The following is a 72,089-nucleotide window of genomic DNA, read 5'->3' as shown; positions in this document are numbered from 1 at the left end:
ATTCTAGAAATTTTATACGATAATTTATGTGTTATGAAAATTATAAGAGAACTGATTAAATTAAATCTATTTATTACATAAAATGGTCAAGTACATATATAATAATAGTATATGTGTCGCAATCTCTTTTATAGACATTTGACTTTAGTCCCCTGGCTCTACCAGCATTCCTACATATAGTATCAATATTAATGAAAGAAGGATCACGCGATTGAATAGGTTGAAGACCATCATGAATAGCTTCAATATCATTGACATCGTTGCAACCATCTGCATCAGTATCTACATCTCCGACATCATTCAGATTTGTATATGTATCTTTTGGCATTGTATTTAATTGAGAAAAATTATAAAAAGCTGTCGAAAAGGAAGACTGAAATGGTGAATGAAAAATGATGGCAACATCATATATAATGGTGTCTGCGTCAGTTGCGAGTCAATATATTATGATTGTGCCGTCAAAAATATTGTAGGAGAAGACCGAAAAGGCGTGGATTCCTTTTCTAGAATATATTTACAGAAGTTCACATGACATTCATGCCTATATTATTGTCCTTACGGATTCCTTTTTTATAATAATTTAAATAAGTTCACATTACATTCATGACTGTATTATTATCCTTATGGATTTCTTTTTAGTAGTATAAAATCATATTACAACAAAATCCTAAATATCATATTAAATTTGAGTATGATTGGTGCTTCTAGTTATAGAAAAACCAAAGAGTTTGGGTTCTACCGCAATTTGATGATCAATATCCTTTTGAAAAATATATAGATCCGAAAGAGTATTATGCTAGTTTGCATCGTGAATAGAACTTTAGAGTCGATGAAGTAGAGAATTTGATTTCAGTTTTGCGTTCATTGGAAGTTCTAGTTGTAAAATGTTATTCATTAGCACTTCATCGAAGAAATATGGCAAATTATGAGACCGCAGTGAAACGGATCCGAGAAGAGAATAATCGAATGTTCCTTCAACGATCAAGATGATGAACATTTGATATTAATCGCTACCAGAGAAATCAATGTCAGAAAGATAATCATGTGAATTTGTAAAACTCTAAATATTCTAGCTTGCTGGTGATCCCCGTCTTCAATGGCCTCAATTACTCGCTGATGGAAATATTCTCTATTAAGACGAATTTTGATTCGATTATTCTCTTCCCTAATGCAATATAAAGCAGTGTGGAGTTTAAAGATAGTAGATTAACTCATATTAATAGCAATCGCACTCGGTACTCTTATTTAAAATTCTAATACTTTTTCACGTAGAATTTGCAATTGACCTAATTTAAATTTCTACTCGTTCATTAGTTGAATGTGTCCCTCCTCACTATTATGCTTTTTCGGATCTATTGGATATAAAAAAATCATCATCTAGTGCCTAATGACATCCAATTGCTCTGAATATGTCACCAAGAATGTGCATATTGATTATGGTACCAACTAATAAAATCATTAACAAGTTAGAATATTAAATAAAATATCCTTTAACAACATTTGAGTAAACATGAAGGAAGATATTTGACAAAGTTATTGTCATCACTATCACTATAATTTACCATCTTATCTAAAGGTATTAGAATAATATTTGGAAGTTATCCTGAATGGATCATGCTTCTTGTGGTATTATTCTAATCGATGATTCATTACGTTAATCTCCTTCCTTAATTGTTCCATCATAACTCCAACTTCTTCTAAAGTATGTCTAGGTAACGTTGCTGAAATAGCTCATGATATTGATAGATCATGATATCTGCAATATGTCTCTAGCTCACACCTTATTTTCCAAAGTCTGTTCCATTTTAATTCTTTACTAACAATCACATTTCTAAACTCTTTCAAGTTAGTTGTGTGACGATCCAAAAAAAATGTGATTTGCATAACTCTGATTTAATGTTGCATGAGTTGATTGATTTACAAATGATCTCTTCTTTTCATACCAAATATTGCCATTGGGATCTGTATATTTATCAAGCACAACCACGGTATGAAACTCTTATTTATTGGTGCTACTTCCTTCGCCCTTTTTTCACATTATAGAAATATAACCTGGTAATTGATTGCGACAATAATGTGGCTTAAATATTCAATGATACAAATAAATTAAGATGTACGACATGTCCGAGCATTATGCCCAATTTGACCATATTTGCTATAAAAATTGGTTCTTGCATCTTTTGCATTTTTCAACCTATTTCATTATGAATCCTTTTTATTTTTTATCTCCCTTTCTTTTGCTTCCATTAAAGGTTAGGCACTAAAGGAAATTCAGTAGATTTTTTCCAATAATCTTGATGTCCAAGGGGTACCAACATTGGAGCGCCTCTTGTAGATTGTACTATTTTCCAATGAATATCCTATAATCAATTCTAAGTTTCATGCATGCGGTAATTGCATGTGAGCATGGTATTCAACTTTTTAAAATTTTCTGCATGTACAGGTTTGTTATGCTAAGTTAACTGTTTGATTATGCTCGCCTTTCCTTTGAGCAATGTTATAAGCAATAGTAGTCGAGCACACACCAGTCTCCCTATTAAATATTCTAATATAATGAAAGTTGCCTTCTGCACACGATGCTCCAATACCTTGATGCAATAATTAGTATATATATACAACCTTTAGCAATGCATTAGTATACTTCATTCGGTGCTTATTAAACATGTCGACTAACTTTAAAAACAGCTCATGCATCATAATTGTTATAGACATCCTCCTTATAGGTTTTAAAGCAAAAGTTAAAGACTCAGCATAATTAGTTGTCATAATATCGGCATCCATTTTTTTCTTTAGTATACTATCAAGCTATATAGTTGTTCTTGGATGCCTAACTTTGATTTTCTTCATCCACATATTAAACTTTTCCTTTTGATGTTCGCGACCTATTTCAGAGGTCAAAGTATGATTACAGAAATACTATTATGATAAAAAAGATAGAACATATTAATCCAATTACAGACAATTACAAAACTAAAATTTGCACCTGCTTTCTCAACATTTTTTTTATTCCCAGACTCTTGAATTTTGTGTTGTAGTTGCTAGCAATGTGACTTATGCAATATCGATATCGATTTTCACGCCACAACTAATGTGACATTTCATGTTTTATACCAATATGGCGATCTAAAATGACACAAATATCATCTCGATCATCACATGCATGATATCGAACTATCTTCATAAAATACTCCCAGTTATCCTTAATTTTCTTTTCAACAATAGCAAAGGCAACTAGTAATATTTATTACCATCTATTACTCCGGCAGTAAGTAATACACTTTTGTATTTTTCAAACAAGAACGTACCGTCAATATACAACACAGGCTTACAGTGCTTGAATCCTTCAATGCTTGTATGACCAAAAGATCCTTTTAAACTGTCTGACGCCACGAATCAGTCGATTATTCATACAATACTCTTTACTTTCAATGTCTCATGCAGATCCCCTATTCAAGGTCACTACAGCGTGCATAAAGTCACAGAGTTTCTTGTATGACTCATCCTAGTCTCTGAAAGCATTAACAACAACCTTTTGCTTTACTTTCCACACCTTCTTATATGTTGTTGTTATCCTAAATCTTTCTGCTAAACGTGCTAGTATAGCTTTCACCTTAATATATGGTTGTTCGATTAGCATATTTTGAATATACCATGATATCAAATATGACTCAAGATTTCTATGATCTTGTGATTCAGCAGGGCATTACATGTGTATAGGCCATTATATCTAGTAATCTCCCAAAATTCACTTGATTTCTTTGCTTGTTGCACGTAATCTCCATGAGCAGCTTTTCGGACGATTACAAATTATTGTAATGGTGTTGTTCTTCATTTCTAGACTTCAAAATTGTCAGCGTACTCTCATTGAATATATTTTTGCAGTTGCTTTAATCGCATCTCTTGATTCAAAGAACATGCCAGTATGAAATTCATATGATGGATCCCACAGCACACCATCTACATCTGACCCATCGCAATGGAGAGTCGTCTCTTCTATATTGACGCTTTTAAACCAATTTAGATACATTTGTTCACTCATACTTTCTATCATCATCCTCATCTTCCTCATTATTCACGTTACATTCAGTCTCAGAAATTTGATCATCATCTGAATTATCATCTACGTCCTCATCCTCGTTATCATTCCCATCGTTAATTACGCTATGACTACAACCATCCATTTCACTTAAAAATTACAGCATGGAGGTTCAGCTGGTTGCACTACTTATTCTATAGATCTACCATTATTATATTCGATAAATAACTCCACAAATTGCAATCCTGGAAATTGATTAGCAGTGTGATTCGCAATGTCATCTTTTTCCCAAATTTGACATGTTATAAATATCAAATTCCTACTATAGTTAAAAGATGGTGCTCTAAATAAGATTTTAGTAATTTTCGCATTGCCAGTGAGTTGCAAAGTATTTTTTTATGTTGTATAGCAATACAACAAAATTTAGCTCTTCATTAAGCATCATCATTGGAGTATAAATGATATCACCACCCTAATAAATAAGCAACGATGATATAGTAGGCATCGTTTCTGTTATGTAAGTTTTTATGAATATAACTATATTTTCAAATATGCTTCAAATATAAATTATTTCAAACATAACAAACTTTATTAATATAAATATAATAATAATTACAAATCCATTCTATGGACAGGAATTGATTTTTCTAATCTATCATTATCTTTCTCGGGTAACTCATAATTTACCTTTGGCTATAGGGTATCGTGATATATTTTGCTTGCCAATAGAATAACTAGATGTCTTCCTTGCTACTCAATTCATATACTTTTTAATAAATTCTTTAACAAGTCTTCTATAAGTTCCTCTACCTTCATAGCTATTCCATAGACAATCAATGATACCTTATTCATTTGGATAACATAAACATGTTTTAAGAGCTTTATATTTTTCACCATCTATCCTTAAACCCCTTTTCCAAACAATCTCTTCTATGCAATTATTAATTTTTATAATATAATTTACCAAGCAAGTCAAGTCATCATTATTTTCCTCAATATTCATTTTAATATTTTCTAACATGCTTAATAATTCTCGCACTTTTCTTCATTATTCATTAGTATGTATAATCACAGAAACTCGGGTAAGTCCTATCATAATTTTCTATATCAATACTATAAATATAATTAGTAACATAAAATATAATTAAGTAAATAAATAAATAAATTATTAAATAAAATCTAAACTAATTATTAATTAATTGCAACAAATAAATATTAATTTTGTAACACAAATTAAACTACTCATCCAATACCAACACTAATATATCAAATATACAATCATTATTTTTTTCTAATTACAGAAACTTAGTTATTTATTTTTTATCCTTTCTTTACTCTATATAAACTGCATATTATAATCAAAGATCATTGTAGCCAATCCTAAAGGGAGATATATTTTGCTAATTTCAATTTGCATAACTTATCATAAAACTACTTTAAAATAGTTAATGATATATTTTCTAACAAAAAAATAAACATAATAACAACCACAAATTTAATCTAAGAAATTACAAAATACAACTTCTTACCTTGTATGATAATTTCTTGTATTACTCCAATATTCCCTACAAAATTAAAAAATATTATGTGTATATTAATATACTAAAAAGTCAAAGAAAATATAAACAGTTATAAAAATCGTCATATAAGATAAAAAAAAAATACAAACAATTATTATCTTTTTAAAGTAAAAAATAAAAAGTTCTTCATTTCCAACATAAAAAGATGTAAAAAAAATTCTACAACAATTAAAAAATAAAAACACAAAAAAATACTTACGAGTTACTGTAAAAGTAAGAAAGCAACAAAGAAATGAAAGAAGTAAAGAAAGAAATAAAGAAATGAAAGAACAATAACTGAGAGAAATAGAGAAATATAGAAATGGAAGAAAACAAAATGAAGAAGAAGAAGAAAGTGAAAGAAAGAAAGAAAGTGAGACAGAAATTTGAGAGAAATAGTGAGTGATATGTATTTGCTTGTGAAATATTAAGGTAGGAAATGATCATATTTTGTTTTCAAGTTCTATTTTTAATTCCTTTTTTTATACAGAGTAGCTGAATCAATGAACTGAAAAGCAAATATAAAAGATTCTTGGTATTGTTCGCGGTCCAACAATTGGGCATGACCAAATTTTTTTTTGACTTTTAAAAGTACCATAAAATTGAATTTATTTATAAAAACAACCCTATATTTAGAATTTTATTTATTTCTACCCTAAAATGATAAATTTTTGTTCAAATGCATTAAATCAAGAAAAAGCCCTATAAAATAGCAGTAGGAGCAGCAATAGCAGTATGAGTAGTATTAGTATTAAAATTTCACTTTTTAATATTAAAATTATTTATGATTCTGAATTTGATAAGTTTTTATCTTAATCAAAATTTAACAATTTATAAATATAATATATGGGCCAATCTATTTAAAAAGAACTATGCTAAACTATTTATAATCTTAAATTTTAACAATAATTATATTTCATTATCAGCAATAATAAATAACAAATTTTAGTTACTAATTATTATTATTATATTTATATAATTAGTAGTCTCTTAGTAAATCTTATATAAATTTATTAAATTTATTGACTATTTACTTAAAGAATGAGAATATAGGTTCTTTAAAGTAGAATTCAGTAATATTGAAAAATTATGAATTATATTATTTTCAGTTGGACTTTAAATCAAAAATAAAAATATAACACCTATATTAGGATTAGGCTAATAAAAAAATGTATTAATAAGTTCAATTGCTAATATTCACATGCATCACACATGAGTATAAAAATATTTATTTATTTATTTAATTTCATAATAATCAATACTAAAATAAAATATTTGAAGAACAAAAAAGTACAATTAAGATTTATTTATTCAATGGTGCCATGAGCGATACATATTATTTAAAATAATGACTTATTAACTTATCATTAAGCTTTAACAATAATTTCAAAGTAATTAACATGATTTAAACGTAAAAACTTTATAAAATTTTTATAATCATTTAGATAATTTTTTTTACATTTTAAAAGTTCTTAAAAAGTAAATTATTAAGTTTTCATTTAATTATATTTATCCTAAGTAATATTAATGATAATGACATTAAACTTAAGAAATTATTGTTATAATTATTTAAAGTAAGAAAAGAAAAGAATAGTTCATATTAGAAAGTGCGTGTTAAATATAATTACTGTATATTGTGTAATTATTTAATTATATTAATATAATTTCATAATATGTGTGAGTTTTTATTTTTCTTTACAATATATATTAAATTTATTAATTGATAGTTGCACAAATAATCGATATAAATTTCATAAATTATAGAAAAATACATTTAAAGATGAATTTACTTTATAAAAAAATGATTTTATCATTACCTTAACGCTAAAACTATTTATGATGATAAATTTTAGAAGATATATATAATTTTCTTTTTTTAAGTTATAACGAGTCAAATAATTAATACTTACGTGCAGCACACGTGAAAATATATATATAAAAGCACAACCACAATACAATGTGATTCGAAACGAGGATATAAGACTCCAAAGTTGGATTTCAACCAACCAAACATAACTGAAGATAAATTTTCACCCTGTTGGAAACTTCTTGTTGGTATTGACTTTATTTAAGGAAGAAAAATAAAAGAATCCTGTAAGTTGTGAATTTCGTTCATAGTTTTCTTGCAGTAGGAAATGTGCTTGTATAGTACTCTTTAATTGTATCAGAAACAGACATTTTATGGCAAAATTTTTGTGGAAAAAAGAATTCTACCAATAAAATTAAGCTAAAAAAAGAGGCAATAAGAAATTGAATTATATTTTTACGTTTTATTTATACATAATTTTGGTTAAGAATTTTTAATTGAATAAGTAAATAATATTAGTTAAGTAGAACATTAGTTTAATTAGAAATATTTGGTTAGAATTTTGTTGTTTCTAATAATTAGGAGTTTTGTTTAAGTGCTAATTAATCCTTTTTTTTTTCTTTTAGAGGAAAGTTTATTTTAAGAGTTCTAAAATATCAAGAATTATAGCATTATGACATGGGTGTGCTTGTGCCCGTGCCATCCATTGAAAGAGGAGATTCTGGCAATATGGTTGTATGGCCATGCCTGAAAGAGGCTACGCAATACGGGCTTGACATGGCTCTATGAAGCAACAGAAATTTTTCTATTGAAGATGGACTTTGAAATTCAAGAGCAAATAGATTTTATCCAAGCTTTTTCTATATAAAAAGACATAAAAAATGATCCGAGAAATTCTTGTTGGATGAGAAGTTAATTTCTTAATAGAGATTGAAGGAGATCGTGTAGGATTCAAGAGCTTCATCCATTATTTCTTCATCTTTAATTCTTTAATTATATTTGTGATTATTGCCATAATTATGTGCGGCTAAATTTTTTTTTTTTTTTAGGAGAGGGGGGTGGGGGGAGGGTTTCTTTGATTTTTTTTTTTTATAATAAAAAAAGAATCAATTTGAATTATAGAGTTTTGGTTACGAGTAGCTATTCCACAATTTAATTGAACATGTTTTTCTTTTATTAATTTAATTTTTAATTAATTTTATGAGTTGTGCTTAATTTATGCTTTTATTCTTAGCTAGCTTGATTGCATATTTATAGGTAGATTAGAATTAGAAAAATTTACTAGTTTAAGACTCATAGGACATAAATCACTCCACCTTAGGCAAGCTCTTCAGGGGTAAAATAATTATAAAGAGTTGAATGAGTTTTGATTAACTTTTTAATAAGAAGAGTGGGTTAAAATTTAAGCTTAACATGCTTAATTGAGCTTAAGAGAGTCTTTAGAAATTTTATAATAATTACCTTTAATTAAAATCATGACATTTTATAATTAAAGTGTTCATGATTAGATTGGGATAGTGAAATTAAGCATAAACTCTAAGTCTTAATTATTTGATTATCTTTTAGTTTAAATTATTTAGATTTATATTTTATTTGCTTAATCACCTCTATTTGATTTACTAGCTAAAACTATAAGTAAGAATATTAGTACTCAATATATGATTCTTGAGGAAATGATAACTCATTATTCTACACTTCACAATTATGCGTTTACGGGTTTTGAAAGCAATGAAAATTACGTATATAAAAAAAAAACATATATTTTTATAGATAACATAAATTATAAAAATGAGCCATGCAAGGTCACATGTATAATGGTGACCAATAAATTTTTATTGAAGGGTTAGAATAACCTATGCTTACACTTAAATATATCACCAACTTTAATAAATTTAGCCAAGTCGATAGAAAAAAGTCATTTAATTTTTAAATCTTGAAGCCTATAGATCTTTTACTAGTATTTAGATTCCTAATTCATTAATATATTCTTAGTCCACTAGCCAAAAATTAGTTTAATAATTTTTAAGGATTATTGACATGTGATAAATAATGAGGCAAAAAGGTAGAAAGACTGGTATAAGACAAGGAGGAATAGTGTGGAAGTTAAACATATCCAGAAAAGAAAAAAGAAACATATTTATGTGATATGAGAAAGCAGTTGAGCAAAAGAAAGAAGTAGAAAGTAATAGTACATACTCTCCACGTGTGGAGTTAATTAAAGACCAGATCAATGATAAAGAATATGCCAAAATCATCTTTCAAGCCATGAATTTTTATAAATAGACAATGATACCCAAATGAGTAAACTCCAACCAACAAAACAAACCTAAAGTATGTGAACTTTATCTTTATCCTTAGATTATCAATCGTTATATTAGAACAACAATTCTTAGTCAAGCAATCTTTAGCTATTAATTTCCAATACGTTTAAGTTTTTAAGTGTTCCCCAACGATTAATTATACTCCTATAAATAATTTAGCTTATGCAATCAATTTCTCAAGTTTTTAGATACTGTTTCATTATTATTTTTATTTTATATTAATCTTTTAGCTCATATTTTACATAGATAACTCTTAGCTTATAATAATTTAGCTCTTAATTTTATTTCTTAAACTCATTTTTATATTCTTAGCTCATTAATTATATGTTCACAACTCATTTTCACATTATTAGTTCATAATTGTATGTTCAGAATCCTTAGCTCATCAAACTCTGCGTAGAGATTTAGTAAAACTGCATCAATTTAACTAAAAACTCAAGGTAATTTAGATGCTTTTATTATCTGCATAATCATATAGATTAAAAGTTAAATGGTCGTATATTTTATATTTACTGCATCAACTCTATTTATTTGAGGTAATTAAAATTTGATAATTTCAATATATAATCACACGTGAAAAGACTAAAATATTAATCATTAACTAGCAATTTTAGAGATTTATTTATAAAAAATTATATTTAGATAAGATTGATAGTTTTATTATTGATTTTTTGTCATTAATTTTTTAATAGATTAAATATATCTGATATAAGAGATATTAAAAATATTTTTATTTCTTAATGCATTTATGTATAAAGCCTTTTATTGTGGTGGTTGGAGAGTTGTTGTTTTGTAATTTGGGTAAAACTAAAAAAAATCATTATGTGATTTGACTTTTTCATATTTGAGGGGTAAAAATATTTTTAGTATTAAAGAAATAATATGTGTTTTTATTTTTTTTAATATTTTTAAATACATTTAATATTTTTTTCATATTTTAGATTGTAAATATTAATAAAAATAGAAATATTTGGTAAAATAATTTTTAAATTTTAGAAATAATTTTCTAAATAAAATCTTAATATATTTATAAATTCTTTAATATATTATTAAATGCCACATTATTTATAAAATTATAATTTAGTAATAATACATTAAATATATAAATAATTATATAAAAAATAATTAAAATATAGATATATATCTAAAAATGCTAAAAAAGATACCCGGCACTCTTTTAATATAAAAGATTATCTCTAATCCTCAAAAAGCGTTGAATTAGATTATAATTTTTAAATTTTATCCTTGAAATTTTAGTTTTGATTCACTGTGATTGCCACTATGTTTCTTCTATAAATAAAATCTATACTGTCATCCCACGTATAGCCACTTATTGTTTGTGCAATAATGATTGGAAGATGAGCATGAGGGTTACCACATGAGATCCCATCTTCACATGCCGACGCTCAAAATTCAAGGTTGGTAATGGATAATGTTGCTTTTTATCCGCATAAGATTTTTAAATGCAATTTATGTATATTAACTCTTGAAACATAAATTCTTTTGATGTATGTATAATAATTATACCACACAATTTCTATTTAAAATTTTAAAATATCAATCTTTTTAAAAGAATATCTAACAATATTTAATCTATTATTAATATTTTAAAATATTATAATAATTATAAAATATCAAAAAGTTTATTAAATATAATTTATAAATCAATCTATATTATTATCTAATTACAAAATTGATTAATTTTATTTTTGTTTTAGATACATTATTCTTTTATCAAAATATTTTTTATATTTATATTAATAAAATATTACTTTTATCTTTAAATTCAACTAAAAATTTAAAATATAAACTTAGATTATATATATATTTTATATAATGAATATAGTTACTTATTAAATAATAAAATCTTAATCTATTGAATTAGAATTTCTTTACCTATCATATTATAATATAAGAAAATTTATATTTTATATTTTTATTATTACTTAGCTCTCTAAGTATATAAATTAAAAAAACTAAAATATAATAGTTTAAAATACAATAAATTTTTTAAAATTAAATTATTAAAAGAATCTCACACTAGATATTTGTTATCAAATTTAATATAAAAATTTTTAAAATTTTAATTTCAGCATCATGTTTTATTTTAATTTCAATTCTAACTTATTATAAAATTATTAATTAAATTTATTTAACATGACATGAGTTAGGTGACACAAAAACACATTTCTAATCTTATTATTAAAATATTTAAATATATATAATTAATAAAAGATAAAATAATATAAATTTTATTAATATACATAAATTCTTTACATATATAACATTTTCAATTATATCTTTATCCTTATTAATGTATATAATTTAATATTAAAATTATATTTCTATATATACATAAATGTTAATAAAAAATCTAATATAAATTTTATAAATTTAAAATATTTATAACTAAAATAAAAAATAATAAATAAGAAACCTAATTTAAATAATATTATAATTTTAAAAATATTTATAGTTAAAGGACAACCGAATTAAACCTGCAAAGTTGAGGAGCCAAAAAAAAAAAAAAAAAAAAAAAAGAAAAAATATGGGTTTCCCTTCGAATTGGTATTAACTGTCGGAATCAGACGAGTAACAGCCGCGTGGCATCCAACTGCAAGTCAAAGTCACAGATCTCAAGATCACCTTCCTTCATGTGCTCCCTTTCTCTTTCTCCTATGAATCAAATTCTCAAAATTCCAAACAAAAAAGGAAATCTTATGACATACACTCACGTAAATATATATTTATATAATAATATTATTAGAAAAATGAAAACCCATCTCCGATGACCCATCTGGCGCCATTATTCTCGCTCTAAATAAACTGTCAACACTTATATGTAACTTCTTTTGTTCTTGGTTCAGTTAAGGAGCTTGTTAACCGGCAAATTCCATTAATGATACTACTGTTCTTCTGGGGGAATTTTGTTTCTTAATTCCTTTAGATGGTTTCTTGAATCCATTTATATATATTTATATATATAAGAAGGATAGAAAATTTTACTACTTGTATAGATATAGAGAGAGACACAGAAAAGAAAATGGATATAACAGAGACATCAATAATGCATCATGTGGGTATTATACTGTTTGTGCTTTGGTTGCTTTCTTACTTCAATCGATGCCACCCATTTGCCTTCTTTATATCGTTGATTTATCTTTACTTGGTAAGATTTTTGTTTTGTAATTTCAATATTGCCAGTTCGGTAATGGGCTTTATTTTTGTTTATTGATTTTCTCGTTTTTTTTTTTTGAGTGTTAAAGGTTCATGAGAGGTATGTTATGAGATTGAGAAGGAAATTGCAGTTCCAAGAAAGAAAGCAAGCCAATCAGAAAAGAGTAAAGTTTTATCTCTTTTCTTTGTGATATAAGAAATTGTGAATTTAACTTTGGGTTTTATTTCTGAATTTTGAGTGTTATAATTGAATCATATTCTTGAGTTGAAAAAAGGGTTATATGTTTATATTCTATTTTCAGTTTTATTATATTCTTGTTGCTAGTAGAACCATAGATTTTTTTGACACTTTTATTACTTTTTTTTTTTGCTTTTCTTTATAGGCACTCTCTGATTCTGAAAGTGTGAGATGGTTGAACCATGCTGTGGAAAAGATATGGCCCATTTGTATGGAGCAGATTGCGTCTCAAAAGATTCTACTTCCCATTATACCTTGGTTCCTGGAGAAGTATAAGCCATGGACTGCTGTATGATTCCTCTTTTTCTGATACTTTATTTGCTCTTTTGTTTTGATTTTGATTGGCCATAGTCGGGCCCTCTTTATCTTGTTTTAGATTAGATGCTGCAGACATAGCCATATTACTTTGAACCTCTACTTTATCCAATCACTTAACAAGTTTTCTAGGATTACTGATTCTGACTGCTCTTTATGCATTCTCGTCCAAGCTTTACTCGGAACTTTGTTGGTAATTTATATTCCCTTTTGGAAATTGTGTTTTGAGATTTCCTTTGCAATGTGGCCTGTTTGGTATTCAATTTACTAGTTGAAGATCTTAAGAATGATGGAGTAATAGTTAATTGACTAATCCTGCGGATGTGGTCATCTGGTTGCCATGTCTGCCGTGGAATTTCTTTTTTGAATATTCTTTTGTGATGTTTTTCTGATTTAGTTTGTGGGTTGCTGCTAATTGCATATGTTGAATTTGCAGAAAAAGGCTGTGGTTCAACACATGTATTTGGGAAGAACTCCACCATTGTTCACTGAAATGAGGGTTCTTCGCGAATGTACCGGCGATGACCACTTGGTATATATAATCAAGCATGCAGACCTTTTTCTTTTACTGTATATTTTTTGGTTGGAATGTTATCTCATTTGTTCAAGGTAGTGTTTGAATGTGATAAATACAGGTATTGGAGTTGGGAATGAATTTTTGCACTGCAGATGATATGAGTTCTGTGCTTGCTGTCAAATTAAGGAGAAGGTTAGGTTTTGGAATGTGGGCAAAGTTGCATATGACAGCCATGCACGTTGAGGGGAAGGTATATTGATTATCCTGCTTAAAAGAAGTGACAACATGCACTGATTTCACTTGGCTGTGTGAAAAAATGTATGGGAACTACTAATACGGGCAAATACTACATGGTTGAATCATCTGGAGATATATGTTTATGATATGCAAGTTTTTCATGAGCAAATTTCCTTATTTTGAATCCAACAGGAAGATGGGGGAGTGCCAATGCATTCGTGCAAAATGATGCCATTGCAATTGTTTCTTTGAGTATCTCTATATCTTCACAATTAGAAATGAAGTTTTCTTTTTTTGTTTTCTTTGCCATGCGTTATATTACCCAAATTTTTCCTTTGGAATTTATAATGGAACATGCCACCTTCATGCATATCCTTTTTAGAATTATCTTTTATATACTCTTCTTTTGAATTTTTGTGGGCCTAAAGTGTGTTTAAATATTTCCTTATGTTGGTGGCTGTATACTTCGGGTTGTTGAAAATTGATGATAACCTATGATTCATATGTAAAAATAAAGAGTTACTTGCAAGACATGACATGACTTCCATGTTATTTTTTCATAGTTTTGCTATTTGGTTTTGCAGTTTTACTTTATATGAAGGATATCCATTTTGTATTATTTCTTAAATGCTGAATTTAGGATGCATAAACATAAATCTCTAATATGTTATTTTCTATCTCATTTAATCTATATGCTCCAAAGGAAATTATCTTGCTCTTTTTTTCCATTTGTTTTCCCTTATTTATGTAAAGGGTATTGTTGAGGCAGCTCTTCCATTTAACATAGCTCTAACTCTTTGGAAATTGCATATGAGAGTTCATTTAGCCGAGGATACTATAGCTGGTGGAGTTCTGGATCTTTTGTGTTTCACATGAATCCTGAAATATTTTTGTTCTTTTATTGTCTGGAACATCAAATTCTTGCACTAGATGAATCTTTTATCCCAGAATATGACATCATTCAGAAATAGAAACCCTTCTCTCTGACCACCATGTTTATTACCATTTGAAACAAGTTATTGCAATCTGATTACTGATATCTTCGCTTAAATTGCTTCCCATCTCTTTCAGGTCTTGATTGGAGTGAAGTTCCTTAGCCACTGGCCTTTCCTTGGCCGTTTGAGGATATGCTTTGCTGAGCCACCTTATTTCCAAATGACTGTCAAACCTGTATTCACTCATGGACTTGATGTCACTGAACTTCCTGGCATTGCTGGATGGCTAGTAAGTCTGTTAGAGCTAATTTTTTAGAGCAATTTCTTATATTTTCATTTTCTTTCTTCTCTCTCGGAGGCTCTTACATATAATTGGCTTTCTCACCAACTTATTTACTGTATTCAAATCTTACTAGCACTCTTTTCCTTGATTAGGACAAGCTTCTGTCAGTTGCATTTGAGCAGACACTTGTTCAGGTATAGTTCTTTTCACTGCTGTGGCTTTGTTGAATTGACTTCTGATTTTTGGTCCTTCGGTTAATTAGAGAATAACTCCAGCAATTTGGCCTACACACTTAGTCCTTGTATAGTTTAAACTGCTGTGCTTTTGACTAATATCTTATTAGCCAATATGGTTTATTTTCATGATTGCCCCATTAGAATACTTCATCCACTGCGTGACAGTTTCTCTCTTTATTTTTAAAAATTGTCATTAGCATTTTCATCATTGTGATGTTTTCCTGTTTGCAGCCCAATATGCTAGTTGTGGACATGGAGAAATTTGCTTCACCAAAACCAGGTGATTTACCAACAGAAGATGTTTTAATACAATATTGTAATGTAATTATGGTCCAAATGGCTCTGTGGGTTAATTTCATGAGTTAAATGTCTATACTCTTTTGACATATTATTGTTGGCTGTTAATTGTTACAGTTACATTATTGTGAGCAAAGCTTAGTTCGCGCATTAATTATCTTTCTGTTTCAGAAAGACATATGTTGGATGATGCTGGCATTGTTTGTCCTCCTATAAGTTATTGTAGAAGTTACTGTACAATATGATGCTAGCATAACTGTATCCTTGTAAGCTAAATGTGTAACCTTGTGAATAATTGCTTGCTTTTCAGAAAACTGGTTTTCTGTGGATGAGAAGGAGCCCATTGCTTATGTGAAAGTTGAAGTTATGGAAGCAACTGACATGAAACCGTCTGACTTAAATGGTTGATTTCAGTTACTGATGTTTCATATTTCACTCTACAATGCTCCGCATCTATTGGTTAAATAATTAGATTATATTCCAGGATTGGCTGATCCATACGTGAAAGGGCAACTTGGCTCTTACAAATTTAGGACAAAGATACAAAGAAAAACTCTGGCTCCAAAATGGCAAGAAGAATTTAAGATCCCCATTTGTACATGGGACTCCCCCAATGTGTTAGTTATTGAAGTTCGTGACAAGGACCATTTTGTTGATGATTCCCTTGGGTTTGTCTCTTCCACTCATTATAAGAATATGGTTCTATAGTCACATTTTCATTTAGCTTTGACACAAACAATATAGATTCAATAAATAGATTTTCTCTTATTATCTACAGGGATTGTATCATTAACATCAATGATCTTAGAGATGGTGGGAGACATGACATGTGGTTGCCTTTACAGAACATTAAAATAGGGAGGCTGCATCTTGCAATAACTGTCCTTGAAGAAAATGCAAAGGTAATTTCCACAAAATTCTATAAACAGCGAAGAAAACGAAAGGTTGTTGAATATTTAACTTAAAACATATTGCACTCATCTCATGGATTATCCAAACACGACCGCGGAATATATTTGTTCAGGTTGGTGCTAATATTTTTGATGGAGATACTTTGAGTAAGGAAGAAATGCAAGATTCCTTTATAAATGAGACTGCAAATAGAGCTTCCTTTTCATCATCCACAGCATCCGACAAGTCTCCAAGAGTGATCGATAATTTGGAGCCCATTAACATTGAAGGGCAAGAACAGACTGGGATATGGGTCCATCAACCAGGGAATGAAGTGTCACAAACTTGGGAACCCAGAAAAGGTAAGAGTATGCGCCTTGATAGTCGAGCCCGCAGAGTTCCTGGTGATTCATTTGGCAGTTCTAATTTGCCAGTTTCTGGGCCCCTTAACAATGACAGTAGCAGTAGTGATGAAAATGTGGATGGAAAAAGTTCAATGAACAGAGTGCAGCGGGGTCTACGCAAGATTAGCTCAGTATTTCATAGAGGTTCTAAAAAGGAAGACAGTATGGGCAGCAATGAGGATGCTGTTCAATCTCCTTATGCTAACATTAAAGCAGTAAATCAGAAGGAGATTGGCGTGACTTTTGTAGTTGAAGACAGCCTCTCTGGATCCACAGTGGTTAAAAATTCAAATGCAGTGAATTTGAGTCCTGATGGAATTGCTCCAGAAACCCCAGGCAAGGGAAATGTGAAAGACAGGGCCAAGAGCATTTTAAAACATGCTGAGAAGTCTGCTCGCAGCATAAGGCATGTACTTTCCAGGAAAGGGTCAAGAAAATCTCGAGGTGATTCTTCTGTTGTCACAGAACTAGAAATTTATCCAGAGTCTGAATCTTCTGATGATGAAGAGCTTTCATCCTCCCAAGTTGAAAAAATCCCAATTGTTTCCTGTCCTACAACCAACACTTGTGGCAATGATGATGCTGATAAAGTCGAGGATAATGTTGTCCAGGTTGATTCAGTTGAACTTGTGACTGATACTGAGGGGCAAATGAACAAGGTGAATGTTGAAGCCCTTGAAAGCGGAGATGAGAACAAGGTGAGCTCGTTCAGTGGTGGTAATGAACTGGAGGAGTTCTCAAAACCTCAGCTTTCTGACGAGAAATTAGAAGTTTCAAAACCTCAGCTTTCTGGAGATAAGATTGAATGAGAGATCAAGTAGCACTATTTTGCTTGAAGAGTGTGAATAGTAAGAAGGATGGCACTCAGGCTTTGCTCAGACAGAATTCCCTGTAAATTATTCATCCATACAAAGTTTGATACAAGTTTTGCTTAGTTTTGCTACAGCTAAAGTGCTATGAGTTCGTTGGGGACTCATGTTATATTCATTCTTACTACAAGCTGTGAGCTATAAACATTTCTTTTGTTTGTAAATTTACTTGACTCTTTTTAGGTTGTATTGGTTCTACAAAGGGATTACAATGTTAGCACTATCTTTTTTTCTTGTCATAAAAAACATTTTAGATTCAATGGAAGATTGGAAATGGAAATTATGTTCATGGTCAAAATAGGAAACAAAAACTCTTTTAATTATAAAAGCAGATTGGGCTTTTAGGCTTCCAAGTTCATTACAGCTAGCTATCAAGCAGGTGGGATCAGGCCTTCACTTATACTTATATTGAATATATATTAATTTTTAAAATTTAAAATATTTTTGATATGTATTTTGTTGACACATAATTTTTATTTTAATATATGTATTTATTTTTGACACATGAAATTTAAATTTTTTTATAATTTTATAATTTTTTTATTAATTTATTAATTAATAAATTAAATTTCTAATTAAATACTAATTATAATTCTAATAATAGCATATCATAATAAAATAATTTTTTAATTAAATAATAATTAATTTTCTAATTAAATAGTGACTATTCTATAAAATAATATATTTATTATATTTTATTATTATATTAATTAATAAATTAATTTTTTAATTAAATAATAATATAATTTTAAAAAATAAAATTTTAAATATTATATTTACTAATAAATTAATTTTTAATATATAACGATTTTTAATTCTAAAAATAGTAATACCAATTATTTTAATGATATTAATTTATATAATATCGAGATTAATTAATAAATAGTTTTAGAATTATTTTATATTAGTATACTAATAAAATCTTAAAATATTAAAAAAATTAAAGGCAATTAAAAATATTTAATTATTATTATTTTAAAATATGATGAATAAATATTAAATATTAAAAATTTATTTTATTTTATTTATAAATTTAATTTTATAATCATATAATAATAAAAAGGTTGATGCTTAGACCTCTATCTCCAAAGGTGAGAGCCCTTGCCAATCCAGCTAGACCTGAATTGGTCTAAAACTAGTTATTCACATTTAGCTAAGAGTTTTCTTTGGTTGATTATTATTATTAATCAGATAAACTATTTGTTACAGTGATATTCATTATAATTATTTGATTGCTAGTTATTCACATTTAGCTAAGAGTTTTCTTTGGTTGATTATTATTATTAATCAGATAAACTATTTGTTACAGTGATATTCATTATAATTATTTGATTGTAATAATAGATTTTTAGTAATAAAATGGATTTATAAATGCCATAAAACATAAAATAATTATAAAAATACACATAAAAACAGTTGACAACAAAAATATCTACAAAAAGATAATTTTATTTATAAGAAATACTGTAAAACGGTACAAAAATATTTGATTTGGTTTTTTTTAGATGAAAAGATATATGTTGGATATATTTTGAAAAGAAATATATATGTTCAGTATACTTTTGACAGATAATGAATCTAAAACACATTAATTTTTAAGAAATATTGTTGCATTTTGTTTGTTTTTGTGATACTAGCAATGAATAAACAAAAAAAAATAAATCTAAAAGATATTTTTCTGATTTAAAAATTTGGAGATATGTTGAAAATATCATATTTGAAAAATGAGATAAATTGCTATAAAGAAAAGAAAAGTATATGTTTAGTACACTTTTAAGATAAACTAAATAAAGTATATGTTGATTTCCAATCATATTTATATTTAAATACTAATGATATGAAATATCAATTTCTTTTAATATTAAAATTTAAATAAATAAATTAATCAATATTTATAATATTTATAAGTATTTTAAAAAGGTAAAAAGAATGTGAAACATAGTATACATTAAGTATACATTAAATATCTCAATTTTTTTCAAATGAAACAAATTACAAATTCTAAAAAAATTAAACAACGAAAGGTATACGTTTGTTAATAATAATATATTTTGGATATTTAAAATTTTTTAAAATATTTACTAAAATATGATATACGTTAAGTATCTGTAAAGTATCTAAAATTAATTTTTTAAGAAAAAGACTTAACTCATGGTTCATGATGAATTTCAAAGGTTTTTAGGTCTTTAATGTACCCAATCATCTTGAGCATACGATTATTAATTGAGGAATCTTGAGCCATCTTACCTCAAAATAATTCTTTAGGTGCCTCAAAACCTTCCACACGCTCATTTGCATCATAAAACTATTTTCAAATGTAATGTTATGGATCCAGCATCAATATCCTCATACTGCATTTTAAGCTAAAGAAAACTACTAGCTGGCATTATACATACTACTAGTTCATCATTTGCTATGATTCAAACTAAGGGACCATGACCGGCATTAGAGAATAGATAGATTTAAAGCCATTGAAATTTATAGCATGACTGACCTCAATAATAATCTCAAAACATGCATCAATAACCTTGATAATAACTACCATAATAGATAATAGTATTGCAATCATAATTAAGTCGGATAACTATTCAATACTAAGCATAATATTTAACTGGCATTCATAATTCACCACATTACTCACATATAATATCAAATCTTGACATAAGTATAAAATTTTGCAAAGTATTTAAAAAAATCAACATAATAATATAGAGAGAATCTAGAAAAAAATGCATATACTAATTAATATAAATATATATCAGATCTTACCTAACTCTGAACTCCTCTAAAAAATTACGAGTAAAGTCCTAGTTGTAATTCTGCCTAAAAATCTAACTGATGTCCATAGAATTTCACCCATAATGTAGACTCATAACCATTAAAAATAATCATGGATAAAAAATCCAAAACCATTAATGTCAATTCATTATTCATAATCTATGTGACTTCAACTAATCACTGATTTATATATTAAGTAATCACCATTAAATATCAATTGAAATTCTCAATAATCTTATTCTTAATCGTTTAAAGTTTCCTACCAAATTATTTAGTATGAACAACCTTAATTACTCAATCAAGTCCTAATTAACTATAATAAACAATTAAATAATAATTCTAATAGTTACTAACTAAATACTAATAAAAAATAATGAAATAATCAAAATTAGGTTCAAGCTTGAGTTTACTATATCAGGTCGATTTAATCACAACACTATCACATCGGGGTTTTAAAAATTAAGGTAGAACATATGTCCTTGAGGTTGTTGAAATCTAGTCAGTGGAAATTTTCTAATATTGATAAAAATGCAATATGAGAATACCAACGTGAATCCCATAATCTTAATAATCTGGATGTACAAAAATCTAGCCAAGAAGTCGCCAAAATGTAGCAAATTGAAGGCTTAATTGTTTCGAAGTTGGCAAGGTTGGATGATCGGCCAAACATTGACATTGAAGGTTGCTTGATAGGTTCATATTATATATATATGATTAAGATATTTTAGTGATTTATTGGTATTTTTTTATATACGTAATATGTAGAAATATGTGCTTATTACCTCACTTTAGCTTTCTTGTCTAATTTCAGGTGATAATAGCTAAAAAGAGAGAATCTGAGCTAAAAATGTATAAATAGGCTTTAATTGGACTGCGGCTGTAAAAGGCTCAGAATAAAGACACATGGACTACCAAAATTGTAAGCCTAGCCGAATTTATCAAAACTCACGAAAGAGAAATTAATTAGTCATGATGTAATTAACGATGATCATCTTTTAAGTTGTTTATTTTGTTTAAGGTAGTTAAGAGGATAACTATAACAGTGTTATGCTTAGATAATGATTCTAAAATAAGAATCTCTATAAGAAGTAGAGATCAGTTAAATAAAAAGAGGATTGACCTATTCTTCTTCTCTCTACGAATTCTCTGCAGTTCATTTTTTACAACGTTTAGTTAGTTTTTGCATTATTCTTTCAAGGATCAGAAAAGTTTTTTCGAATGTGGAGAGTGAGGATCAATCTTCTTCATCCCTTGAAGAACTTTTAGATTTTGAGGGAGCTTTAATTTTCTGTTTTATATTTCTTATGTCTTTCTATTTAATTAGAATGACCATTGGATTAAATATATCAGACTAAGTTCCATAAGTGTTTAGTTTGGCTTTTTACTTATGTATGAACTTTATTTATTATAAGTTTAATGAATGATTTTTTTACCTTCATACATGTATTAGTTTCATTTATGATGGTTGATTGACCATCATATCAATTTAATAATAATATTTGTTATGAAAATCTTTAGGTTAAAAGTATTAGAAACACCATCTTTACTTTAATCTATGTTGGTATAAGAAACATATGTTGCATCATTAGTTTGAGTGACTTACGAAAAATGCATATAACTATTTCATTCATTAAATTTGGGCTTAAGGAAAAAAATAGGATTACTAAGTATAAGCTAGACTAAATGCTATCTTATCATATAGTTTACATTAAATATTTTATTTGCATATTTATTTTCTAGTTTATTTAATTTCTTTCATAAACCTTAAAAATATTCTCAAAATATTGGCTTAGAGTGTTTAGATTTATATTTAAGTTTTCTTGTGTAATAGTTGGTCTTTATAGTATATACTCTACAGTTCTTTATGAGATTGACTTCGTGGTGAACTTGTCCGTACTGTCATTCGGTTCGTACACTTGCGAGTACTAAATTTGAGACATCACTACTATTTGTCCAAGGGTTTTAGGGGGTGCAGAGTTGATCGATGTTAGGTTGACCAAAAAATATTGTCACATAGGCATTCCAGTGATGGTAATAAAATATGTGACCTCCTCTCCTTCAATTTTTCAAATCTATGTTATTTTTAGCAAAACCAACTCTATAAGAATGTTCACAATGTTAAAAAGGTTACCCGATAAGAATTTGGTGGGACAATGGTTAGAAATGGAAGAACAAGAGGAAAGAAGGTGGCGACAGTAGAGAGGATGTCAAAGAACTTTGTTAGATTTCTCCATGCTAGATTTGAATGGTGCATAATTGCTAGGCCAAGGGTGAATGCAAATAATTTTAAGGTTAAGCCAGCTCTACTCCAAATACTTTAATCAAGCATGCAATTATATAGATTACCTAATGAGGACCCAAACACTCATATAGCCAATTTTCTAGAAATATGTGATACCTTTAAGTATAATGGAGTTTCAGATGATGTTGTGAGACTTAAGCTATTTTCTATTTGAAGGATAAAGCAAAGTCTTAGTTGAATTCACTTACATTGGGATCAATCACTTCTTCGAAGCAACTCGCTTAAACATTTCTTGCGAAGTACTTTCCCTTAGCAAAGACTACAAGGATCGTTAAGGAGATCACCAATTTCTAACAAATTAAAAGAAATCATTGTATGAATCATGCGAGCGATTTAAGAAACTTCAAGGGAGATGTCCACATCATCACCTTTCTCTTAAATTATTGATCCAAATCTTTTAAAATGGGTACAATTCTTACATAAGAGGCACTATTGGTGTAGTAGCTGGAGGATCATTAATGAGAAAGACGATTAAGGGTGTCCTCGAACTTTTAGAAGAGATGGCTACAAATAATTTTTTATGGCCAACAAAGCATCTCAAGCAACCACAATTAAAAGAACAAAAGGGAGGTTCCAACTGTAGTTCTACTAACTTCTTTGCAAGCATAAATGGCTAATCTAGCTAAGAAAATTAGTCTTTGAATGTTAATTCAAATTTAGTTATATCAATTCAAAGTGGTTGTGAATTTTATAGTGAAATGGGGCATGCGAATAATGATTGTTACATGGTTAATCAAGTGAGTTATATGGAAAATCAGTTACAAGGGAAACCTAACAACAATCTTACTCTAATACCTATAATTTAGGATGGAGGAATCACTCCAACTTTTCTTTAGGGTGGTAATAATGCTGGAAATTTAAATTTTAATATAACTAAGCAACATGGACCACCTGAATTTTAACAATAACCACATCAAGATAGGCTAGCAAATTTTGAATCCGATGTGGTAAGTTCATGGAAGCTTTGAATAATAAGATGGCTAGCCAAGATAAAAATCAAAGAAGAAAGAAAGCAATATTCGATGAAATTGTGAAGAACCATTGCCTTTTTCATTTATAACTTGGAGGTACAAGTGGGGTATCTTGGTAATGCACTTTCAATGAGAAATCAAGGTAATCTTCCAAGCAATATAAAGTCAAATCTAAGAGCGTAGCTAAAAGCAATTACTTTAAGAAGCGATAAGGAGTTAGCACCTCCAATGGTGAACCAAGGACAAAAGCAAGAGATAACTTGGAGGAAATTCAACAAGAAAAAGTAGAGAAACAAATCAAAAATTCCTCCTACCCCTCCATATATTTCAAAGGTTCCATTCCCTTAAAGGTTGAAGAAGCAACAAGCAGATCAACAAATTTCTAAGTTTTTAGAGATATTCAAGAAGTTGCAAATCAACATTCCTTTTACCGAGGCTTTAACACAAATGCTTAAAAATGCTAAATTCTTAAAAGTTATCATCTCCAGTAAAAGAAAATGGGATGAAGGGCAAATTGTAGCTGTAACGAAAAATTATAGCTTAATCATCATAAGCAAGATGCCAGATAAATTGAAAGATCTTGGGAGTTTACAATTCTATATGTTGTTGGGAATTTAGAATTTCCTAGGTGTTTATGTGATCTTGGTTCTGGAATTAACTTGATGCCTTTGTCTCTTTTGAGAAAACTAGGATTGGAAGATGCAAATTCAATCTCCATGCTCTTGCAACTAGCGGATCATTCTATTAAGAGACCTTATGGAATTGTTCAAGATGTGCTTATGAAGGTGGATAAGTTTATCATTCTAGTGGAATTTATGGTGCTTGACTTTGAGGAAGACAAAAATGGCTCATTAATCCTCAAGCGACCATTTCTCAATACCGATCGAGCCTTGGTGGATGTGAATGAAGGAAAACACACCTTGAGGATTGGAGATAACAAGGTGGAATTTAATATGTCCAATCCTATGAAATACCTCTTGGAAAAGGAGGCTTGTATGAGAGTTAAAGTTAATAAAGAGTGCATTGCCAAATTAAAGCAAAAAGAATGAAAAAAGGAGTTAAAAATTTGAAATAGCATAGTGTTACGGTTGCGACCGCTACAACCATCGCAGGCGTGCCACTAGAAGGACTTAAATCTAAAGCTTTAGATGACATGACGTGTTGTGCCCGCGACACCCCTATTTCTCCCAAATCTGAAATTTTGATGGGAGATGACAACCCAAGTTTTTAATAAGTGATATCCTAAAAGTCTAGCTAAGATGATGACTATAAAGAAGTGCTTCTTGTAAGGCAATCCAAAGCTATTTTATTTTATTTTTTACTCTTTATTTTTATTTTTATTTTATATTTATATTTTTATTTTAAAATTTATTTATTTAGATTTAATTTATAATTGAGCTTAAGAATTTGAGCATTGAACAAAAAAAAGATAAATATATAGGTGGATAAACTGTTAGTCCTTATGAAATTGATACTCTACTCGTCATATATTACTTGTGGACTCCGCATATTTGCGGATTTTTTCCAACACTTTTGCTCTTTACTATTGAATTTTTTTTTTTTTTTATCTTAACAAACCATGCTCAAAAAGAATTATTACTAACATTAATTAATCGTTTTTGACCTTTGAAATACTCAAAGTTTAACACATATTTTTAATAAATTGAAGTTGCTCAGCCAAACATCCTGCTGTAATATTAGGACACGAAACCTTTAGTAGCTTTTCCAAGGTCAGAGTAAGTTTAACCACATACACGCAATGGAAGTTTTAACCATACACGCATAAGGTTGAATATCAAACAAGCAAGTTTAAACAGAAGTAGCAAGAGATCTGAGTTTTGAGCATATAAACACTTAAATAGTAAAATTTGATAGGTAAGAGAGAGTAGAGTGGGCAATGGAGAAGAAAACACAAAAACATTTATCTTGATTCAACATTCTTGCCTACATTCAGTCCTCAATGATAACTTTGAGATTTCTCTCAACAATCAACTTTGTTGATAGACTGGAGTCAAGCCTTTCATAGTAGTTTCTAATCTCCTAGAAAATACCACCCAAGAAAGTTATCCCTACTTTCTTGCCCACACAAACTTTAAGGTTTTTTATAAACCTCTGCCATAAAACTCCTTAGATTTTTGCAATCTCTTACAAGCTTTAATAGGTGTATGTAGTAGACCTTTTATAAATTTTAAAAGGGGTTGTGACACTACTCTCATATTACAAGCTTTCCACAGAGTACTTACTATCTACATAGAAATCTAAAAAAGCATTTACTATTAAATTCTATATAAAAATCAGAAGACCCAATTAGAAAATGCTTTTGCCCAGAAAATGAGAAACATTTAAAAATCTGATTTTGGCTCAATGATGGAAGCAACAAGCACCACTGAATATTCTTTTTAACCACTCACTTCCATGCAGAATAAATGATAATGTTGTTTCATTATAGGTAAAGAAATCTTTTAGTCACTAAGCCAATGCAAAAGAGCAGTTATCAAGCTTTATAATTTAGTGCCAGTTGCTTGTTGTTCTTTTCACTAATTTCTTATCTTTAAAAGTTGTACAACAGTGATAGAGCTTATCCTTTCATCCTTTAACTTGAAATTTGAAAGTTAAAGATTTCTCAAGGTTTATAAAAGTGAGACCTTTATTACTGATATTATAAAGCTCCAGTAGTAAATTAGATTACATTGTTTTTGCATTTTTTCAAAAAGATAAAACAAGTTCTTTAAAATCAACTATCTTTTTTTAAAACAACCAAAAAGTTATTTTCTAAATGCAAAATATAATTAACTCTATTTACAAAAGCACTAAGGACATAACTCATTAAACTTCTTTTTGTCCTGGTCCACTAATTCTCCATGATTTGCACTTGAATCATGTATCTTATCTTCTATGAAGCATTCTCTCTTAGTTGATCTTTTTCTTTAATAACAATAACTTTATTGACCTGTAACTATACTATAAGTACAAATCCATGCACATATAATAACTAAACTTAAAGTCTTGTTATTATAAAAAACAAATCAGTTACCAATGGGGTGGCTAACACATTATTTTAAGCAAACCCTAGTTGAGCAATAGCAAATTCCTACTGTTTTGGTGTATATTTTGTAAATACTTTAATTGAAATATCCCAATGTCCTATTAACATCCTTTGTTTATTGGCCTATAAATGAGCTATTGAAATTCAAAGAAGAATAAGAAAAATCTCCACAAATTTATCCAAGAATGGCCCAAGTACTTCTTATCATGATTCTAGGGTCTTTGGTATGCTATGCCCTCTTACAATGTTATGATTTCTAGTTAAGGATCTTGTCACAGGGCGATTAACGGGAAAATCTTGTTCAGCTAACTTTGATTTTTCTTTTATTCTATTTGTATGTTTTGGTCTACCTATTATGTAAAAAACTCAGCTCCAAGAGAGACTGAAACCGCAGAACTCATTAAGAGAGAGAGCTCCGAATCTCTTACCTTTGGTAAAGATTGACTTCCTTAATTTCTCCTGTTTGCCCTTTAAATAGGCAACAGATATTACAAAAATAGAAGTCCTTAATTTGTAGTTCTCACAATAAAAAAATACTAAACTTAGAAAAGAATCCCAAAAAGTAATTTAATTAAAAAGAAAAAAGACTTTTCGAACAGTATTTTAATCTTAAAAAAAGAAATAACTAATGAGTTGTCCTGTGAGAGTAAATCTTGCCCACGAATGCATCCACAACATACAACCTCCTTGAAAAGTTCGTACACGAAAGAAGTATGCCATCTCTGAGAAACTTATCAACAACAATAAAGACAAAACCTATGTCTTATTTATTTTGCAGTAAACTTAACACAAAGCATTAAGAATCGACAATGGTATATAAGGACCTATATTCTTAGACTGCCCTTTAGCCATTTGACAAATATAATATTTGGACACAATATTAATCACATCACATCACAATATTTGACAAAAATATGCTCGACCAGAACTAGCACTATGCAACTTTCAAATAACTTTCTCACAAGGAAATGGACAAGGACTGCATAATCACTCTCCCTTTACAAACACATCCTCCAACTCCTATTTTTCTTCGTGCAATGCTGGCACTACCTATATGGATTCATACTGACTTGAATTTGTACTCTGACTAGCACCAAGAATTGTATCAGTATGATGCTTCATTAGGCACTACATCTTGAAGTTCTTCAAGTAAGCTCTATACTTCTAGTGGAATTTGATTCACTTCTAGTGCTTTACCGTCACTCTTCCCTTTAATGACCAACGGATGAGTCTACTAGGCCTCTTTACACTAAGCTACAAGCGCATATTTTCTATGCAATATGGTAAGAAAATTGTTCAGAAGCTTTGATTTGGTTCTTTTTTTTTTTTTTTTACGAAAGATAATAAATTGTATATATTATTTTCTCAAGCTGGTATGGGTTCTTCCTATCCAAGTATTTACTATTAACCATCAAATTGTTAGTCTATCAAACAAGATATGGTAAACATTCATATCCATAGTATCACAATAAACTTCATCAAAATGGTTACTATCAGAGAATAGAACCCGACAACACTCATCCACTCGAACACCTTCGATTTCTTTGCTCCGCCCAATAGTGTAAGGATCAGGGTGCTTTTTGAACAGTGCACCTGGTTTTAAACAACTTAGGTTTGGACATGTTTCCATACAGGCATAGATGGGTAGTTCTAATAGGGGTTGGGAGGGATATGAGTAGAAAGCTAGCAGGATTCACATGGCTTAATGGAGCGGATATTATTACTAACCAATTTCCAAGGCATATGGATTTTACCTTGGTAAATGCTTCCTAATATGGATATTTTTTTCTCTTGTCAAAGGAACCATCCAATCTCAGGGGAAGGAATATGATAATTCAGTTTGTATGGACCAGCAAATTTAACACGGTAATCAGATCATTGCTTGTACAAGAAAACTAAGAATTTCAGCCTGTACATATATGTCAGTGATCATTTTACAGAGTTTGCATATAGCTACACAATAATCGTTTTACATACAGTATGAATATTGAGTTGTTTCCTAATTGTGTCAGGTGTTCTTTTTTTTATATTACAAAAAAAGGAGGGGCTCGAACTTAAGACTTTGCTCAAATTAAATGCATACCTACTTATTGTCAAGCTAAGCCTGTGAATGCTTTGTGGCAGCCTTTCAAACAAATGACTTCAACAAGTTACAAATAATAGTAATAGCTTGAACACACAAAAAAAAGGGGTCAAAAGAATTTTAATGCCTTTTCTTCTTTCCTGCAAGAATTGGTTGAATTTGCAAATGCCTGTTGAAGGCTTCATTGAAAAGAAATCGAGTCTGGAAGGCTGATATGATTGGAAGCCATGCTAAAATAGCTATGGGTGCAAAAAGAACAACACCCATTCCATAATCATATGCCTTAGCAAGGACCTGGGCGAAATCCCATAGTCCGGTATTCTCAATCTTGGGTCTTACAGCTTGTGCAATCTGAACAAACCGAAAAAAGATAAGAGGAAAAATCAACTAGGGAATAGATTTAAATACATACAAATAAGTAAATCGATTAAAATCTCCTTCATGCTTACCAATATCAAACCCCATCCGGTTGGCAAAAATGCTAGACAGCACACAATTACGTCCTTCAAGGATAGTTCACAAATATGGGACAGAGTGATTATAATGGACAGAACAGCAATGAAGAGAAATGCTTTAAAAAATCTGAACACTAGGTGGTAATTAGCACTGAATTGTTGCCTTCCCATGTTCACAGCCTGCATATGATAACAAGATAATGTTAACACTCGAGTAAACCATGCATTTGATTAATATGTTAAGCAAACAAGAAACACTACAATCCTAAATGCAGAAAGGTTGCATCTACTAGATATTCCAAGAGAGCTCTATTCAACCCTAGAAGTCCTAAAACATTCTCATTCTTGATAATTGAGATACCACGTATCAACCTCAAATTATCTATAGCTTCTTTTTGCAACATGGAAGTATTATTGCTGTCAATGCAAGTGCAAATGCCAGATAGCTATCTGGTAAAGACAGGATTCACATTAACAGCATAGGAAGCTGATAATGTAACTTCAAGTGCTAGAGAACTAGAGGCTCAAGACAGGATTCAGTATTGACAGCATAGGAAGCTGATAATATAACTTCAAGTGCTACAGAGCTAGGGGCTGAAGACAGGGTTCAATACCAGTCTTTGTGGATGTCAGAATTTACCAAACTTAGTGGTATTATTAGCATTTTGAATATAGCTCTCCATCAAGAATGCAGTAAATTGATAATCAATGCCAAGAGTACCGCTACCTGGTAACTAAACAATCACTTTGCTTATCCCAACAATGCAGGAAGGCCCAAATTTTAGAAAGACAGTCTACAGTGAACTTTAAACATGCATTATGACATGTCACATGTTTAATGTTATGCACCTTTTCTCAATTTGACTCATTATTCATGACGCAACATATAGAAATAGTTAAACCAAGCAATACATGCGGCCTAAGCATATTCAATATCAGTAAAATGAAGCATGTGGATGACTGTAAGTAAACACTTGGTTTTTATTAGTATAACAAGAGAATTAGTGTAACTTAATTATGACTGGTATAATTTTGTAAGAAAATGTAAACTAGAACATAAATAAATTGCAGAGAGAGAGAGAGAGGTCAATATTTACCTTGAACAATAAGAAAACTGCAAGAAGCACAACCCATGAAAGCAAATAAACAAGAAAATTTTTGCTGTGCTGAGAGATGTCAAGGTGATACACCAGACCATATTGGTACATGAAAAAACGAACAGAAAGTAGCATCTCAAAAAGTCTAGCACCCAGCCCTGAACGACAGAGATGGGCTTGTTCCTCATTCCACCACGACTGCCAACTTTTGTCCTGTTGAATTCCTATACCACCTTGCTCCCTGATCCATTTATTCCAACCTTTCCAGTCGTCCACTATTTTGTCCCAACTGAATCCAGAAGGATTAAATAGAAATGGAGCAAATAACCAAGTTATTGACATGAACCAAATGGAATAGGTAATTAGTACATATGCCATGCTGCTCTGGTAGGACCGTCGAAACAAATCATAAACAATTAAAAGGAGCACTACTTCAAATCCTTTAACGAAGTGGCTCCGGGAATACAGTCTGTAATTTTCAGTGAAGCTGGCATGAAACACCACAACCTTACGCCCGGTAGGTCTATACTTCGCACCTCCATACAAAATTGTTCTACCATAATGATGAATTTTTGTACCAAGTGAGAAAGTGAAGAATACAGAAGCTAGCTGCAATTGCATGAGAATAAAATCTTTGAAGGCTGTGAGAAATCCTTTCTCAAGTCCAATCTCCATTACCATAGGTAAGCCGGTAAGAAGACCAAGCTGAATAAATGACTGAGAGGCCAGAGCTGTTTCTAATGACCGTATGTTATGCATTCTAGCCTCAAGGAGTAGCGCTCTTTGAAGCCCACTAAGGACAAGATACAGCTGCCCGTAGAGGAATACATAAATTCCAATTACTGAAATCTGCAGATTCTCGCAGAAGACTTTAAATTAATCAGTACATGAAAAGGGTAGGACTGACAAACATTATAATAATTCAAGTTCTTAAGCCAATCATAGGACAAGATGCCTAAGATAACTGCCATCTGGATCTTCAATTGCCACTATTGCATACAAGTGAAAAGAACCTTTCATATTAGTAAAGCAATTCCAAAGTGGCAAACTACCATTTCCCTTCACATACTTCCTTTCATGTTTTGGTAAAGCTAGAAAAGCCTAAACATCAAGGGAAATATTGACCTGTGTATTATTGATGCAAGGGGATTTTGAATATTACAAAAAGCATCAAGAAAAGTTATGACTTTTGCATTATTGATGCAAGGGGATTGTGATCTTGCTATTAACTATAATGCGACACCCCAGTGGGGAAAGGTTTGGCAGTTTTACCAGGTTTCAGGTTCAAATAAGCAGGGTGGGGTGAGAGGTGTTTATGCGAATGGGAGATATATCCTTAGCGTGCAACTCATTTTCTGAATGCAAAAAGAAAAAACAACTTCCAACTTTTCTGCCTATTTTCACACTAAATTTGTTGCTGGCATGTTTTTCCTGTGTGTTTGTAAACCAACTCTACTCTGATATATTTGGCCATATGTTGGTAAAGTTAATAAAATTGAACCAAGTTAACTGGGAAAACAATTCTACTCCATCTCATTTAAGTTATTTTCTATTAAAAAGTTAATAGATTCATTTTAATCTTCCTAAACCTTTGGAAGGAAGACAAACGATACACATAACAATCCGACTAGTTTGGGATAGAGAATTAGCCGAGTCTATTTTGAATAAAGAGTGAGATCAATCAAGGAAGCAAACAAATTACCAGGTTACTGAAGTAAAACCCAATTGTTGTGAAGTAACAAGATAGCATCCGGAAAAAATCAAACCATTGTCCAAGCCGATATATGTCGCGACTTATACTTTGCTCACTGTTTCCATTTGCTACTTTGGCCTCAAACTTAGAGATCTGATTTAGGCCAACATCACGCCCTTTACCAACTTGCAAGTACTCATGATAAGTGATACAGCCACGTCGTAAGGTAGAATTAAACCCTGCATCACATCATGAATACAGCTGTGAGTGAACTCTCTTTTCAGATGCATCTTTCTAAGTTACTCATTCTTACCGGCAAATACATCTTCACTTAAGTTTATTGTTCTTGATGCTTTGCTTATGCCACCTCTCGTGATGTGAAATAACCTATCAAATACATCAGGGTGTCCATAATGGAACCTTACCCTGAAAAAATATAAACCAAGAAAGTAAATTTCTAATGCATTGACCACAAAGGCCAAAATTAGTTATATCTATTACAGTTAAAGGCCTTGACAAAGAATAAAAATAAATGATCTTTACATAACAAATGGTTTCTTCTAAATCTAAAATGAGATTGATGAACTAGCCAAAGCCTCTGCCCACCGCCCAACCCCCTCGCAAACACCCAACCCACCCCACCTTCCTTCCTCTTATCTTTTCTTAATGTGCATTTTTTTCAAGAAATACAGCATTAAGTTTCCTTAGCAAATATCTCTCAAAGTAGGGACTGGACATGCCAACAGACAAATATGCAAACACCATAACTGCCTTGGATATTAACAATGTCAATACGTGAGCATCTATACCTGAGAGGGTTGGCAAGAAGCCGTTGACCAATGGTGACAAAGCTTGTCTCTTGATATGACATGAACCATGCTAAAGAAGAAACACTGCATTATGGGAGACAACGTAAGATTTTCAACTTAAAGATAAAGAACTCACTCATACATGAACTGAATCACAAAAATATTTTCTCATGTATGAATGACTTATTCAGTGACATGATAGAAAAACATAGCATAACAGAGCTGGTGAGACTTATCATAGGTTGATAAATGGGTTTGTTTCTTTCATACTTTCTTTACTCTCCAATGTCATTTGTCAAACTTGTAAAAGATACATTTTCAGCACTTGGGAGCATTGCTATATGTTACAATTAGTTCATATTAATTAGGAGTGTACAGCTATACATAATAGGAGAATAATTAGGGATTTACTTAGGAGTTAGTATTTGATTTGAATTCCTATTTTAGAGATATAACTTGTATATATAGGTGTAACAATTGTTGATGAATTTATAGAGAGAATTACTTTTCACATTGAATATCTAAGTTTAAGTTCACACTATATAAACTAGTAGTACTGTTGCATGAGAATCAATGGTTATACTCTCAAGAGTGTGCCATGTTGCATGAGAATCAATGGTTGTACGCTTAAGAGTGTGCCATGTTGCATGAGAATTAATGGTCCTTGATAGCATCCCTTGTAAATATTCTCATTTCGAGAATCACCTTAAAAATACTCATCTGCACTTTCTCTTTCTAGAACACACCTTATTTCTCTAACCTCCTTGGGAATCTAACATTCCCTTGATCATTCTATACTCCCCCACCATCAATACTCTCATTAATATACTCGTGAGTATTCCTATTTAAGACAGCTAGGCCTCTTTACACTACCCTATAGAACTATCACCTATACATGTGCCTATTAATCTGGCTCAACCTTCCTCCCATGCCTTTCTCTAACACGTCCCTTTCATTAAGAAGTGATAATAACCCTCCAAACCCCTACTTATATCCTTTAAAAGATTCCGTTGCGTCTACACAGATACAACAGCAAATACATTTGTTGGTTAAGTGGACAAACCTTCCAGTGAATATGTGCTCCCTCAAGCCAAGTACAGTTGGAGGCCGTCGCCCTTGCTGCTGAAAAAATTCTTGTAAAAGGTTTCTCATTTTGAAAGCTTCTTCCAAATAATTGTCCTGCAATTCTGGACAGCATTAAGGATAAAATGGTTTATAGATATATATGTTTTTTGGGTACTAGAGAAAGACCTCACCTGGTTCATATCAATAGCTTGAAGAGCTTCACCACGTGTAAAGATTATGGCATGATTTTGATTTTCGGGTTTCCCTTCTCCAATATTTGGCGGACCAGGAAGCTTTATCCTATATATTTCCTGTAAAGCGCGACAGGATATGCATCAAAATGTTATTATAATGCACGATAATGATAATACTATCTCAATTTATTGTGGTATCATTATGTCCTTTACTAACCATTTCTGTAAGACCCTTTTCTTTTTATTCTACCAATTTATGAATAAAACCTTAAAGAATTAGCCTTTCAGGTTCCAACTTATTTATCATTTACATAATCAGAATTCATTTAATGGAAAACAAAATTTACTGTTCTAGACTGCCTTGTCCAAAAAGTCAGATCGTATATTCTTCACAAGTTTGTTTATTTATTCAAGCTGATAAATTTATTGCATCAGACAAGTCTTTCAAGCTTCATATACAACTTTGACTCATGTCGGAAAGGATCTAATATCAAAGTAAAGCCAGAAACAAAGAAATCGAAGAAAATAGCTAAGTGATGAAAAGGTGTATGCACATGGCAAATTAAGAGTAGGTACAGGCTGCATCAACGACCTACTTCAGCCAAAAACTGCACCATAACTTGGATATTTGATTTCTTGTTCCCTATTCTAGCTTTTAATTTTTCTCAAAAAATCTCTAGATATGTACTCTATGTCCAGCACGAGCTTTTGTATCACTCATCTCGTCATTTGCTCTTAAGATCTTAAGCAGTGTGTAATAATTGTTGAACTCCGTTTTCAGCTAATGCATTGCTGATTTGATTATTACTATTATTGTTCTTATTTATGGATCAAAAGCATAAGCTTGTTATTCTATAAAACAATGAAGGAGTGCTTAAGGAAATATACATATTTCTCCTCTCAGGTTCTACATATTAGAGGCTGATATCCTTAAATAAAGCATCCCCTCATAAAGCTTTAGAACAACATGAATAATTAATTACCTGATCAAGCCCATTGACAGCTTTAACCAATACAGAAGAATAAACCTTTCGAGGTGTATCATTCACGATCTCTTCTTTCTCCTCAACATAAGCAACACGGACAGATGGATATCTACAAGAAATAATTGTGTTAGTCATATTTGGTTTAATGATTTTACAATTGCGACCTGTTAGCCATTACCTCTTCATCAGTTCAAGAATGTCATTTGCATGGGGGTCTCCAGATGACTTTTGTGACCCATACATTTGACAGGAAATAATATAAGTGAATTTCAAGTCTGCTAGAGCATCTAGTTGAGCAAACAATGTACGATTATTTTTTTCAGCAACATCATAACCTTCAAGAATATCTGGGTAAAGAGAATCAACCAAATCGGAAATCATCATTAGTGAAACTGTTAGATCAAATTGTCACCTAGATAAGCAGTAGATTAAAGTAGAAGAAATTCAAGATAACTCACCTTCATCCTCGGCCAAATCAAGAAATGCTTGAACTCTTAAGGCTTCTCTATAATACATCATTCCTCTAACTGTCACAACCAAGGAAAACAAGCTTGGAGACCATACTTGTGATTACAATATCTGGCTGATATAGATCAAAGGCCAGTTTATGAACATTACTGATAATCTTCTTTCACCTGTTCTGCTTAATGTTTGGCCCCGGAAAGAAGCCCAATTTCTCAGTTCCTCTTTCTTGCTTTCATCTTTAATGTCTGAATTTTCACATTCCATGCGCTCCAAAAAGTTTTTCCACTCATCTAAGATGAACAAATGAGTATTGACATCAAAGTTGCATTCAGACAGAGAGGAGAGTAGTAATAAAAAGAAATCCCGCTTTCTAACCTGGATATATTTTCTGCATGTAAAATAAGATGGAAACCTCTTCTTTGCTTGAATCAAGCTCCTTCATTGAGTAATTGATATCTTCCTTGTAGTGTGGAGTCATCACACTGAAACAAATATATATGAGATCAACTATAATATATTGACTTGCAGTTAAAGAAGTCCTTGTTAGAATAGTATCTGTATAGTGTAAGGTTCAAAAAAGTTGATTGATCTTCTCTTGGATCCATGTGTATATGAATTATTACTACATAGAATCCATAATGATGCTTCTATTATTAGCAAGATGTAATAGTTAGCATTGTGCAACTTAGCAGTCACTCTCCCTAACGGTGCCGATTAAACTATCATAAACACAAGGAGAGATTAAGAGAGGTAGTGTAGAGCATAATTTTGCCTCTCTTAAATTGCTTACGCTAGAAAGGTGGGGAGGTGCACATATATGAGGTCACATATTAAATTTCTTACGGATATGGGATTACAAGAGTACTCCACAACTCCATAATATGCTGGCCCAACAAATGAAGAAATAATAGAAAACAAAGCAATGACAATTAGCAAAACAAGAAGGAGTATCAACAACGATAAATATATTAACAAAACTAGCCTTCAAAACCATGATTGGGCATTAATTTTGGGTTTAACAGCACAGTTCCGGATCTTTACCTAAGCTTTTCTGATGTGGTCTTCAAATTCTGATTTGGCAAAAATCAAGTACTTTGGACAACCACAGTAGTTCAAAACCTTTTAGGCAACAGAAACTCTTAATGATAGTGAGTTAAACCTAGCTTTGAGTTCTAACATCCATGTCACTTTAAAATGCTTGCTAACCACTGATATGGCTCATGGCCTCACCACTTTGAATCCTAAAGTAATGATTCCCAATCAGTGACTACACCAATGGATAAATCAGCCATAGCTGCATGTCAACATTGATTGAATTTCTCATTACATGTGGTTATTACTGATTCCAATTAGGAGACCTTTTTGGGACTTAAAGATGGCAGATGCCATGGGACACATCATTTCTTAATCTGGACGCTGAGAATGAGAGGGATTGGAGTGGCTCTACCGTTATGAAAATCATAAAATATGATCATGTCATTTTGACAATATGACTCAGAACTCAACTTTATATGTATTTATTGGTAATAGCTCAAGCGACCTAAAATGTATCCACTAATCATTTTGACTTGATTGCACCAGATTAGGCATGGGTGAATTAGAAAATCAGAGATGCAACACCATGCTTAATTCAGTCTACGCAAATAGTTCAAATTCAAAGATGGAGACATCAATATACTTCACCAAGTAATTTCAGAAATAACGGTTCTTGATTCCTAGTCTTAAAAATTAATCCATTTGCAGATCCAACAGAAACCTACAAACCTAATTGAAGAATACTGATCAAGCTATCTAGCAAAAAACTCCTAGACCATGTTAAGGCACCCAAAACAAAGTTTTAAACCATAAGAAAGAAAATAGGTACTTAACAGGTAAAGTATGAACAGACCAAATAAATTAAGACGCATCAAAAAATAAGAAAAGATGACAAAATTGCATGCTTCTGTACATTGATACATGATTACTAGGTAATACATTCATGGTGGAACAAACTAAATTAGTTCCATCCATGGCTTCTCTGACAAAATCTAGCAAACAAGATGAAACATTCTTCTTGAAGTACATGTAACATTCAGCGAATATTTTCATGGAAATCCTATCTGAAATAAAATTATCAAACTCTATCTAGAATCATACTCACTATTGATTTTATACTCTTAATAGGTAGTGTATATACAGCATCAGAAACTTCAGTCATGTTGGATCTACATGTTCCATTCTTGCAAAGCCCCACACCCAGAACAGAAGATAGGTCCGAAACTAGTGTGAAACTATTGCCAGATCTATCAACATGGATGATGGATCATGCAGATAAACTTGATGATATTTGCAAAAAGGGGCAATAGCAATTTTCAATTGGTTGGACTTAAAGTAACAAAATCTTATCAAGGAATTGGGTTTGGATAGCTATACTGGACGAAAATATTCAAGTAGCCTGCCACAGCTAATTTTAGATCATTTTGTTATGGAGACTTTCAGTCAAGCATGATAGCATAAATTATGCAGCAACTATCCTCTCAATCCTTTCACAAGTTCAAACAAAAAGGAAACATCCTTGATAAAAGCTAATAGCTTATGTTTATACACATTGACTGACATACCAATTTCATTACTAGAACCAAATTTTCAGTTGGTTAAAACTAAAATTGTTATAGTTGTTTCCAATACAGAAAGGAAAGAAAGCAGAACAAGAATTCAACCTGAAAGATAGCATATTCCGTACTTTGGGAGCAGTGGGCATATCAGTAAAAAGTGAAGTAGCGAAAAATGAAATTCGTCTCCGAGCTTCTAAATTAGCAGGTATATCCATGGCTTTGTCTTTCACGGTAAGCAACAAATGAAGACGCTTAACCTGCCATCCAAAGTTTGAACCAGTTTAGTTCTATTTTTCAGGCTCACAATACACACAAACATAGACTAGTTTGTGTTAATTTATCAATCCTGAAAAAAAAAAAAAAAAGAAATAGCACACTCCTTTTGAGCATTTATGCATGACAACTTGAGGTGGAAGTGGTATATTTGTGCATTTTTGTTTTCATTACTTAATTCAATGATTTCAGAAAAAGTAATTCTGGAAGCAGTTCATTGTGTTAAGGTATTACATTTTTCAATTATTGTGGAAGATGAAACTGAAGTTGCATTATTGATCTGATTCTTGTAGAAAAAGAGTGGATAATTTAAATTCTTGTTTGGTAGGATGCTGTGACATGCTAGATGCAGAATCGCCTTGCTTGGAGAAGTAAACATGTGGAAGAAAAGTAGAAATAGAAATCTCAAAGGCATCATTTTACTGATTTATTACTCTTATTTCAATAACTTAATGAACAAATCTAATATTGAAGAAATGGTGGTAGAATGATCCCAGTTTTGGTTTCTTTGTTGGGATAATGGTCTCCTGTTGGTCTAGGATCTGAACATTGATAAAACCTAAGCCTTATATGCACTAAAATTGTAAGGGGTGCCTCTATAACCATTTCCTAATATCTCAGCCATCTGATGTGGGACTCTGATCCCACATCTTGATTTAATATTCTGCTCTTCTTGTGACTATCTTTCAGAGCTAGTATCTGCTGACCTAGTGATTAATTATAAAAAGTGATCTACCATCTTAAACATCTTGGATTGCATTAATTAGTTGCAACTACAGTTTCAACCAACTTTATCCGGACATAGGACGCTGGTGGTCTAAAGTTGTCCATTGACCACAAAGAAACTCTAGATAACTAAAGAAAAACATGAATCAGCTAAAGAAAAGCCCATGAAATGAACAGAACTAGCCAAACTCATAATATACATTTGCAGTTAATGTATTAGACAAGCACCAATTTAACTTCTAATTCATTTATTTTAAATGACTACAAGCTAGCTTTACTGAACCTATTTTCTAAGTGCATAGATTCTTTATACTTCTGTTTAAAGACTCGAACTGGACCGACCAGTTGGACTGGAATAATCAGAATCCGACCAATGGCTGGTCCAGTCTATGTTTGATACCATTTTAGAAAAAACTCGGTCTAACCCAGTTACGTCTCGGATGGGTAGGCCAGTTTGCATGAGGCTGGTGTGGCAGCCTTAAGATGCTGCCGTGTCACCTCAATAATAAAATATTTGGAATTTTATAGTACCTAGGATTTGAACCTGGGTTAGAAAGCAATCTTCTAATACCTTTATCATCAAACATTTTGTGATATTTACTTAAAGGTAGTTTATAGATTAATTTTAAGTTTTTTCTTTTTTCTTTCGTATCTTAGTTTTCTCAATTTTTCTAGTTGATGAATTAGATTGAAGTAGCTAATTTTTTCAACAAAAATTGTCTAATTTTTATCCAAGAGAATTTAGAGCTCATTTTTCTTAATTTAAATTTATCAATATAGAACTTTTACATTTAAAGTCATAGTAAATTAGCTAATATGTGTTAATAGTTTAGCTTGTAATCTTATAAGTAGAATATATCATATTGCTCAAATTTTAACTTCTTAGAGCATCCCTAATGGTGTTCTTTATTTTAAAAAGCATAATTTCTATAATAAAGAGCATTTTAAAGAATATTCAAATATAAAGAGTAAAATATTTTGTTTAAGTCCAATAGACTCTTTATATCTTATTCTTTATCTTGCTTTTATTTTCATAACCATTCATAATTTTAATTTCTCTTCCCTTTTCTTTTTAATTTTTACCAATAGAAAACAAGAATTACAAATATTTATTAAATCAAATGCATAAAAACTTGTAGTACACTTATTAAATATAGAGTAGAGAGTGAAGTTTGGCTCTCCATATGTAGAGAGCCAAATTGGCTCTCTACTTTATATTTAAAGAATAAAAAGTGCATTGGAGTGCCACTTTATAATATGACTCCTTACAATAAAGATTTTTTTTTTTAGAGTATTTAAAATAAAGAGTTTGATATATATAAATAGTGCATTAGAGATGCTCTTAGCATCAATAAGTTATTGAAAGCTAAAATTAGTATATCATTATTTATGTGATTGTATAAATTTATTAGTTTATGATAGCTTATATAGCCTTTTTGAAAAGAAAATATATATTTTAAATTTAGAAAATAATAGTCTACTATAAGAAATATATTATATTAAAAAATAACCAATTTAATTAGAATATTAATAAAATATAATATTTTCAAGTTTAGTACAAAAAATACAAATTTTTTTACAATAAAACCTCTATATAGTTAGACTCCATACAAAAATAATCTCTGCAGTCATAAGAAATTTTAGTCCCAACTTGCGCCAACTATAAAAAAAAAATAAAGTCCACGTTGTACTAAGTTATAATTATTTTTAGGTCCTTGTTAGAAGTTGTATTTATCCCACATCGCTTGGTTACTGGATTGTTATAGTGTATATAAGTGGATTGGGCATCCTCTTCCTTTAAGCTAGCTTTTGGGAATGAGTTCTACCCAAGCCTATTTATCATGGTATCAGAGCCAGCCTACCATCTGCGATAGTGGGTTTGAACCCAGTCCATTTGACGCTAAGCATAAGAGAGGGTGTTAGGAGTTGTATTTATCCCACATCGCCTGGTTATTGGGTTGTTATAGTGTATATAAGTAGATTAGGCACCCTCTTCCTTTGAGCTAGCTTTTGGGAATGAATTCTACAGAAACCCATTTATCAGTCCTATTTTAAGAAAATTTGCCTCCACATTGTAATAATTATAATATATATTTTAAGAATATATGCTATACTACATTAGAGATTTGAGATGAAATAAAATATTTACATAAATTTGTTTGGCACAATGATTTATTCTTTAAAGTTGTTAAACTTGTTGGTATGTAATAATTCACTGGCATAGATTTTTTTTGAAGCAATTTGAAATTATGTCTTATCTTTTTTCTAAATATATAGTTTTTTTAAATTATGTATATCTCATTTCTCAATGTATATACATTATTTTTTACATACTTTGTTAATTATATCAAAATATAGCATCTTTTACTTTTATACCACTTAAAATAAGGATAATTAAGTCAAAATAGGAATTTTTGTAACTCCATTTCTATTAAGTTATAACATTCTCATTGTAAAAAAAAAAAAAGAAGTAATTTGTTCCAAAAGTATGACTATTGAGGTTTTACTATATAATATTTAACAAATATTTAATTCATATCTAATCGAAACCTGATTCGATCAGCTTTACTAAGTTGGGTTTAAAAGCTTGATTTACACCTTAGTCAAATTGAAAAATAAGGTTTATTTGTGAGGAAATATGAATAGGTAAGGCTGCAAAAACAGATAAAATAGCATAACCAAGAAAAGAAAGAAAAAGCTATACATTATATAGGGATAAAGTAATCACCTGGTCATTAAGAGGGTCAGTGTTTGGCAGTGGAAAGTGGATAGAACTATCAGCAGCTGATTCAAATAATTGTGGTTCGATTCTTCTAGAAAAATATGCAAAACTTTCTTCCTCATGTTCGGGAAAGTGGAGCAAATCCAATATTCTACACAATGAAACGAAATGGAGACTTGTGAACCATTTGAATTCTATACTAAAATGAGATCAATTCCAAAATGGGAATAGTCTTAAGCACACCGTACCTTGAATTGTCTGTCATCATATCATTTGTTACAAGCTCAAAAATATCCTGGAGAATTCTCACAACACTACTGTAATGGTTTTCATTTCCCTCGACCTCAAGAAAATGTCATGCTAAAATATCAGTATGGGCTCAAGGACTGATAAAATGACTGCTGCAGTCAACATTAAATTTAGCTTTACAAGGTTATACTTACCAAAAGTTTAACTAATTCAATGCACTTAGCTTGCAGAGCTGGAAGCTCGCTCATCTTGAAGTCATCAAGAAGACTTGATCTTTCAATGCTTTCTTCAATTTCCTTTAGTATACAGGACACAACCCTAAAAGCGAGAATCCAAATAATATTGTAGGCTAGAAAACAGAAGAAAGCATAACGAGCCATAACTCTAAATTATGTTTGCCTATAAACATTAAGAACTTTGCTCCACAAAATTTTCTGAACTCATATAAATATACATAAAACATTCTCAAATTGAAGTAGGTTTGATTGAAAGATATCAAATTCTGCACCTTTTCTCCAAATTGCCTACTATGAGAATTTCAAGCACATATTTGAGTGACTCATAGCACTCCTTCACAGCGCTGTACATGTACTTGTCCTTCTTTATCTTTCGAAAAAGAATCTCATCTTTTCCTGTGAAGTCTCTTGCAATGCTTATGGCCATTGAAAACTGGAAAGAATGCAAATATTTGTTGATAATTGAATCGTAAAAATTTAAAGAGCATAAAAAACATAATTAGAATTTTAATTAAAAGATCGAACCTTATTTGCTAGGAGAAAAATTGGCCAACGAACCATGCCAGAGAAAAGCTCCGAGGACATAGGTATTGTCATTAAATCCAACTCACTGAGAAGGAATACTTGTTTTTACTGCAAGATATTTCATAGCAACAGAAATGGAACAATATTGAAGCATATATAAAATTCACCTGTTGCTTATCAAGTCCTCTAATCGAAAAGTATTGATTATCTGGTTCCATACAAGGACAAACTTGGCAATACCATTTGTTCCAGTTTCATGCACCTGAAAAAATGGACTCCATTCAAACACCATATTGAAAAACAGGAGATCCTTAATTATGATATTGCAACATCAATACTCATTGCTCATACCTTGTGAAATCTCTTATGAAAGAAATTTCTTATTGTTTTCTGATCTTTTTTTGCTGAGGGTGGGATCAGACAAGCATTGAATGCAGAAGGCAAAGTATGAAATCTACTTCTTAGCATTCCCAATGTCCGGATCTACAAATGATACAAGAAGTAAGTCCTGGCCATAATGTCTTTGATACAAATATCATGCTTACCTCTCCAAGATGATGTATAATGCCATAAATGCCGCCAAAGATCGTACAGAAAACAGAATACCAGATCTGAGTGTCCATGAAATACACCTGAGTTAAACATATAAGGGAATGAACAAATGTCAAGCATAATATTTCATGTTTTAAGAAAAATAAATGATCTAAAAGTAGTTCAACGATATCAATGTATCAGATTTGTCTTTATTGCCAATTTGCTCAACCTTTTCCTGTTGCAAAAAATGCTTGGCAATTGAGGTTTTAACTAGCGGTATTGTAAAACATATTGATATTTGAAATTGCACAACAGTGCTGAAATAAATCGCCGAAAAGGTCATCACTGTTGTGAATGTTCAAGAACAAAATTCCCATTTAAATGAGTAAATTTAAAATTATATTGGCCGACTCTGTAGTCAAGGCTCTTTCTCTTCTTTGGAAACTAAAAAGAAGCAATGGAGTTAGAGAACATAAGTAGAGTTTGAAAAACTAAAGGAGACTGAGTTGTTCCCAAATCCTCTGTAATGTATGGTAAATAACGTATGGGGGACCAAAATCCCGTTACAAAACAGGCAATATATAACATATCAGCCATTATTTAAAACCTTGTTGGCAATGATAATAGGTGGTAGTGTAGAACCTTTTTCTTACACCCAACTACAGCTTGACAAAAAATCGAGTATGCTTCTAGAGCCTAAAAACGTTATTTAGAGAAACAAAATAGGGAACTGCTAAACAACCCTACAGAAAAAAAAAAAAAAAGAAAAAAAAAAAGAAAAGAAAAGAAAAAGAGAGGTTACTTAGAAAGTTTCCTACTAGAATGGCTGAGGGAAGAATTATAGTTATCGGTCTTCTCTCTAGGATAGGCTTGGGTAATGATTAGAACTGATGTTACCGCTATGGAGAGGAATATGTCCTACTTAAGGAGGTTTACATCCGGGAATAGCAACAATATTACATTGAAAATGGTGGTAGTGGTTTACCAATAGTGGGGTGATATTAACAATAGTTTTTGCTAGTAATAGCCTGTGTTGGTGCAATTCTAGAGAAGATGGTGGCAATGGTGTCATGGTGGAAGTTCACCAATGGGAATCATGATGCTAATGATTTGCAAATAGTCAATGCTAGCCCCTATCATAGTGCTTTAGTAATGCAGTCAAGGATAATTTAAGAATTTTATAAGTCAATTTTTATTTTATGAAACCTTAAATGTTTTTTTTTTTTTGTTCATATCTAAGGTCATTATTTAATTTTCTATTTAGGACTTCAATGTACATGAAATATAGAACTGTCATAATTTAGGAATTCTCTTCCTTATAAGATCATTTTCCTCTAATTAGTATTGGCTTATAATATTCCAAGCTAGTCCTAATATATAACTAGTTAGTTCCTGAGGTTTCTAATAATGGAACTTGAACATACTGATATAGTTTGAGTATTTGGATTTTGGAAGCCTAACAGCTTGTGTATACTCTTCCCTCCTCTTCTTCTCTTTCTCTTATCTCCCTCAGCTCCTACAGTGTCTTGGGTATTGTTTATAATATTCCCAGCACCCAGAAATATTTGAACTTTTTGTACTCCACTAATAGTCATCTCTAGTTCAAGTTGGCATTTATTTTGCTACTTTAAATCTTGACTCAAAGGGTACTTTTAAAACAATTAAGTTTAGTATAGTAAAGTTGACTTTGTCAATAATAGCATTAATGCTGTCCATTGATTAGATTTTTAAAAGATATTACTCTAGCACTATCAGAAACTACTTTGGAAATAGAGTGATCTTGATATTAATTCATATCTACAAAAGTAAGACAATTATTTATTATTCCGAAAATTTAAATGGAAACTTACAACGATAATTGGAGCCCATATGGCTATAATTGCCCCAGCATTACTTTTCACTGAAATAGAATAACAAATTTTTAGTGGCATTATCACCAGAGTTAGTAGTGAGACTTAAAAAGCTCACTGTAAAAAAAACAGGGAGAGAGAGAGAGAAATACCTTTGGGGAAAAGCTCGTGCCAATCATAATTTTGCACTCCAATTCTGAGGATTAGTCTTGTTGGTGCAATGAGTGGTCTGATCTGCATGTATTTTCATTTCACAACAAAAGATTGTGAAATGGCTTTTATTGTCACATTCTAATCATGAAAAAAAAATGGTATTGCTAATGTGCTACTAAAGCATTGGGCTTTTAGAAGGGGTAACAAAAAGTTCAGTACAAACGAGAATACTTTTTGTAGCAAGTGTAAACTATAAAGAGACAAATGTTTTAGCAATCCTTCATTTTGTACTAGCTTCTTTCATTCTAACCACCACCAACAGAGGGTCCAACATCTGAATTCTGAAATAAGATATTTGATTGATATAGGAAGAGAAGAGAAAAATTCAATGCAAGTCTAGTAAGAGGTGTGAAGCTACAAGAAAGGCTCAGCTCATACAAATTATATATCATTACTTAATTCTACCTACTAGAGATGACATTGATACTAAAGAGTAGACCATGTAATAAATTAATGAAGTATTTCTTTCACTTTAATACATATTATATAGCCATTACAAGAAAGTAGAAGACAGGAGAGGGAAAATTAATCAGTATAGAAGTTTTCCAAAAATATTAAAGACCACGATGTGTCATTTTTATCATAAAATAATATGTATTATAGAAAGAACTGAAAACACAATAGAAGATGGCTGATGGTATTCGCATTAGTTAACATAATGCATGTTCTTATGCTTAGATAAAAGTTTGATAAAGCTAAACTTCTTAACTAAGGTTATAGTTAATTATTTATAACCATATATATTTAGCTTCCTAGAACTAAAAACATAATATAAGATGGCTAATTGTATTCTTATTACATAAGATAATGCATGTTCTTATGCTTAGATAAAGTTTGATAAAGCTAAACTTTTTAACTAAAGTTATAGTTAATGATTTATAACCATTTATATTTAGCTTCCTAGTATATTTGAGACTTAACAATTCAAGTTTCCTTCTCATGCTAATAGGTTACACCCAGATGAGTTCCACTTCTGTCTATTCTATATTTAACCCTAGCGACTCTAATTATATTCTCTTTCCATGATGCAATATTCCTCGTGGGGTTTCATATGCAACATCTTAATAAAGAAGGGATTTTACCACTCACCTCAAAAGTATAACTGAATAAAAACTTGGTTGCAAGTACCAGCACCCAAAACAATGTATATCTACATGATAAGAAGAACCGTCACTTTAGGGAAAAGTGATAAAGAACAATATAGCTGCAATATATTTTGCAAAAAAAAGAATATGATATACTTGAAAACGGAAATTTGGGTTTCTTGCATCCCACGTCCAACATATAATCTTGGCTGCAAGATGAAAAAACTTCTTAATGAACAATTCATATGGTTAAATATCATTTGTATGTATCAAATGTCATGAAAAAATCCTCCATTATGCAAAAGTGAAATGTGGTAAATTATAATGAAACAAAATATTTGGTAACGTGCTAACAAAGACAAAAACAAAAATAAAAATCTGATATCCACAATGCACAACGTTCCCTGCTTTGCAAGGGTTGAGGGAGGTCATTTAAAGTTTGATAATGATGGATAAAATAATAGCATTTAAGCAATTAGATGCAATATACAATGTTCAAATATTTGTTATAGCTATAAATGACAACAAAAGGACAAAGAAGATAAAAGCCATGGTTATTTCATCATTATTTTTTCTTGCTAACAATAAAAAATATTATTTTCTAAGTCTAAACATATAATATTGCTCTACGCCAAACAAGTACAAATCCTTCACATAACATTTATTTTAATAATTAACAGTACTATTTTCCATGTTCATTCAAAATTCAGCATACTAAACAAGAATTAATTCTGTATGATATGAATTTACCAAATTGAAGATCTTATCTATAGGATGTTCATGTTTTCTTTTTATTTTTCTTTCCTTTCTTTTTGATATTAATGGCATTTATGTTGCAAAACATTATTGTAGTATTTAGCTTGACCATGTTTAAGCAATCACCTTCTCCATTATTCATATATATTGATAACAATAAAACTCTTATTTTAAACATCCTATTCAAAATAAAAAATCTGAGACAACTTTTCTAAAGGCATTGTTTGTTTGCTATGTAAAAACAATAGAGCAAATCACCATAACCCCCTAACTTTTAAGATTGTTCACACTTACATCTTTCTTGTTTTATAATTCAATAAAACAGTCCTTAGCTTTTGAAAGCATATACACTCTAGTCCTGACATTAAGGACTAAAAGTTGTATTTTACAAAACTCAATGCCAAAAATGTTATTTAGAGTGAAAATATAGAGACTAAAATATATCTTATTTTGATTGAAGTACTAAAGCGTATTGAAATGAAAAGTGAAATACAATTTCATTCAAATTTCAAACAAGAGGTGTATAAAAGTGTGAACTATGTTAAAAGTTAGCAACCCTTTTAGTAATTTTCTAAAAAGTAAATAGTAATTTTCTAGGATAGATAGAATATTTAAGTACTTAATGGAAAAATCTTTAAGGTAAGAACACAAATTTAGCAAAAATCTGTTCAAATAAATCACAAAAGAAATAATATATTGTCAGCTCTAAGGAACCTTACCTGTGTCCACCAAGAAAAGATTTTACATATGCGATTGTTTGAGATCTCAATATATTTTCCGACAACAGGAACAAAAAATAAGACCATTTCAACTGCATTAGTCATCAGGTAAATTCCAACTGCAACCATATAGGAAGAGATGCACAATTGACCGAGCCAACTTCCATATTGTGTAGAATAACACGTGTAGTTTCTTCTGGATTTAGCATAATATACAGGAAGAACAATAGTCCATATGATTGCAACAGCTAGCTTCAATACTTGTTTCCTCTTCCTTGAAAAATCCATTATGATTCTAGCTTTCCATGTAAAGAAAATTTCAAGAATTGCTGTAACCAAAATAGTTATATCTATCACTCTCTGTTTGTAATGATTAATATATACCTAGATAAACAGTAAACAAATAATAAAAAGATGAACAAAAAATAAGTTATGCATAGTTAATAAACAGATAGAACCCATAAATAAACTCAATTTAGAGAAAATAGAAACAAAATTGTGCAGGTTATTGCACAATGGTTGGTACAATACGTTTTCATAAATATATATATTTATGTTAAAGATGCTATTATATTGTAGCACATAATACAAATTTCGTCCATTAAATATATCAAGCTTCATTTTTAAAAGGTCTTTTACGGTTGACAAAATGAATTAAGGGTAAGAATCTTTTGAATTAAAATTAATTTAATTATTGATTTGAATTCTAAAGGAGGGAGGTGAATAATGAAATAGATAGAGCGTAAAGCCCTTTAATAACAAATATAGTTCGGCTTTTATTGGGCTTAAGTCCGACCATTATTAAAATGACTAAAACTAGCCATTTGGATGGTTTACCCTCACCACTCTTTAACATCCGTATATTTCATCAATATGGGATTATCATTCTCTAGTATGCTTCAAGTACAACTAGGACTGGACATTCAATTATCATCTGAATAAATGTCCAACACTCCCCTGCACTGCAACGGATAACTAGAACGAGCCATTAAGACTGGACATCCCAAGAAACTAAGACACCGGGCCAAATTTGCTCTATTATACTAAATTTTGAAGAAGGTAATTAATGAATAAAAAAAAAAGTGTAGAGCCCTTTAATAAGCAACAAGAAATTGCACGTTATTGGCTTCGGTCCAACAAAATGACTAAACTAGCCATTTGGTGATTAGCCTTTACCCCTTGTATGATTTTTACAATGTTATATTTTACTTATGTGGGATTCTCTAACAAATTGAATCAATAAATTTCAATTAATTCAAGGTTTTTTTTAAAAAGGACCTGTTCAATTTTTACTTCTTAACATCCAACAGTTTGCTTAATTTGTTCAGTTTAATTTTCTCCTTTAAAAGCAAAAAGAACCAATTACATGTTACTATTACTTCTTAAATATATATATAGTAAACCAGAAATTTCTGCAAATGTAAAAACCCTTGCTAGCATAAGTACGCCCTTAGGAAATTTTAGTTCAAAGTACTAGTAATATGTTACTCTAAGATTTTTGCTTTAACTTAAATACACAAGTGTTCTATTCAATTAGTTATTTTCGGCTAAAATCAATCTTCACAATTTGTTAAACAGGTTGAAAACATAGCATACTGTGACCCGCATAAACTCCAATTAATAAAATGGATCATTGTGGGTCATTTCAAGTTAAGCAGGTTTACCTACTTTAAAATAAAATTACAAAAAAAATTGTGTATGCTTAAGTGGACCTATTTATGTACCAAAATGACTATTAATCATGAATTTGCCAAATTATATTTCATGTGCGAATTGTATAATTATATAACACAAATTGTGACTCCCTAAAAGAATTGTGAATCCTTGGATCTAATATATGTTACTTATGAACTATTAAGATGACTAATCAAAACAAATTATAATAGTTCTATAATCAAGATACAATTCCAAAGAAATGGTTAAAAGTCTAAGCTTATAATTATTTTAACTACATATGCATGATATGCCATTCTTGTAACGGACTTATTAGTAATGTCAAATAGGGTCATTATCATTACCTTGTATGAGTTTAAGAATTGCAGATGTTATGAAGATGCTCATAATATCTTCAAAGATTATAGCATCAAGTATTTCAAGTGGAGATCCCAAATCATGGCAGGCCATAATTATCATTGCCTGCAGACACATCAGTAAATTATTCTGACAAATCCTTATGCAGAAGTATTTGGCAAATCAGTTGTATCGCATTTTGGCAAACCTGAAGGGATAGGATAAAAAAGCTCCACATTCTATCAAAGCTTCTAAATATTTGCCAAAATGAACGAATCTCTACAAAGTTTGTCTTCCCCAGCCATCTTGGTTCTCGATGATCTTCTACAGGAGCCTATTGGAAAGAAAACAATTTTACCATCACCAATCATGGAGTTAATCAACATGCAAATATTAAGCTACATAAGTGGCTTTCTATTTATCTTGCTTCTGAAGATAAAATAACAAAATTTGGCTTTTCTTCTCCCTTTTGCCACTAGAAGCACAGAAAGAGAAAGGCACCCATCTACAGCGAGGACAACAAGATCTCTTGATGGCTTAACGCCAATACAATTTAGGAGATTTGATAAGTTCATAAGTCAAACAGTAGAGAAGTCAATTGAACATGTTCTTCTTTGCCTGTTATCAGTATGCATCCGCCAAAACAACATCAACAGTCAAGCGAAGGTATCCATCTTTTCCTACTTTCACTAATAGCATGAAATGAATTAGACCTTGTGCATCCACATGCTACCATTGAAAAGAAACAAAAAGAATGGTTACCACATGTTATTGAAGATTGTACATTTCAAATTTAGAAGGGAAAGTCTCAAAGCTGCAAAATGATGGAAAATTTGTTTGAAACTTTGGATCAGCACCCAAAGCACTATAATATTATGTATGATTTTATCCTGCAGAACCTAACTAGGAAAGTACTAAGTCCAATTTTACTTGAAAAAGGTAAATTTGCATCTATAGAAGATATATACTTTATGCAGTGCAAGTGAATGGTTCATGTATCTATGTCTCTAGACCAGGTCAGTAATCATTGGTTTCTATGCTTACTGATGAATTCAGTAGTAACGCTCCCCACTTTCTGCAACAAGCTAGAATGAGTGAGAACTATGGTCCAAACTGGAGTAATAGACAGGTGAAACACTGAAGACTTTGACTTGCTTAGTTTTAAATTGCAAAACGGAAGAGGGGGGAGGAGAGTGGGAAAAGACAACAAGAAGAAGAAAAGGACAGTGGTTCTGTGAAGAATGTGAAAGTACCCCTGGCTCCTCATCTCTGTTTAGTCCCATTTCTTCATCTTCTTTTGCTTCTCTCTTCTTCTTTTCATATACAGCCTTTTTTACTTTGCTTTTATTTGAAGACTGTACACAGAAGAAATCATGAGCCAGACGCATGGGCCAACCTATTTGGAAACAATCAGGAGACCTGCAGAAATAACATTTCCAATTACCTATCCACAAATGCATAACATCTTTAAATTGATGAACATATCAAAGTTCAATCTGACCAAAAATACTCGTTCAGATCATCATAGTTTCTCCACGTAGAATGGTCAGCTGTCCCACCTTTGCTTTTCTCAGCTTCCTTCAGTTTTAAAAAAATACAATTATATACCTGACTAAAAGATTTACAAGGCTATTATGACATTACACAAGTACCTCATATATAATCCTGTATATAGGGGTAATCACATTGGTAAGGAAAGACTCAGATCCTCCTCCATATGCTGGCATGACCTTCTCCCCAGTTATCAAACTAACAGCACCAGTTAGCATACCATGCATTTCATATGCCATCTGAGAGCAAACAAGAGTGTATACATAACACAAATACATAGATATATGATCATGTACATGATAACCTACACCTTATGACAAGAGATGTGAAGGAATCAAATTAATTTTATGGTAAGACATCAATTTGATTAGCAAATAATCATGACTGAAGTGACAAATCCATTTTAACTGCCTACTTGTTCAAAAACCAAATTCAGAGTATAGATTCTGACTTCAGGATAAGTTAGTGGAAATCATTAAAAAAGGAAGTTTAAAACAACATGGATTTGTAAGTTAAGCTTATTTTTACCCACATAAATCATAGAAAACTTGCAAGAAATGTAAAATTTAAACTGTTCATGGGAGAGATGCATTATTTTTTAAAATGGCACTTGAGCAAAACAGAAAAGGAAACTATTTATGCCTGATATGGCTCAGCTAGTAAGGTTTACCCTTGTACACAACTTAAATCATGCAAGCGTTATTTATACAATTAATTATGCATCATCATAGATCATATAAATGTGAATTTCAATAAAATCATGTTAACTACATCAAGAAGTTGCAAAATGCTCTGAAGTATTCTTTTTCCTGCATTACATTAACAAACTCCTCTTCCTATTTTTGCAATAGTATAATAGATAGCCATGTTTAATGCTAGTTACTTGCAGGAAAAGTAACAGAAGAAAGACAACTTTTCCGTTTTGTCAAAAGAAATTGCATGGTTTTTTGCTCTTCTAGCTTCTATGTGCTGCTCAATGAAGTTTCTTGTGCCTTTGCTAACTATTAGTTATCTTTCCAAGTTCAAGAATGAGATGTCAGTCATGCATCTAGGCCGTACCAACAGGATCTAACATGAAAGAAAGACGCTATATTGCACAATGCAATACAGTATATAATAGTAGCTTTTAACTTACTATAGGAAAAAATCAACAGAAACAGAATTTTCGACTTACATGGTGAAAAATATAACATAAACATTCTGGCATAAATCGTAAGTTTGCCGCCTCCCCCCATATAAGAAGGTAAAGACCTATATATAGCAATTTATGTTGTTGAGCTTCCTGTTTCACACAAGGCAACCTGCAAAGAAAAGTAACGAATTAACTGCAAGAAGAAGAAAAGCAGAAAAATGATTCGAACACAAAGGACACAAAATTCAGCTTAAAAATAATATTTGTAAAGGCAAATGAAGTGCATAAATGAAAGAAACTAGGTGCAAAGCTAACTTAAGAATATGAACAGAAAAGAATGAGCATACAGTTTCTTGACACTAGGACGAGATAAGAAACAACTTTAATTATTTAGTGCAAGGCAAGGAGCAACAGAAATCACTACTCTTACCTTATGTTATTTGTTCTCCCCAGATATTTGCACCAATTAGTATAATTTTTAAAAAACTTTTTCATCAATTCATCCACAGCTCCATCCCCTAACTGATTGAGAGAGTAGCATGAATTTCAAATTCAAAAGAGAAGATGAGTTTAATAGAAACTTCAGAATAATCAAATAGCTGAAAGACCTTTAGGATAGATGTCTGCTTATGAGATTGCCTAATATGGGTGTTAGCAAGGAGTAAAATTAGATGCTCCCTCTGGTTGGCTACATTTCCTTCCTGATGCATGAGATAACATATGAACAAGTGTTAAGTCTTTTATGTCATACCTAACCAATTTTCCAACTCTATCATATATGATGTGAAAGTGAAACCAAACTACATTTGACAGAACGAATAAAAATGATTAAATAGGATTACGTTGAGCTTTTACCTGGAACCCAAAGCAACATTGAAGAAATTCAAACAAATCAATGAAAGGTCCACATTTATTGAAATCTTGAGCCGAAGGTAAGCCACGTACATTTCGGACAGCTGCAACTGCAGCTTTAATCTGTATCATTTCATCAGTTTGTCAACACGGTAATTCCATTTCATCAGACCTCAGGTACCCATGCTGCACAGGGATAAATTAATACCACTTGGTGCATGAATTCAGTAATAGATTAAAGAAGGCCAAAATTTTCTTGTTGAGGGGAAAAAGAAAAAAGGCAAATCAACCAGAAAACTACTAAGTCTCAAGCTACTGCAGATTGCAGGTTTAAGATATAAAGAGACTCGAGAAAGAAATGTGCCAGTCTTAAGAAATTTAAGAATAAAGATATCACTTAGATTATCCATAACGCATCAGACCTCAGGGAGTTGCATAATTGCTTGCTGAATACCTCCATGATCCAGAGGAAGAATGTTATATGGTACATAGAGCTCAGATTTTGCACGGTTACTGTCCCTCTCAGCAAGAGCCTGTCAAGAACAAACCAGTATAAATTGAAAAAATAAATAGAGAAAGCTCAGAGTCTACAGTAATCATTAATCTCTGGTCATTACAGGGTAGGGTTAAGATAGAAACAAATTGAACAAGTAAAATAGGACCTGATGACCAGCTGCGTCTGTCACTGTCTTTAATACTTCAAACAACACAGAAGCAATTCTTCGTGCATTTATCAACATCTCTCTATGACTAATTGGATAAAATTTCAATAATTGAATCAATAAAACAGCTTTCAGTTATCTAATAAAAGCATAACTGAATAGAAGGTTAGCAAATGTCCATGGGAGAGGGCTCATTACCTATCATCCAAATCAAACCCTCCACCATTTTTAATAATAAATTCCTTGTATGCGTGATAAACACGTCTAAGTTCACGTATATCACTCTTCTCCTTTCTCTTCCTCAAGGTTGTTTCTTCATCCTAGAAAGTCAACAAGAAAAATAAGTTGTATAATAAATAAGAATCAGAAGTTTAATTTCATTATTGTGAATTCAAGATAACTTATTCCCGATATAGCAAGAGGATATTAAGGGACATGTAACATGAAAATAAAAGCTTAACCAAATAATCAATGTCTAGGATAATCTTTTTCACAGTTGAGTAGGAGGTTTAACAGGCAAAATAAAATATTTGGAAGTAGTACATGACTGAGTGTACAATCCTTTCTAAACTCTTTAAAATCTAACAATCGTTTCAACTTTTTGTTAATAGAAAACATGACACTGAGTGTACAATGAACTTGCATTCAATTGAATTTGAATTCTTACATGTTCAAGTCGTCGAAGAAGAGAAGTTTTAAATTGGCGAACGCCCCGTCCATTCGAGTTGCGGTCCATGTTATGTGCGATTTCAAAAGCTTGAAACCGGCCTGCACCAGAAACCCAACATTGTTTTTACATATATATGTATGATTTTACTAACATATGCAATTATCAGAACCCAAATTCGCTTAAGCCTTGTTTGGAGTAAAAATTATATGAATTTCAAAAAATTGCCGGAAGTGGAGTTCCAACCGAACATAAGAATTGACTTAAAATAGAAAGATATAAAAGAAGACATACAAAGATAAGCAATGCGAGGCTCCTGGGACTGGATTAAATTGGCAATACGAAGAAAGCGTTGGATTTCTCTAGACAAAGTAGGGGGCAACCTCTCACTGTCAAAAGGCTGAGGAGCATCATCATCATCATCACCATTAGGAAAGCTGGCAGACGATGACGTTGTAATTGCATGCTCATTGCTTGGTTCGATGACAGGGTCTGCAAGTACAATTTCTGATGAAGAAGACATTGGTGTAGCTGAGTGATGGTGACAATAACAAGTGTTGTTTGGGAATTTGAGAAAGTGACTATTGTGATTGCTGAGATTATTATTATAAGATTCTGCTTCTGCTTCTGCATTTTCATTACTTAATGACAAAGAGATTCAGTCTGAGAAAGAGAGAGAGTCTACCGTGTTGCTTTTTGGAGGGGACTGCTTTTTGGTTTGATTTCAAATCCTTTTAGCTTTTGCTTTTGGAGATGGTGACTGCCTTTTTTTTTTTCTTTTTCTTCCTCTGGTAAGCAGAAGAAGAGAGACTGGGAAGTGGAGGGAAGAGACAGTACTTTTTGGGAAAGGACAAGGGCCCCTAGTGTTTACCTCATTTATCATATTGCACCCTCATCTTTTCTTCGAGACAAATATGTCCTCATATTTTCTAAATTTGAGCTTTTCAAACGTCAAATTTGAAAAGCTTTAGGGATATATCAATAAATTCATGTATTTAAACCTAAAGAAAAAGTATATAATTGGCCCCCTTTTGAACAGTAGCTATTTTATTTTTTATTTTTTATTTTTTTTTCCTCAAAACTCAAGCTTCAATTATTCTCTCCAATTCTGCCATTTTCTCATCAAACCAGTTATTCTACCATCAATTTAAGAGGTTTAAGGTAAAGTCTTTATATTTACATTTTGTAATTTAATTATTCTATTGGGTTTGTTTTTTATTTCCTTGATTATCAATGGGTAAATAAACAATTAGAGTTTCAAAGAAAAAAATATTTTTGTTTTATCAATGCTTTTTTATTATTTATTATGCAAGTTATATGACCCACATAAGTGTTGTCTTATTGATAGTTTTGATTGTAGGACATGTATAATTGTTGGATTAAATTATTAGTAGTTGTTGATTTTAGATTTGTTACATTTTCTCTTAAACATTGTAGAGTGATCATCATCCTCGTCACTAATTAAATCTATTGTTATTCTTAAGCATGAGAATGTTAATGTTGATCTAGAAAATTTTCCTAGTGATCCAAGACTACAGTTTCGTGTCACGAATTATCCACCTGACTTAATTACACGAATTCGAGCTTATTTATTAATAGGTCAATATCGACCATGTCAGCATAACTTTTCATGTCATTATATATTAATTATTTTGAAAATTATTATTAATTTATAATTTATAATTTCAAATTTGATGTATATACCCTCTAACAAAACTTATGGCTTCATTACTGAAAATAAATGTCACCTATGAGAATTTTTTTATTTTAAATTAAGTATTATTTAAAAAAAATAAACCATTAATTTTTTGTTTCACAATTTTACTATTATTTATTTCAAGTAAAAGTATTAGAAAGCAAGAGAGAAAAAGAAAGAGATATATTTTTTCGATTCCAAAAAAATAGTTGAATTTTTTCACGGATTTAAATTATAGTTTTTTTAGTTATTAGTCGAATAACTAATAATAGTCAAAAGTATCTTCATTTATTAACATAAATTATCATTTAAAATCCAATTTCAACTTTTTTGCTTTCAAACAACTATATTGAATATATTTTTAAATTCCAATGTAATACTTGTTGGATCTAGATACACTAAGAAGGGGATTGGAATTGGTATTTGGAAGGTTGATGGAAATTTAAGAATTTGATTAAATGATTAGATAGGGAGGGAAGGAAATCAATACAAAGAGTTATAATAGTTAAAGTGTTAACCAATCATATATTTACTATTCCATTTTTAATTAGATATTTCACTATCAAAAATCTTTTTATCGGTACAAGATCAAACCCAAATATTTTACAAGCTTACATTTAAACTTATATACTATAAGTTTTTTCAAACTCACTCTAAAACTTAGTATTTAAACTCAGGCCAAATTTTATAAAAAAATTTCTTTTTTAGACTAACTCTTAAATCTTTTTTATAGCTCATTCTCAACCCTTCTACGAGTTTTATCCCACTAAATTAACTCTCAAAGCCCACAAAATTTTTAAGGTTAAAACATAAATATTTACAATAACTTCTTACAAAGATAAAAGTGATACTCAAATGTGAATAAGTAAATAGAGACTTAAATTTAAAATTTTATGTAAATTAAAATATATATTTTTCTATCATATTAAACCTGTGAATAAAATGGACAAATTATCAATAACTTACTAAATAAGAAACAATGAAGCCACCAATGCAATTTCTTAGAATAATATAATAACAAAAAGACTATCTAAGATGGAAAACTTTTTTATTACTTTTATTTGTTTGAAAATTAGGTTACCAGGCATACTTTTAAATTCACCAAAAATAAATTAAATAACAAAAAAAAAAACAAAAAGTAGTCACATAAATATATTTGGATCCTATACTAATTTATTATAACAGCATGACACTTCATATAGTACCACCTAATAATTGTTTTTTTTAGAAAAGAAAAAAGGGCCTGTTGTCAATTTGAAATAGAATAATATATAACATGACAATTTTTTATTTTAACAATATCATGTGTGATTAGCTAGTTTGGCAAGATTTATTTTTACTTTTTTATTTATTAACTATTTTTTAAAATTCAACTTTTGAAAGAAATAGAGTTAATCATCTTTTTCTCTAAAATCATATTTCAAAAAATAAAAATGCTAAAATACTTAAAAAAATCAAAATTTTAAAAGTAAAATATTACACGATAATGTTAAACTGGTCCTTATTTGTTAGTATTATTTTTATAAATATTATATATAATTAAAATAAATAAAAAAATAAACCTTAAAATTAAAAATTATCTGTATACTTTAAAAGTGTCTGACCATCGTACCAAAATCTGATTCTTATAATTCGACTAACTTGCTACCATCATTCTATAAGCAAAAGATAAATGTGTACAACTATGTGGTTCCCTTTTCTTTATTGCCTAAAACTCAAACTATGTAATGTGTATACAATGCATTAGTTGTCTCCAACAAGATTTGATAAATAAAAGAAGAGAAAAAGGAAACTTAAAACAAATCACACAAAACAAAAGCCATACTACTAAGCAAAAGCAAAAGCAAAAGATAGGAAGTAAAGTAGATGGTAGTGGTCAAATATCTTTGTGAATGAGAAATATGAACAATTAATGACCTTTTTTGGAAAAATTTATTTTTTAAGCTCTTAAGTTTGATTCTCCAAACAAAGTCTCTGAGTTTTTTGTTTAATTTTATTAAATTTTATATTTTTAACTTTAGTCAAATTAATGATCTTTTATGCATGGTTTATGAAAATTTTAAATTTTTTATTAAGCTATTGATTTTTTTTTTTTTTTTTGAATTCTTAAATGAAAATAAACATAAAAATATAAAGGTTAATAAATAGAACAAAATTTAAATGGATCAATAAAACAAAATAAAAAAGTTTAGGGACTTAATAACATATTTTACATACCTTTTTTCCTTGCAAATTAAGAATTGAAAGACAACGTGCATGTCAAATTGCTCATGCCCGCTTTTCATTTCTTTATGGCCTACGTGCACTACTCTTAAACTTTTTTTCCATTAAACAATAACAATAAAACAATAAAAAAATAAGAAAATAGAAAATAAGAAAAAAAGCATTTTCTTTTTGTAAGAATACAACTCATACAATGGCAGCATTTCCATTTCCTTTCTTTCTTTCTTTTTTACTAATTGCATGAACAGCAACATCAATCCAAGATGGGTTAATGAAAAGCAAAAGCTAAACTGTCTTTTTGGGCTGGTTTGCCAAATTCATTTTCTCACATATTTTATTGCATTCTTAAAATGCAAAAGCTAAACATCAAAGTGTTGTTTTTTTGGTTTTGCTCGTTGTTTTCTTCTTGTGCTGTCAACTTTTTTGGTTAGGATAGTGGATCAAAACACTCCAACAGGCTCTCTAGAACAGTTCTATGCTAACTTGTCCATTGACGAAGAGGAAGTTGATGGTTTTGAGATTGAAGAGAAAGACTTTAGAGTTTAGAAATCATAGTATAGATGGTGTCTAGTGGGATGTCTTTTATCTGATAAGGTGTAAATTTTAATACAATAAGGAATACTTTTGCGGCGACATGGTGTCCTGTGTATAGAGTAGGTGTGAAAGAATTGGAAAACCAGCGTTTTATGTTACAATTCTTCCATGAACTTGATCTCAAGAGGGTTTTAGACGACGGGCCTTAGTCATTTTGTCACAAAATCAATTTAGAGATGACTGTAAATTCTAGAAAATATTAACCTAAGATTCATCCCTCAAAGACCCCTTCCTATATTAGATTATACTACAGCTAACTACAAGACCTTACCAAAAATAAATAAGGCAACATATATGCTAAATATATATACTACTGATGTGCTAAAAATATTCTGCTGATACGCTATTACATTTGAGCAAAACTTTTTGTTAGTAAAAAAGGTGGGACAGGAAGAACAAGCAAAACAAATCCCCCTTGATACCCTTGATATGTGGGTTCAGGTCTATAATTTACCTCCGGGCTTCATCTCTGAAAAGATTGCTGAGGGCATTAGGAATTATATAGGCAAATTTATCTACTATGATCCTAATAATTTCAATAGGATGTGGAGAAATTATGTGTGAATTCATGTGGCTTTAGAAATAAGTAAACCTTTGAAGAGACGTATCAGAATAAAGAAGGCATGGGGCGAATGGTTGTGGATTGATTTTAAGTACAAGCACTCAAGTACTTTTTGTTTTGTATGTGGTCTTCTTGGACACTTCGATCACTTTTAACCAATGGTTTTCACTAATCACACCATGAGCATGGCTCCATGCCCTCTCTCGTTGGAGTGTTGTCCAGATCGGTTAGAAGTGGCTTAGATTGGTGGTGCCGAATTTGGTGAAGGAAGAAGCTTCGACTATGGTGGTTGACAGGGCCATAAAAGGAAAGGAGGTTGTTTCGGCAAGTAACGAGATTAGGAGAATGATGCCTGGAATCATGATAGAAAATAGGGGAGAAGTTGGGGGATTCCTTTTCGGGTAATCATGGGATGGAAAAGGCAAGTGGTAATGTTTGAGCTCCTCAAGACCTAAAAGTACAAGTCAACTGCCAAAAAGAAGTCGTTGAGGGTCTTATTATTAATGATCCAAAACGAAGACGTACAAGAGCGGAAGAAAATTTGGGCCAAGGGAATCAATGGACACGTCTGTTAGGCCTATTCAAATATTGGAGACTTATTATTCTATTGGGAATGTTTAATCAAAAAACACGTTAGAGGTGGGTTCTGGGACCTAAACTTGCCTAACCCAATGACTGCTTTAGCATAGAATTGCTGGGGTCTGGCCAACTTGCATCTAACTCGAGTTCTGAAGGACATTGTCCAAAGTTACATGTAACACCCCCATCACATACTAACCAATAAACATTAGCCAGGAAGCATACAAGCGTCCGTAGAATATATACTACAGGTAGATAGGTCAATATGTAGGTTGTTAAGAATCCAGACACAAGGTTATTAAAATATAAACATATGATTATACTTAAACATCATTTAACAAGTATTACAAACATCTTCTTATGCCTTATAAGGCATACTTCCATATATATCACATAACTGCATACAAAAATGCATCAGGAGGAGACTTCACAAAACTGGCCCAACTTGACAGAATCGCTAAAAGCTAGACTTGCATACAACCAACGGATGCACTACTATTTACAAACCTGAAAAAAAAATTTTGGAGAGGGTGAGCCTCCATTTCGGTAAATAAATAATCAACATAATCTATATCACATACACTTAATACAATTTCCACCCAATCACATAACTTTCCATGATATTCATAGTTTAGGTATAAAGTCATACCATTCTACTCAATTCATTACAACCATCATAGAAGAAATACAATTCAACAATTATGGTTAGTTCTCACGGCTTGTGGATCCCCTTTAATGTGCTCGCCTCATCCTCACATATCACACACGTAAGCTGCTCCGCCTCATCTCACATTATACACTTTTATAGCCTCTCTAGGCTTTAGCCTCCCAAGGCTTTATATATATATCTTTTTTTTTTCATAGGGGAATCCACCATTCACATGCACATATGCACTTAACATCACAATTCAATCATTTCACTTATATCATATTTCAGCAATAACAATTGTTCCACTCAACACCAATCATTTCCATCTCAGTCATTCAAACATAAGCAATATTAAGCAAACGCAACCATTTGCGGAACATTTGATTAAATATATGAACATAGCAAATATTAACTATTTACTTACTCAAAATATACTTATTCCTTTAGCATATAAGAACCTCCTTTCTCCACAACTTCCTTTCCAGGCCTTTGAGTACCTGTCAACACATTCATCAATTCACATTTCATGCATATTACAAATATTCATGTAAATGCGAGTTCTAATGCATTACAAGATCATCCCCTCTCTAATTCATAAGTCTAACTCTTCCTCTAAGACTCTCAATTACTGTTTTAATATCCTATAAACATTTCCCATCTAGTTAAATACCAATCTAACTCAAATTAACATCAATAAATTGCATAAAACTAATCTCCAACATTTCTGTTTTCTAGACAGAATTTAGTACCAAGGTATATTTATTGCTGGGCAAAATTGGCTTAATACAAAAATCTCATATTAAATTGACATATCCATTTATGCGTCTAGTTTTATCTCCAAGAAGAATTACTCAATTCCGACTTCTATAGATTTAACTATTTTCAAATTACTGAGCAAGGGTCATACAGCTAGTTGTACCCGAGCAGCAATCTGTTTGCTCAATTTAAGCAACCAAAACGGCAAAAATAGCAAAATCACAAAACTACAAAGTTATAGAGGACTCTTTAAACTTTCCATAGACACCAATTAAGCTTAATTTGGACTTATATAACCCATGTTATGCCTAAAATACAGAACATCAAGGTTGCTGGAATTTTGACAGTTTTCTATCTTAACATACTTAAACTTAAATCAAGCTTAATCTTTATGCAATCATTCAATACTCTACTAATTCATGATAATCAGACCTTTAATTAATCAATGAGACCATCAAATAAAGTTTTTCCAATTTGTAATCAAGAACCCTAATGACAAATTAATAACACTCAAGTAACAACTTACCAATTTCAGCTTTTGGGTTGCTAATATGCTTAAATCCTTTAGCTTTAGCTTGGCTCCTTCAATAGTTGGCAAAATCCTATCTTAATCTTAAGTTTTTCTAGGTATTCCACTCCTCTCTCTTATTCCAAATTTTGTGTTTTTGGCCATGTACGAATTTTAGAGAAATGAAGAGGTAAAATGAGCTTACTCATGGTTCCAATTTCCAATATTCCTCTCTTAATGCCACCACCTACTAAACTATTTTTATCACCCTAAATTAATTCTTACTAACCATATATAGGTACTAACTTTTAATTGTATCTTTTAAGTCCAATCTATTTACCCAACCTTCAACTATTGGTTCAATTAAGTCTTAAGGCTTAATACACATAACCCAAGTACTTAATCAACTTATCTAAATTAATAATCTAATATCATGCTTCTTATTCTCTACTTATAATTAATATATATATATATGTTCTCATAAAATAAAAATATCATTGATATACCATCATATGCCCAATGATTAAATGTAAATGCACATAACATGGATGATGAGAAAATGCAGGCGTTACATTACATGCATAATCTCATTTTTTTAAGTGAGACTCTTGTAAAGAAGGAAAAGTTGGAGTGGGTTCAAGCCTAATTATGAAGGCTTACATTGTGAGGATTGAAGGCCACAGTGGTAGAGTGGCTTTATTTTAAAAATTTAAGGATATGGTGACTATTTTGGATTCCTATCGCTTTTTCATTGATGCTCAAATCATAGTGGAGCAGGTAGGGGTATGGAGATTTACCGGTATTAAGGACAGCCTGATAAAGAAATGAGGCATGAATCATGGAACCTTTTCTCTATCACAGAACTCTAATTTTCCTTGGTGTATCATGGGAGATCTTAATGATATGCTTCTGCACTCCAATAAGAGGGGAGGTGTACCTTACACATCATAGCTCTTCAGGGGTTTTTGAGATGCTATTCAAAATTGTGGTCTATTTGATCTTAGGTTGTCGGGCTATTCTTTTACGTAGGAGAGGTCAAGGGGCAAGGATGGTTAGGTGGAAGAGAAACTCAATAAGAGCGTTAGCTTTATTGTCATGGAAAGGAATATTTCATGGGTTGAAGTACGATCAATTGAATCCTCTTCCTCAACATTTACCTATTTTCCTTAATATTAAGAAGAGGACCTATGCTCCTAAATCCCGCAAGTTTCGTTTTGAGAATATTTGGTTACAGGAGGCAAATTGCAAGAACATAGTTGTTGGGTTCTAGGAAATTTGTACTCGTTTAGGGTTGTTCTCTAAATTAAAAGCATGTGGAGAAGCTCTTTCAAAGTGGGGTGCTCAGCTAGCTGGAGATTTTAAAGGCAGATTAGATTAGTGCAAGGGTAGGATGAAACATTAGAGAGGTTCTCGGGGGAGGATCAGAGTTATCTATAAGAGTCATATTGGAAGCAACAAGCCAAATGATTTTGGCTTAAATGTGTCGATTTAAATACTCGTTATTTTCATTCTTTCACCTCAATTAGAAAATAGAGGAACATAATGAATCATTTGCGTGATGAGACATGTCAGTGGCAATGCTCATTTGGTGGCTTATCTGTTCTAATTACCAATTATTTCGAGATTTTTTTTCCAATCTAAAATGGAAGTGATAATGTTGATATTCTATATTGTATGTCTTCTCGGATCACTAGCGAGCAAAGTGATTAGTCAATGAGGCTGATTGCTAGCAAGAAGGTTCGAGATGCACTCTTTAGTATGTACCCAAATAAATCCCCGGCCTAGATGGCATGAATCGGGGTTCTTTCAAAGCTTTTGGAGTATTCTTTAAGAGGGTTTTATTAAGTCTATATAACATGTTTATGGAGACCGAAACATTTCCCTTGGAGTTAAACAACACACACATAGTATTGATTCCTAATAAAAAGAACCTAAAAAGGATGTTGGACATGCAACTCATTTTATTGTGCAATGTTTCTTACAAGATTATTATAAAAGTTCTTGTGAATTGAATGAAAGAGCTCTTGCCACGGCTGAAATCAGAGGACCAAATTGCATTTGTGGCTGGAAGGAATATTATAGATAATATCCTAATAGCTTTTGAAGTGAACCATTATCTGAGGAGGAAGTGGAAAGGGAGAGATGGGGTTGCGGCTCTAAAAATTGATATGTCGAAAGCTTACGAAAGAACTAAATGGACGATGATGATTAAACTTGATTTTTCAATTGGTTAGGCCTCTCGGATTATATGTTGTGTGACTTTTGTCAGGTACTCTGTATTGCAAGAGGGGTTGGAGCTTGGACCTATTCTTCCTCAGTGAGGCTTAAGGCAAGGGGATCCCATGTCCTTTTACCTATTTATATTATGTACAGAGGGTCTAAGTTTAATGCTTCACTACAGAGAGAGCCAGGGACTGTTATATGGCTATAAGATAGCGAGGGTTCCACTTGTAATTAGCCAATTATTTTTGCAGACGATTGCTACCTGTTCTTCTCAGCTAATGTTCGTGAATTCCAAGTTATCAAAGATGTCCTCAGATCCTACGAGATAGCACCAGGGCAGGTGATAAACTTTAAAAATCTACAATGACGTTTAGTACTAACATGAATCCTTAAGAGAAGGTTGATTTGTGTTTGATGTTGGGTGTTTAAGGAATGTTAGACCAAGGTAACTACTTGGGCATGCATTCCTCTTTTGGTAGAAACAAATATGAGGTGTTTCAGTTTATGAAATATTGTGTTTGACGAAAAGTTCAGGAATAGAATAGTAAGTTATTGTTAAGAGCAGGTAAATAGGTCTTATTAAAATAGTTGCGCTAGCTATTCCAAATTACATTATGAAAGTGTTCTTACTTCCTAATGACCTTTGTGTTGAGATTGAAAGAATGCTCAATCAGTTTTAGTGGGGAATAAAGGAGGGAATCACAAAGGGATTCGGTGGATGGCTAGGAAAAGACTGTGTTTGCCCAATAGTTTGGGTGGGCTGGGGTTTAAAAGAGTTAAGGACCCTAACATTGCTATGTTGGGTTGGCAAGCTTAGAGATTGGTAGTTGATCAGTCCTCTCTTGTGTCAAGACTGTTTAGAGCTCGTTATTATCCAAATTCTTCTTTTATTCATGCTAAGATTGGTAATAATCCAAGTTATGTCTAGCGAAGATTATTGGAAGCACAAATGTGAACAAAAAAAGGTTGTAGGATGCGTATGGATAATGGTGAGTCTATCTCAATTTGGAGTAACTCGTGGCTTCTGGATCGTAATGCGGGTTGTGTCTTTACAATAGCTCCTTTGGGTTTGGAAGGAGAGAGAGTTAAGAATCTGATGTTAGTAAACATCAAGCAATGCAATATTTATGTGATTTTTAATTTGTTCGGTGGTGAGGATAAGGAGCAGATTTTGCAGATCCTACTTTTTATAAGGAATGTGAGAGATTCTTGTTATTAGGTATAGGATCCTAAAGATGTGTATTCGGTTTGGAGTTATTTTCACTTGTTACAAGGGGAGTTGGTTCAGATAGGGAGGCATGTGTAGAAATGGCTCTGGGCAATGAAGATTCCTTATAAAATAAGGATTTCATTTAGTGAGTGCGCAATGATTGTATCCCTACAACTGAAAAATTAACTACGAAACATGTTCACATGGACTTGATATGTCAACTTTACAGGAATGGACCTGAATCTATTAGACATGTTCTTTACTATTGCCCAATGGCTTCTTCCTATTGGAACCTTGCAAATTTGCATATTATTGGCTTGGGTACGCTATCCATGTTGAGTGGTTTTAATTGATATTTGTTGAACTATTAGACACTGAGAGATCAATTTTTTGCAATGGTTTGTCGGAGTTTTGGAACAACAAGAACAATTTCGTTTGGAATCAAAAATCTAGTAGCTGTTGAAGAACAAAAGTAAAACACAAGGCAAAATACAACAAACCAACATTTATTACCTGAGGGTCAAGGCCTCAGGTCTTATCATCACAGGCTAAAAAGCTGACATTAGGAGCAACCTTTCTTCCCTCACTTCTACTAATTCAGAACAAAAATAAGATCGTTGACATAGAGTTTAGGGTCTAAACACTATAGTAATAAGACCGTTAATCTCAAATGTATATATTAGAGTCACTCTCATTCATTAAGATCTCAGAATAACAACTTGTAAATCATCACAGACTAATACAAACAATTATTTCATCTTCTCTACATGGTATCAGAGCAGGTCTAATCCTGTCATCATCTACCCAGCCTCAATCACACAAAACACTTCATCATCATGTCTCACACTGACATTACCAAATTAACCAACATCACATTAAAAGGTAACCAGAATTACTTCGAATGGTCAAGGGCAATGTACATTAGCCTAAGTGGCAGAAAGAAATTAAGGTTCATCACAGGAACTCGAATCAAGCCACACCCAATTAACCCTAACAAACTAACGAAAGAAGGAATTGAGGCAGCAGAAGCCCTAAGAGCTCAAATCTTAAGGGGGGGGGGCTCCATTCTAGCTACGAAGCCCTAAGAGCTCAAATCTTACTATTAAGCAATCTACCTCACATCAATGTCGTTATAGCAACAATCCAACAGGAGGAAATCCGACAGGCAATGATGGGGATCGCAAGCAGCTTAGAAAACACCGAGCAAGCCTATAGCTCCAGCCTCTCGCACCCCCGCGACATGGCTTGAGTACGAAGAGTGACCGCCAGCGCCGAAAGGTGCAGCCACTACTGAAAGCAGGGGCACACTCAGGAGCGTTGTTGGCACCTCCATCCGCACCTTCAGCCGAACGTCAACAAGAAGAAAGGGGGAGAAATGGGAGACGGGAGAAGGAAGGAAGAAATGGCTTTAGCGGCGTGGGAGTGTTAAGTGTGAAAACCCTAATGGTTATGAGGAATATGATACGGGTCAGGTGTTTTTAACTTAATCTGACTCGGTTCTCATCTCCTGACCCGACATCTCCAACCCGACCCGACCCGACCCAAAAATATCAACCCGACCAGGCCCATGTGGAGTGATCCGACCCGACCCGGTTCGACTCCATCAATTGGTCCGACCCAAATCCAATAGAGAAATCCTAAATTTTTCAACTTATCTCCCAACTTCAGTCAATTATTCAGCCTCCGCAATCTCGTGGGTCAGGTTTGGCAAAATTACATAAATTCTTTAAATAATTCTTCAAATTGGATACTTGACTCCGAGGCAACGGATCACATGACATGGGATGCTACAAAATTGTAAAATTTTATTCCCACTAATTCCAGCCATGTGACCGTTGCCAATGGACACCAAGCTAAAATCACTGGTTTTGGCTCCTTAAAATTATTGCATAATGATATTCACAATGTTCTTCTCTTACCGGATTTCAAATCCAATTTATTATATGTTGGTCAGATCACCAGAAATTTAAATTGCAATGTTATTTTCTCACCATCTACAGTCTTATTTCATGATCGAATAATAGGGAAGACGGATGGTGAAGGCCGCTTTGAGAATGGCCTCTATTATCTCATTAATCCTCCCAATCAGTGTCTAGTCTCCTCCAACCCTGTCAGTCAAGACATTTTAATCCACCGGTGGTTTGGGCATCCGTCTGATCGTGTTTTAAATCAGCTTTTTTGTCTTAACATGAACACTAGTTGCTGTGACATTTGCAAATTTGCCAAACATACTAGATTATCTTTTCTTGTATCTTCTACTACATCAGATTATATGTTTGATTTAATTTATTCTGATATTTGGGGACCTGCCCCCGTCACTTCTTATAATCATTTTCACTATTTTGTCGCCTTTATTAACGACCATTCTCTCACCACTTGGGTTTACCTATTAAAAGGAAAAATGAAGTTTTTACTTACTTCTAGAACACCAGGTGTCGTATCCCATCCAACACTTTATTAGTTATCACACGGTGTCTAATTCATATAAAACCTATCTAAGTAATCTCACCGCTCACACTGAGCCCTCTTCCTTCTATGAAGCTAACACCAACCTTAACTGGTGCAAGGCTATGAAGGAAGAGCTTCAGGCTCTTGAAAAAAATGACACCTGGGAATTAATACCTCTGCCATAGAATAAAAAACCTGTGGGGTGCAAATGGGTGTATAAAATTAAATATAAACATGATGGGACTATTGAATGATATAAGGCTAGACTAGTAGCAAAAGGGTTCGCTCAAACATATGGGGTAGACTATCAGGAAACCTTTGCTCCAATAGCTAAAATGAGCACCGTTCGCATTGTATTATCTGTTGCTATTAACTTAGGATGGAGCTTATTTCAAATGGATGTGAAAAACGCGTTCCTCTAAGGGTCTCTCAAAGAAGAAGTCTACATGACCCCGCCTCCAGGCTACAAGCCTACAACTGACCAATCTCTGGTATGTAAGCTAAAAAAGGTTATCTATGGATTGAAACAGTAGCCAAGAGCAGGTATGCCAAGCTAAGCCACTTTCTCTTAAAAATTAATTTCATTAAATATGCATCTAATTCCTCTATGTTTGTCAAATACACTCACACATGCACTGTAATTGTCCTTGTTTACGTTGATGACATCATCATAATAAATAACAATAACAAAGAAATTGAAGAAGTTAAATAAAAACTAAAAAGAGAATTTGACATCAAAGATCTCAATCAACTGTCCTACTTTCTTGGAATAGAAATAGCCAAATCTCATAAAGGCCTGTTTCTATCCCAAAGGAAGTACGTCCTTGATCTGTTAAAAGAAACAGGAAAAATAGGAATGAAACCTATAGATACACCAATGGAGACTAAAGTCAAACTTAACCTAGAAGATGGCGATCCTTTAGATAATATAGGGCATTATCAGCGCCTAGTAGGAAAACTAATCTACCTTACTGTCACCAGACCTGATATCACTTATGCTGTGAGTATAGTAAGCCAGTTCATGCATGCACCTCGTACTAGTCATTTGGACGTCATCGATAGGATTCTTAGGTATCTCAAGGGCACCCCTGGTCAAGGTATTTGGATGAAAAATAATAGTACAAATGATATTGTTGGTTTTTCCGATGCAGATTAGGCCGGAAGCTATGACAGAAAATCAACTTCTGGTAAACTGTAAGTGCAAGATCCAGCGCAGAAGTAGAATACAGAGCAATGGCATCAGCCGCCAGCGAGCTAATATGGATCAAACAAGTTCTTGCAGACAATGGGAATTGAATGCAAAGGCCCAACGAAGATGTACTGTGACAATCAAGCAGCAAAGCACATTGCTTCAAACCTTGCCTTCCATGAGCGCACCAAGCACATTAAAGTAGACTGCCACTTTATAAGGGAAAAAGTCCAATCTAGCGAAATTGAAATTCCATTCATCAGAAGCCACGAACAGTTGGCAGACATTCTCACAAAAGCCTTGAACAAAGCTAATCATCAAAATCTTCTTAGCAAGATGGGATCAGTCAACCTATTTGAACCCATCTTGAGGGGGAATGTTGAAGAATAAAAGCAAAACACAAGGCAAAATACAACAAACCAACAGTTATTTCTTGAGGGTCAAGGCCTCAAGTCTTATCATCACAGGCTAGAAAGCTGACATTAGGAGCAAGAAAGGTCACTTCTACTAATTCAGAACAGAAATAAGATCGCTGACATAGAGTTTAGGGTCTAAACACTATAGCAATAAGACCGTTAATCTCAAATGTATATATTAGAGTCACTCTCATTCATTAAGATCTCAGAATAACAACTTGTAAATTATCACAGATCAATACAAACAATTATTTCATCTTCTCCACAGTAGCCCGTCCAGTCTGCTTAATTTTGTTGGTAGTATGTTGAACCTATGATTAATGCCTATGCTCTTAGTGAAAATACAAGCTCCGAGCCTCGTCAAGACTAAGAGGGTGTCATTTTTTCGTAAGCTTCGAGTAGTGGTTGGTTTAAAGTTAATATTGATGTTGTTGTATCCTCTGGAGTTGATTCGATTGGTCTTGGCTATGTTATGCGTGACTTTTCTGGTAAGCTGTTAATGGCTTGGTTTGTTGCCTTCAGGAGAGTGTTCTCTCCTCAAATGGCTAAGGCTATTAGCATAAAAGAAGCTTTATTTTTGGCTGAAGGACAAACAACTAGAGAGGCTAGTGGTTGAGTCTGATTCAAAAGTGGTTATTGATGATATATGAAGTCCTTAATGTCGGTCACTATTTTACTTAGTTTTTTATGATTGTAATGATCTTGTTAAGCACTTTAGATAGGTGCAGTTTCGTTTTATCCGTCGATCTTCGAATGATGCAGCTCACCTGTTAGCATAGGGTGCTCATTCTACGTCAGGTCTTAAGGAGTGGTTCGACCTCCCTCCCAGTTTTATTGTTAATATTCTTGCTATTGAAAGTTCTCATTAATACAAGTATTTTTTTTTTTTAGCTTAAAAAGAAAAGCTAAAACAAAAAGAATAATTTAACCACACCTTGTCATGTAGAATTACTAAAATATGATATTAGTCACTTTTTTTATAAATATTAATTTACAAAAAGTAATTCTTTCTCTTTTGATCTATAATTGTATAATAACAGCTTTTTAAATTTAATTTTTATATGTACTTTTTTCTGTTATTATTCTAATAAATTAATTAAATTTATTTTATTTGTATATAGTATCTTTTGATATATTACAAAATCTTGCTTTATACTTAATTATTCATTTGATATTTTTATTTTTTTTATTTATTAATAAATTTTATTTTTTTATATAGTTTAATAATTACTTTTATTTTTATTTTTACTCATTTAAATTTAAAATTTTCATTTATCTATGATTTTATTTTTTTCAATGATTTGTATATTTATTGATTATAAAAAAAATTTAAATATTATATAATTTCTTAATATTTTATGATTTCTACCTATAAATACTTTAAAGAAGAAAATGAAAACTTTTATTTTAATAAAGAGATTAAAGCCATTTAATTTATTTCTTAAACTGCATCAACTCTTCTATTTTCATCTCCATGCTTCTATATTTCAACTTTTTATTTTAATTTATTTTATTTTATATTACTGAAATTTAATTAGTAATGAATAATTAGTTGTATTTATTCATGTATATTTTATATTGTCAATAAAATTAGAGCTTAAATACAAGTTTTGT

The 72,089-nt window shown here is 31.5% G+C and overlaps 2 protein-coding genes across 6 annotated transcripts; one reads left to right on the top strand and one right to left on the bottom strand.

The window, feature by feature from the left end:
• The first annotated feature begins 12,082 nt into the window (after window positions 1–12,082).
• LOC8271087 (C2 domain-containing protein At1g53590) lies at window positions 12,083–18,402 on the top strand. 2 transcript variants are annotated; one of them, XM_002530089.4, is made up of 12 exons: window positions 12,083–12,892; window positions 12,990–13,064; window positions 13,284–13,427; window positions 13,890–13,985; window positions 14,089–14,220; window positions 15,279–15,431; window positions 15,578–15,619; window positions 15,893–15,941; window positions 16,269–16,361; window positions 16,443–16,626; window positions 16,737–16,860; window positions 16,983–18,402. In XM_002530089.4, the coding sequence occupies exons 1-12, from the start codon at window positions 12,767–12,769 to the stop codon at window positions 18,060–18,062; spliced, it is 2,298 nt and encodes a 765-aa protein (XP_002530135.1). In that variant the 5' UTR covers window positions 12,083–12,766; the 3' UTR covers window positions 18,063–18,402. The 2 variants fall into 2 exon arrangements, with proteins under 2 accessions (XP_002530135.1, XP_015581456.1); XM_015725970.3 differs by lacking the exons at window positions 12,083–12,892; window positions 12,990–13,064 and having other exon boundaries at window positions 13,409–13,427; window positions 14,067–14,220.
• Window positions 18,403–29,115: 10,713 nt separating this feature from the next.
• On the bottom strand, window positions 29,116–56,223 carry LOC8268056 (putative callose synthase 8). Of its 4 annotated transcripts, XM_015725967.3 has the most exons (41): window positions 55,717–56,223; window positions 55,423–55,523; window positions 54,954–55,075; window positions 54,756–54,843; window positions 54,516–54,626; window positions 54,097–54,216; window positions 53,850–53,942; window positions 53,672–53,763; window positions 53,284–53,410; window positions 52,211–52,348; window positions 52,060–52,136; window positions 51,812–51,977; window positions 50,767–50,892; window positions 50,567–50,684; window positions 48,549–48,877; window positions 47,230–47,282; window positions 47,078–47,138; window positions 45,928–46,009; window positions 45,776–45,825; window positions 43,937–44,023; window positions 43,743–43,874; window positions 43,559–43,653; window positions 43,392–43,476; window positions 43,139–43,299; window positions 42,825–42,948; window positions 42,630–42,724; window positions 42,388–42,532; window positions 38,766–38,917; window positions 36,442–36,548; window positions 36,237–36,356; window positions 36,060–36,128; window positions 35,780–35,948; window positions 35,599–35,710; window positions 34,613–34,732; window positions 34,420–34,535; window positions 33,357–33,440; window positions 32,861–32,973; window positions 32,557–32,786; window positions 30,855–31,703; window positions 29,752–29,937; window positions 29,116–29,653 (listed from the first exon to the last, which is right to left on the bottom strand). In XM_015725967.3, exons 1-41 carry the CDS (start codon window positions 55,943–55,945, stop codon window positions 29,423–29,425), a joined length of 5,865 nt encoding a protein of 1,954 aa, XP_015581453.2. In that variant the 5' UTR covers window positions 55,946–56,223; the 3' UTR covers window positions 29,116–29,422. The 4 variants fall into 4 exon arrangements, with proteins under 4 accessions (XP_015581453.2, XP_048235426.1, XP_048235427.1 ...); XM_048379471.1 differs by lacking the exons at window positions 29,116–29,653; window positions 29,752–29,937 and having other exon boundaries at window positions 31,587–31,723; XM_048379469.1 differs by lacking the exons at window positions 54,756–54,843; window positions 54,954–55,075; window positions 55,423–55,523; window positions 55,717–56,223 and having other exon boundaries at window positions 54,097–54,279; window positions 54,516–54,625.
• Window positions 56,224–72,089: the final 15,866 nt, after the last annotated feature.

The sequence above is a fragment of the Ricinus communis genome, chromosome 9, assembly GCF_019578655.1.
Source record: "Ricinus communis isolate WT05 ecotype wild-type chromosome 9, ASM1957865v1, whole genome shotgun sequence".
Lineage (NCBI taxonomy): Eukaryota > Viridiplantae > Streptophyta > Magnoliopsida > Malpighiales > Euphorbiaceae > Ricinus > Ricinus communis.
Note: the sequence above shows the minus strand (reverse complement) of the source record. Positions and strands in the feature narration are given on the sequence as shown.

What these genes read in the sequence shown, in the direction of transcription:
- LOC8271087 (XM_002530089.4), top strand. Translation starts at nt 12,767, where the DNA reads ATGGATATAACAGAGACATCAATAATGCATCATGTGGGTATTATACTG. An exon ending in GTACCGGCGATGACCACTTG is followed by an intron (nt 13,986 to 14,088) that starts GTATATATAATC and finishes TGATAAATACAG; the next exon opens with GTATTGGAGTTGGGAATGAA. An exon ending in TTGAGCAGACACTTGTTCAG is followed by an intron (nt 15,620 to 15,892) that starts GTATAGTTCTTT and finishes TCCTGTTTGCAG; the next exon opens with CCCAATATGCTAGTTGTGGA.
- LOC8268056 (XM_015725967.3), bottom strand. Translation starts at nt 55,945, where the DNA reads ATGTCTTCTTCATCAGAAATTGTACTTGCAGACCCTGTCATCGAACCA. An exon ending in TATACAGGATTATATATGAG is followed by an intron (nt 52,137 to 52,210) that starts GTACTTGTGTAA and finishes TTAAAACTGAAG; the next exon opens with GAAGCTGAGAAAAGCAAAGG. An exon ending in TATGGGCTCCAATTATCGTT is followed by an intron (nt 44,024 to 45,775) that starts GTAAGTTTCCAT and finishes TGTTTAACTCAG; the next exon opens with GTGTATTTCATGGACACTCA.